The sequence below is a fragment of the Spermophilus citellus genome (assembly GCF_964194105.1).
Source record: "Spermophilus citellus genome assembly, chromosome: X".
NCBI lineage: Eukaryota > Metazoa > Chordata > Mammalia > Rodentia > Sciuridae > Spermophilus > Spermophilus citellus.
The window spans coordinates 110,491,816-110,563,904 of NC_138190.1; positions in this window are offsets into that span (position 1 = coordinate 110,491,816).

A 72,089-nucleotide genomic window follows, 5' to 3' on the forward strand; every position below is an offset into this window, starting at 1 on the left:
CAAACATTTTAATCAGACTTCCTTTCTATCATGCCAAATTAACACATATACATCTTGGACTGGTTTGGAGAGAGTATGAATAAGATCCCTGGAGACTAGTCTGGCTATAGGCAGTAAGCAAATTGTTTAGGCCAGCAAGATCAGACTCTCTTCATGACTCACTAGATTGGATTCCATTCTGGAAATATCTAAGCCTAAAGGACATCTTTGATCATTTCAGGTAAGGTTGAAATTCCAATAAGAAAGTTAAAATATAACGTTTTAATGAGTAATGGCCCTGGTCATTGAGAAATTTTTAATACATGGAGAGTTATCTATCACCTTGGTTTTTTTCTTCTCTCTGTCCTATAACTCTGTCTGTGTCTCTCATTCTTTGTGAATAACAAGGCTTTTTAGTTATATACATAGACAATAGCTAAACGCCAAAAACTGAGATCCATATTCCTACCTCTCTACCACAAGCACTACTACTATTTTGTTGTGTCCTTCCTGAAGCTGGCTTTCATTGTGTAGTGGATTGTTCATGTGATTGCAGTTATACTGTGATAGTGTGATGCAGTAGGAGAAAAATGGGCTGTGGGATCAGATAAACCTGAGTTCCAGTCCTGGCTTTGGCATGATTGAGCTCTGTGAGTCTGGCCTACTTTCTTAACCTCTCTTGACTTCTGTTTCTTCATCTGCAAAATGAAAATAAATGATGCCTACTTCATAGAGGTATTATAAAGCTTGTGAAAAATAATATGTGTAAAGATGTTCAGCACATAAGTGAAGTTTTCCATATCATTCTTCTGTTCCCCATTGATTGGTGGTGCCTTATTCACTTATTCATTCATTCAGACAATAAACAGATGTTGAATATCTACAATATGCATGCTTTATCATATATCAAGTTCTTTTTGTTTTTTATTTATTTATGTTTTTAATTGTAGATGGATACAATATATTTATTTATTCATTCATTTTTGTGTGGTGCTGAGGATCAAACTCAGTGCCTCACATGTGGGAGGAAAGTGTTCTACCACTGATATACATACAGCTCCAGCCCCTCAACTTATTTTTTATACAATTAAGTATTTGGCTGTCATACAATTTTGTTGTTTTTTTATTTACTTACTTTTTTACATACCATGATATTTAAACTCCTGCAGCCTTAAAATATCTCTTCTTGTATCTGATAAAGCTAGTGGCTTCTTGAGACTCTTCCTTTCTTCCTCTCTCCATTACATTATTACCTGTTTATTCTTGTGAATAACAGTTAAACAATAAATTTACAATCTTTAGTAAAGAAAGATATCTATGTTCTTTTGAAAAGTGTTCCTCTTTTGATTTATGTAAAATTGGAGTAAAATTGCAAATATTTGAGGTCAGTTAAGAATCTGTTTAATATTCTGGACATTTAACCTCAGTCCTAACCCTGAACCATCTAGCTAAAATCATGGCTTTGTATGGAGTGCTAACTGAGGAGGAATAACAAGTAATACCAGAACACAATCACAAACCAAGACTAGAATTCCTACTCTAGTACTTCTTAATAATTTGGATTTGGATAGTTTACGTATATATAAAATTAGGGTAATAATTCCATGCATTTGCTATGAGTGTTCAGTGAGTTAATTCAGGTAAAGATTATGTCATCTAATAAATGCTCAATGAAAGATAGCTGCATAAAGAAACAGAAAAAGAAATATCACATGATTCCAATTATACATGGAATGTTTAAAACTAAAACAGAAATAGCAGAAGGGTGATTACATGGGATAGGGAGATGGAGGAAATGGAGAAATGTTGTTCATATAATACAAATTTGAAGCTATAACATGAATATATTCTGGACACATAATGTACAGTATGGTGACTATAGTTAATAATAAGTTGTCAACTTGAATTGGCTAAGAGAATAAGTCTTAGGTTCTTACCAGAAAAACAACAAGGAAAATACATAAAGTGGTGGATATGTTAATAAGCTTGATTGTGCTAACTATTTCATGATATACGTATACATCAAAACATCAAATTTGCTGAAAGATGTCATAAAATCGATGAATCTAGAGACTATCATGCTAAATGAAATAAGCCAGCTCCCAAAAACCAAAGGTCAAATGTTTTCTCTGATATGTAGAAGCTAACCCACAATAAGGAGGCTGGGTGAGGGGAAAAAGAAGTTCAGTGGATTAGACAATGGGGAATGAAAGGGAAAGGAGGAAGGTATGAAAAGGAAAGATGGTGAATTAATCTGGCATAATTTTCCCATGTACATACATGAAAACAACACAGTGAATCCCACCATCATGTGCATCCATAAGAATTGGATCTTAATTAAAATAAGATATAAACCATACTTATATAATTATATCAGAATGGATTCTGCTGCAATGTATGACTAACAAGACTGAAAAAATAAATCAGAATGAATAAACAACATTTACCCCTGTATATAAACATCTTTTTCAATTGTACTTCAACAAAGCTGAGAAACAAACAAAAATAATAGATGATTTAAACCAATGTGGTTTTGTATTTAACTCAGATGTTAAATAACTAACCATAGTCATAAAGGTGGTAATTATAGATCTGGGACTCAAACTTACGTTTGTCTAACGCCAAAGATCATGCTGCTTTTATCACACTGAAACTATATGATTCTGTCTTTGCAAAAAAGCAATCCACTGTGTTGCAGAAAAAAGCTATCTAGTAGGTACTCAATGAAAAGAGAGCCGGTTATGACCAATGTAATTGCATTATTTAGAAATTACAATATAAGCCACAATCTTGCAAACCTATGCCAGTTTTCAAGACTTGTTGTAGTGTAGACTTTACAGCTGGAAGACAGTGTAACACCATTTATGAAATCTATCCTAACTCATTCACTAAGAATAGAGTACCAGGTAATACTGGATAGGTTGTATAGCCACTTTGCCTGGATTGAAATCCAACTGCTGCCACTTGCCAGTTTGTGATTTTGTACAAATTTCCCAACTGTTCTTTATCTCAGTTTTCTTGCCTTTAAAATGGGGATAAAACCAGTACCATGCTCAATAGAGTTGTTGAGGGTATTACAAGAGTTAATATGTTTAAGTGCTTAGAATTATGTGCTGCACACTAAGGTTCTGAATATTACTATTTTTCACCTTTGTAGTCCTGATATTTCATAGCACCTTTCATATTGAGACTAGATTACATGTAATGTATTACTTAATTATTAACTGCTTTCTACTGATCTGTTAGATGTGTTTCATGTCTTCTCAGCTAGATTGAAAACTCCATTTCCTGGACTTGGGATCTTTCATAATATTTTGTTTTATCCAGTTTTTGCATTGGTGTGACTAAAAAGCCTGAGAAGAACAACGTATAAGGAGGAAAAGGTAATTTTGGTTCACAGTTTCAGAGGGTCAGTTCATGATCATTTGACTCCATAACTCTGGAACAAAAGTGAGACAGAACATCATGGTGAAAGGTAATGGTGGAGGAAAACAGTTCAGGAAATGGCAACCAGGAAGCAGAGACACAGCTTTGCTTACCAGGGGCACAATATAAAACCCAAATACATGCCCCCAGTGACTAACTTCCTCCAAGCACACACTACCTTCCTACAGTTACCACCAAATTAAACCATATCAGTGAATTAATCCACTGATTATGTTACAGCTTTCATAATGCAATAATTTCATCTCTAAAAATTCTTGAATTGTCTCAAACATCAGCTTTTGGAGGATACCTCATACCTAAACGTTGATATGTTTAGTACATTTCTGGTTACAAGGTGCTTGCTGAAGAAAAATTTTTGTGTATTGCAATTGCACTCTAGCTTTGGTGAAAAAGACAAGAAAGAATCCACAGTATCTTTTAAAATAACTTACAGCATCCCCATCATCTCTCATTGCTCTATGGAACCACATTAAAGCTTCTAGCACTGACAACTAATGGCCAAATCCCCAGGAGTTCTATAGCTTACTTCATAAGCTTCATGATTCTCTAAAATGCAGGGTTTAGAAGCAAAGAAAATATAATTGAGAATTGTCTCTTCTGCACACAAAACCTACATGGCTGGACTCCAGTGGCTCTTCGCTGGATATGATTGGTACCGGTTCTTTGAAATGTAATTTCAGGAGAGGTCTAAGAAAATGATGCGGGCTGGGGATGTGGCTCAAGCGGTAGCGCGCTCGCCTGGCATGCGTGCGGCCCGGGTTCGATCCTCAGCACCACATACCAACAAAGATGTTGTGTCCGCCGAGAACTAAAAAAAAATAAATAAATATTAAAAATTCTCTCTCTCTCTCTCTCTCTCTCTCTCTCTCTCTCTCTCTCTCTCTCTCTCTCCTCTCTCACTCTCTCTTAAAAAAAATGAAAATGATGCAACCATCTCAAGGTTGGGGTATAAGGGATGGACAGGAATGGGATTGGTAATATGTGAGTAATAGAGCCTGATCTCCTTTGGAAAAATAACCTGCAATTTTTTTTTGATAAGCTTGGGTGGAGGTTTGCAAAATAGAGGAAGCCAATAACCCATAGAGTGCCACCAATTCCAGCAAACAAAGAATGGGCTATCATCTAAATTCAGGCTATGACTCTTCACAGCCTGGGTATGAATATTGTCTCTGCCCTTTGATCATTATGTGACCTTTATTTTGGAAAGAAGGAGCAAAGAATCAGAAAGTAGATACTGAAGTTAGGAACACAGAGGGCTTTGGCTAAAAAGCCCCTATTGGAGACCCTCATTGCTATACAAAATTACATATAAGAGGTTGTGAGGGGAATGGGAAAATAAACAAGGAGAGAAATGAATTACAGTAGATGGGGTAGAGAGAGAAAATGGGAGGGGAGGGGAGGGGGGATAGTAGGGGATAGGAAAGGTAGCAGAATACAACAATTACTAATAGGGCATTATGTAAAATTGTGGATGTGTAACCGACGTGATTCTGCAATCTGCATTTGGGGTAAAATTGGGAGTTCATAACCCACTTCAATCTAATGTATGAAATATGATATGTCAAGAGCTTTGTAATGTTGTGAACAACCAATAAAAATAAATAAATAAATAAATAAAAAGTCCCTATTGCACTGGTCTGTTATCTGAGATGTGTGACAAGGTTACCTGCTGGTCTCACTGCAAGCTGCTGGAGAGTCAAGACCTTGAGAAACACATGCCATGGATTCTCAATAAAGTGCCAGAACAAGTGCTTTTCCCTCACAGTTTGTAACCATGTAGAATATAGCATTGCATACTTAGATTATTTATAATTACCAGCATAAGAGAAAACCCAGCAGTTTTACCCAAAGGCAATTTATCTCTTACCTCTATCAATAGTCTATGCATACTTTAAAACCTCAGATCAAACCTCTCTTCTCCAGGATCATTAATATCTACTTTCTCTGGAGTCTTCTGTTTTATGGCCTGCCTACTAATGTTACATCATGAGGTTATAGTGATGTGGAATTTTTGTGGGGGAGAGGTGGTACACACAGAGGGTAGATTATTTAAATATCTACATAGTCCCAAAGTGCACTATTTCTTGGATCATTTCAATTAATCATCCACATGAATCCAAGGAAGCGGAATCATCATTTGCCCATTTCATTTTGTACTCAGAGATATATTCCAAGACCTGAGGGAGAAAAGAGAAGGGGGTTCTTTTAGAACCTCATACTTTTTAAAAAGGAATTCATTTGGCTCCAATGCCAATAAAAGCCCTCTGTGGCCTCCTCATTATCTGCTCCCGTGGTTTTCAGAATCATCCATCAAAGGAGTTATTAATCCAGACCATGTGAGATGTTGCTTCCTCCATTTACTGAGACTCAAAGGGCACAGCCAGAAATAGACTGCAAAACTTCTTTCACATGGACTCTTTCAGATTATGGTACTTTTGCCAGCTCCACTGGCCACTTGGTGGGGCTAAAGGAATTAGACATTCTGGGCCCTGTCCATTGGCTTGAACCATGCCCCAAGGAAATCATGGCATCTGGTCTTGTTCTCATTTCTTCCCCTTCAAGTTAAACAAAATACCTTTACATCAATAATTTATTTAAAACTTGTATGGCACTTCATAGTATATTAAATGCTTCCAAATGAGTTATGTCATTTTAGACCTTAAAACCCCACCAAGTTGGCAAAGAAACTATTAACTCTAGTTTATAGATAAGAAAGGGAAAAAACCAAGAGGGATGAAGCATCTTGCCCATGGGCATATAGCTTAAAAGTCAAATTCAGATTTTCAGATTCCAAGTCTAATGCTCTTTCTACTTTTTGTCAACAAACCTCCTTCCTCTTTCTTGGGGCCTAGCCTCATCAAGAATGCACTAAGCCTTAGTCATCATTCAAATTCTCCCTGGAGCCATCCCCAAGGGGCTGAGAATAGATCTCTAAACCAGATTTTACATTGGTTTGGAGGTCCCACCTTTATTGTTTTGTTTTGTATACTTGATCTTCAATATAACCTCAACTTTATAGGGCTATCATTTATACCATTTCATGAGAATTTCTATGATCTGATCTATTTGATAGCTCAACAAAAGGCCAACACTGGAGAAATCTTCTAAAGAATAAGTGAAAAACATGTCCCAATTGTATATGTCAGTCGGTCTCTTTTCCCGGTCCACCCTCAGCCCCCAGTGCTGACTCAGTGAGTTATAGTGTCCACGGGGATAAAGAAGGTAAGCATGAATTAAAAAAATGGACTCCCACTTATCAAGGTTAATTTAACTATTGTCCCTACTGAGTGACCAAACTAATAATAGCATAAGCCCATGCTAAGACCCCAGTAAGTTCTCAATTCTCCAGAGAGACCATGCAGCCACCTATTAGCATGTCAATTGCTTCAGACATACTTCATCGTCAATGGGAAAGCCATTTATTCTCACTACAAATAATACTTGCTCTGATTGGATTATCTTTTCCATCCTGCAGTGCCTCTGCTGGCACCATACCTCATAGATTTAATGAATGTTATTTTTATTCCATTGTATTTCTCAAAAGAAACTCATTTTATAGAGAAAGAAGGAAGATGATGGACTAATACTTGCAGGACTCACTGATCATTTTTTTAAATTATGTTTTATAGCTGTAGATGGACAGAATGCCTTTATTTTATTTATTTTTATGTGGTACTAAGGATTGAATCCAGTGTCTCACACATGCTGAGCAAGTGCCCTACCACTGAGCTACAGCCCCAGCCCAGGACTCACTAATATTTTACCACACACTGCAAAAACCAGTGTTCTGATAGAGTAGTGTAATAGTTCATGAAAACTCAGGAGTAAACACCTGAAAATTAGAAGTATTATTCTATAGGAAATGGTATATGAAATGAACCAGTGACCTATAAACAATGTCATATTTTTCTTCATCTTTTTTTGGTTCGTTTTTAGTATCAGAGATTGAATCTAGGAACAATCAACAGCCAAACCACACCCCTAACCCTTTTTATGTTTTATTTTGAGACAAGGTCTTGCTAAGTTGTTGAGGGTGGTCTTGAACTTGTGATCCTCCTTCCTCAGCCTCCTGAGCCACTTGGGTTACAGGTGTGCACCACTGCACCAAGCCAGTGTCATATTTTTCATAACCAGTATTTTAGAAACCAAGGGTAGGAGATGGAATGACTCTTCTCAATATTGCATCTAATTGCCCATTTATAAAAATGTATCATTCTACTCATCTAGAGGTTTCATTACTCAAGAGAGATATCCCTCCTCTAGAGAACACAATTTTTCTGTTATCTAGAACATGAGAAAGCCACCTATGTCATTGGTCTGCTTATGCCATTAGACTGCCCACCAAAGCAGGAGTTTCAGGGCTTTATTGTGTGCCATGGGATTGTTGCCCTGAAGTGAAAGTAGAGAGATGTATGTGAGGGACACAGAGAATCCAAGACACCTTCTCCCATTGCCATTCCAGTGATAAAAATTAAAAGGGAAGATTTGGACAACCTTATGTAAGGGAGGACTACCAAAGACTCTGATATGTTAGAAATGAAAGCTTAGGTCATATCTGAGGTAAGAATCTTGATTAGCATATGCTATGGTTTAAATGTATCTTCAAAAAATTTGTGTGTTGAAAACTTACTCCTCAAGTATTTATGTTAATGGTATTTGGAGGTGTGGCCTTTGGGAGGTAATTAAGATTAAATGAGAAGTCTCTGACCTCTTCAGCTGTGCAGGCATAGGGAGTCGTAAACAACCTAAATCTGTTTGCTCAGGATCACTAGGCAATGCTGAGCTGACGTGGATCTGGGGCGAACAGTCTGGGCCTCTCAGAACACGCACTGAGCCCAGATCGGCTGAATTCAAGCTCCCGTTCACCTGCTTCCTGCAGACAAACAGCTGTGACTCAGCACTAATCCATCCGGCTGAAACAACTGGTCAGCCCTTCTGATCCTACGGAGGTAAATGCCAACCGAGCCTTCATAGGTAGAGGCCACAGGTTTGAAACGGGGCTTGGGAGAGACAGTCAGGACCCACCCGTTGCATTGGTCACCCAGCAAAGGGAAACGAACTGTCGCCATTTGCAAGAGATACCACCATGGCAGACAACTGACGTCATCAGACTACGGTGGAGGAGATAACTTCATTGAAACCTGTGGCTACAGGTGTGTAATTCCCTAGCCTTCCCTCTCCACACATCGGGGAAACCTTAAAGGCCCCTCCCAGCTCTCCCGTGAGCGCAATAGCCAGACAGAGGGAATCAGAGGTGGCGCGGGACCCGCGGCGCGGAACTACTACTCCCACCAGTGCTGACAACTGAGGTCTCTTGCACCAGCTACCGGAGGCGTGGCTATTGGAGGGCAAGTAAAATTCGCTGAGGATTCTCAGCCCCAAGCTCTACAAACTTAGGGTCTGAGGGAATGGCAAACTGGAAGAGTGTGCCCAGTCGTTCATGAAAACAGGGCTCCCGGGAGCAGCAGACCTGGCGTGTAGCCAGTATTGTGGTGAGCGGCACCTGTGAGAGGGGCCTGGCTAGAGGAAAAGTGGGAAGTGACTAGACACAAGAGGAGGCCCTAGGCACTCAGGATTGGAGACTCGCCCAGTCTGGGAGGAGGAGCTGCTGCACAGTGATTGGTTCCCGTGTATTGACAGCAGAAACTTGGCCTGGTGGGCACAGCGCCACCTACTGGAAGAGAAGTTAATCAAACTCGAAGACTGCATTTATTAGTTTTTTTTTTCTTTTTTCTTTTCTCTTTTTTTTGATTTGGGTTTTTCTTTCATTTTCATTTTTCTTTCTTGTTTTTTTAAATTTTTTTTACAATTTTTTTTAAATTTTTTTTCTTCTAATTTTAATTTTTTTATTATTTTTTAAAAAAAAATTTTTCTTTTTTTATTTCCTATTTTTTTCTTCTTTTCTCTTTTCATTTCTTTTCAATTATCTTATCCCCCCTTCCTTGAATTCTACCTGCTTACTCTCATTCTCTTTAGTGACTTCTTCCCTTCCCTTCTAATAGCTTTCCTCCCAAGCATCAAATAAATTTGTAGGAGTAAACAGTAACTCAGCAGTCAAACAGAACAAGAAGTAACATGAGCAGTTTCAAAAAGCAAGGAAGAAAAGGAGTACAAACAATGCAGGACAGCCTAAATATTCAGGAGGGCCTAGAGTCATCAGAAAAATGGTCATATAAAGAACTCAAGGAACACCTTAGACAGATGGAATGGAACCTTAAAGAGGATACAAGACAGCAAATTCAAGCAGTGAAAGAACACATTGAGAATGAATTACATAAACAGATAAAAGAAGAAGTTAAGCATCTCTATAAGGAGATAGAGATTATAAAAAATAATCAAACAATAATTCTAGAAATGAAGGAAACAATAAACCAAATTAAAAACTCAATTGAGAGTATCACTAACAGAGTGGAGCAAGTAGAAGCCAGAACGTCAGATAATGAAGACAAAATATATCATCTTGAAAAGAGTCTAGCCAACTCAGAAAGGCTGGTAAAAAATCACGAGAAAAACATCCAGGAGTTATGGGATAACATAAAAAAAACAAACTTACGAGTCATCGGGATAGAAGAAGGTACAGAGATTCAAACCAAGGGAATGAGTAACCTGCTGAATGAAATAATTACAGAAAACTTTCCAGAAATAAAAAAGGAAACAGATATACAAATTGTAGATGCATACAGGACACCGAGCACACAAAATCACACTAGACCAACGCCAAGACACATTGTTATGAAGATATCCAATATACAGAACAAAGACAAAATATTAAAAGCTGCAAGAGAAAGGAGACAGATTACATTCAGGGGTAAACCAATAAGGTTAACAACGGATTTTTCATCACAGACACTGAAAGCAAGAAGATCATGGAACAATGTATTTCAAACACTGAAAGACAATGGATGCCAACCAAGAATTCTATATCCAGCAAAATTAAGCTTCGGGTATGACAACAAAATAAAAATCTTTCATGATAAACAAAAGTTAAAAGAATTTGCAGCCAGGAAACCAGCATTGCAAAGCATTTTGAGCAAAACACTACACGAGGAAGAAATGAAAAACAATAACCAAAACCATCAGTGGGAAGTGCCTCGGTAAAGACAGAGGGCGAGGGGAAAGATAATCATGGAGAAACAAACTAAATTTTTTAAAAAAAGGATAAATAATCAAACATGGATGGAAGTACAAACCATATATCAATAGTAACTCTGAATGTTAATGGCTTAAACTCTCCAATAAAGCGACATAGGCTGGTATCATGGATTAAAAAAAAACAAATCCAACAATATGCTGCCTCCAGGAGACACATCTGATTGGAAAAGACATACACAGGCTGAAGGTGAAAGGATGGGAAAAAATATACCACGCACACGGTCCTCGTAAGCAAGCAGGGGTGGCCATCCTCATATCGAATAAAATCGACTTCAAGACTAAGTTAATCAAAAGGGATAAAGAAGGACATTATATGCTGTTAAAAGGAACCATTCACCAACAAGACATAACAATTATCAATATTTATGCACCAAATAATGGTGCTGCAACATTCATAAAACAAATTCTCCTCAAGTTCAAGAATCAAATAGACCACAACACAATAATTATGGGTGACTTCAACACACCTCTCTCACCATTGGACAGATCCTCCAAACAAAAGTTGAATAAAGAAACTATAGAACTCAATACCACAATCAATAACCTAGACTTAATTGACATATATAGAATATATCAACCATCATCAAATGGATATACTTTTTTCTCAGCAGCACATGGATCCTTCTCAAAAATAGACCATATATTATGTCATAGGGCAACCCTCAGTAAATATAAAGGGGTGGAGATAATACCATGCATTTTATCTGATCATAATGGAATGAAACTGGAAATCAATGATAAAAGAAGGAAGGAAAAATCCGACATCACATGGAAAATGAACAATATGTTACTGAATGACCAATGGGTTACAGAAGACATAAAGGAGGAAATCAAAAAATTCTTAGAGACAAATGAAAATACAGACACAACATATCGGAATCTATGGGACACAATGAAAGCAGTTTTAAGAGGAAAATTCATCACCTGGTGGTCATTCCTCAAAAAAAGAAAAAACCAACAAATAAATGAGCTCACACTTCATCTCAAAGCCCTAGAAAAGGAAGAGCAAAACAACAGCAAATGTAGCAGAAGGCAAGAAATAATTAAAATCAGAGCGGAAATCAATGAAATTGAAACAAAAGAAACTATTGAAAAAATTAACAAAACTAAAAGTTGGTTCTTCGAAAAAATAAATAAGATCGACAGACCTTTAGCCATGCTAACGAAGAGAACAAGAGAGAGAACTCAAATTACTAACATACGGGATGAAAAAGGCAATATCACAACAGATGCTACAGAAATACAGAAGACAATTAGAAATTATTTTGAAAACCTATATTCCAATAAAATAGAAGATAGTGAAGACATCGATAAATTTCTTAAGTCATATGATTTGCCCAGACTGAGTCAGGAGGATACACACAATTTGAACAGACCAATATCAATGGATAAAATTGAAGAAGCCATCAAAAGACTCCCAACCAAGAAAAGCCCAGGACTGGATGGGTATACAGCGGAGTTTTACAAAACCTTTAAAGAAGAATTAATACCAATACTTTTCAAGTTATTTCAGGAAATAGAAAAAGAGGGAGCTCTACCAAATTCATTCTATGAGGCCAACATCACCCTGATTCCGAAACCAGACAAAGACACCTCAAAGAAAGAAAACTACAGACCAATATCTCTAATGAACCTAGATGCAAAAATCCTCAATAAAATTCTGGCGAATTGAATACAAAAACACATCAAAAAATTGTGCACCATGATCAAGTAGGATTCATCGCTGGGATGCAAGGATGGTTCAATATATGGAAATCAATAAATGTTATTCACCACATCAATAGACTTAAAGATAAGAACCATGTGATCCTCTCAATTGACACAGAAAAAGCATTCAACAAAGTACAGCATCCCTTTATGTTCAAAACACTAGAAAAACTAGGGATAACAGGAATTTACCTCGACATTGTAAAAGCTATCTATGCTCAGCCTCAGGCTAGCATCATCCTCAATGGAGAAAAATTGAAGGCATTCCCCCTAAAATCTGGAACAAGACAGGGATGCCCTCTATCACCACTTCTATTCAATATAGTTCTCGAAACACTGGCCAGAGCAATTAGATAGACGAAAGAAATTAAAGGCATAAAAATAGGAAAAGAAGAACTTAAATTATCACTATTTGAGGATGACATGATTCTATACCTAGAAGACCCAAAAGGGTCTACAAAAAAACTACTAGAACTAATAAATGAATTCAGCAAAGTGGCAGGATATAAAATCAACACGCATAAATCAAAGGCATTTCTGTATATCAGCGACAAAACTTCTGAAACTGAAATGAGGAAAAACACTCCATTCACAATATCCTCAAAAAAAAAAAAATACTTGGGAATCAACCTAACAAAAGAGGTGAAAGATTTATACAATGAAAACTACAGAACCCTAAAGAGAGAAGTAGAAGAAGATCTTAGAAGATGGAAAAATATACCCTGTTCATGGATAGGCAGAACTAACACTATCAAAATGGCGATATTACCAAAAGTTCTCTATAGGTTTAATGCAATGCCAGTCAAAATCCCAACGGCATTTCTTGTAGAAATAGATAAAGCAATCATGAAATTCATATGGAAAAATAAAAGACCCAGAATAGCAAAAGCAATTCTAAGCAGTAAGTGTGAATCAGGCGGTATAGCGATACCAGATTTCAAACTATATTACAGAGCAATAGTGACAAAAACAGCATGGTACTGGTACCAAAACAGGCGGTGGACCAATGGTATAGAATAGAGGACACAGAGACTAATCCACAAAGTTACAACTATCTTATATTTGATAAAGGTGCTAAAAGCATGCAATGGAGGAAGGATAGCATCTTCAACAAATGGTGTTGGGAAAACTGGAAATCCATATGCAACAAAATGAAACTGAATCCCTTTCTCTCACCATGCACAAAAGTTAACTCAAAATGGATCAAGGAGCTTGATATCAAATCAGAGACTCTGCGTCTGATAGAAGAAAAACTTGGCTCCGATCTACATATTGTGGGGTCGGGTTCCAAATTCCTTAATAGGACACCCATAGCACAAGATTTAATAACAAGAATCAACAAATGGGACTTACTTAAACTGAAAAGTTTTTTCTCAGCAAGAGAAACAATAAGAGAGGTACATAGGGAGCCTACATCATGGGAACAAATTTTTACTCCTTACACTTCAGATAGAGCCCTAATATCCAGAATATACAAAGAACTCAAAAAATTAGACAATAAGATAACAAATAACCCAATCAACAAATGGGCCAAGGACCTGATCAGAAACTTCTCAGAGGAGGATATACAATCAATCAACAAGTACATGAAAAAATGCTCACCATCTCTAGCAGTCAGAGAAATGCAAATCAAAACCACCCTAAGATACCATCTCACTCCAGTAAGATTGGCAGCCACTATGAAGTCAAACAACAACAAGTGCTGGTGAGGATGTGGAGAAAAGGGTACTCTTGTACATTGCTGGTGGGACTGCAAATTGGTGCGGCCAATTTGGAAAGCAGTTTGGAGATTCCTGGGAAAGCTGGGAATGGAACCACCATTTGACCCTGCTATTGCCCTTCTCGGACTATTCCCTGAAGATCTTAAAAGAGCATGCTACAGGGATACTACCACATCGATGTTCATAGCAGCACAATTCACAATAGCTAGACTGTGGAACCAACCCAGATGCCCTTCAATAGATTCATGGATAAAAAAATGTGGCATCTATACACAATGGAGTACTATGCAGCAATAAAAAATGACAAAATCATGGAATTTGCAGGGAAATGGATGGCACTAGAGCAGATTATGCTTAGTGAAGCTAGCCAATCCCTAAAAAACAAATACCAAATGTCTTCTTTGATATAATGAGAGCAACTATGAACAGAGTAGGGAGGAAGAGCAAGAAGAAAAGATTAACTTTAAACAGAGACATGAGATGGGAGGGAAAGAGAGAGAAAAGGGAAATTGCATGGAAATGAAGGGAGACCCTAATTGCTATACAAAATTACATATAAGAGATTGTGAGGGCAATGGGAAAATAAACAAGGAGAGAAATGAATTACAGTAGATGGGGTAGAGAGAGAAGATGTGAGGGAAGGGGAGGGGGGATAGTAGGGGATAGGAAAGGTAGCAGAATACAACAGTTACTAATAGGGCATTATGTAAAATTGTGGATGTGTAACCGACGTGATTCTGCAATCTGCATTTGGGGTAAAATTGGGAGTTCATAACCCCCTTCAATCTAATTATGAAATATGATATGTCAAGAGCTTTGTAATGTTGTGAACAATCAATAAAAAATAAAATTAAAAAATAAATAAATAAATAAAAAATAATCAAAAAATTAAAAAAAAAGATTAAATTAGATTATGTGGGTGGGGTCCTCATGACCAGATTGGTGATTTTATAAGAGGAGTGAGACTCAAGCTAGCACACTTGCTATGTCCCATGTGATGCCCTCCACCATGTTATTATGCAACAAGAAGGCCCATACTAGAAGCTGAGAAAATTCCAGCACTGTGCTCTTGGACTTCTCTGCCTCCAGAACTCTTAGGTAAATGGCTACAGAAAATAGACAGCTTAGGTGCTGACTGAGGGCAAAAGGAACAGATTGAATAACAGGAAAAGTTGCAGAAAAAGACTACACTATACTTATAGTTTTATCCTTGCCATGACCTATTTCCCTCTACCACTCAAACATTTTATATGTAGTTATGACCTTTATAACAGTCTCTACTTACAGAACATAAATGTAGAATCAAGATGAATGTATGTCATCCAAAGATTCTGTAATTAGCAAACTCTAAGTATAGCAAAATCGACATGTTTGTTGTTGTCAATGTTAGTTTTTTTTGTTGTTGTTGTTGCTTATTGTTTTACAATACTTGGGATTAAGCCCATGGATACTTTAGCATTGACCTGCATCCCCAGCCCTTTTTTTTTAAAGGAAGAGTGAGAGACAGAGAGAGAGAGAGAGAGAGAGAGACAGTGAGAGAGAGAATTTTTTAAATATTTATTTTTTAGTTTTCGGCGGGCACAACATCTTTGTTTGTATGTGGTGCTGAGGATCGAACCCGGGCCGCACGCATGCCAGGTGAGCACGCTGCCGCTTGAGCCACATCCCCAGCCCCCCAGCCCTTTTTTTTTTTTTAAAAAAAATTATTTTAAGGCAGGATCTTCCTAAACTGCTTAGGGCCTCTTTAAGTTGCTGAGGCTGGCCTTGAACTTATGATCCTCCTGCCTCAGCCTCCTGAGCCATTGGGATTACAGCTCTGTGGCATTGTATCCAATGTCCCTTTCGCATGTTTTAGTTAATATCAGGAGAAGTCACATTATGTTGTATTAAGGAATTTTATTGTGAACTGTTAAGTAGAAAAAGAATATATGTTGATATTAGTTAGCCAAGAATATATGTTGATATTAGTTAGAGTGGACTTTAGGCATTCTTTATGGCTGTTGTCTGAGGATTAGTTTACCAGGAGAGATTTTTAAATTATTAAATTTATTTTAAATGATAAAAATTGTACATATTTATTATGTACATGTTATTTTGAAATATGCATATATTATAGAGTGGCTAAATTCATTTAATAAACATACGTATTACCTCACATATTTTTATGATAAAAACACTTAAAATCTACTCTTTTAGCAATTTTCAAGAATATTATATGTTGTTTTTAACTATACCAAACATGTTGTATAACAGATGTCTTGAACTTATTTTTCTTATCTAACTGAACATTTGTATCATTTTACTATCTCTCCAACTTCCTGCCCCCAATCCCTGGTAACCAACATTCTACTCTCTGCTTCTATGAGTTCAATTTATTTAGAATCCACATATGAGTGAAGATGGCCTAATATTTGACTGTGCCTGCCTTACTTAGCTTAATGCCCTCTGGGTTCATACCTATTGTTGAAAATAGCAGGAATTCCCTTTTAAAGTTGAATAGTAGTATTCCATTGTACGTATTATACCACATTTTCCTTATTCATTCGTGTGTTGATAGACACTTAGTTTGATTCCATAACTTGGCTATTGTAAATAATGCTGCAATGAATATGGGAAGGTGGATGTTCCTTTGTCATATGGATTTAATTTCCTCTGGTGACACACACCATAGTGAGATTACTAGATCATATGGTAGTTCTATTTTTAAGTTTTCAAGGAAAACTTATATTGATACTGTTTTCCATAATGGCTGTACTAATTGCTTTCCCACCAACAGTATGCAAGCATATCTGTTTCTCCACATCTTCACCAAAACTTATCTCTCATTTTTTTGATGATAGTCATTCTAACGGGTGAGAAGTAACATCCCATTGTGGTTTTAATTTGCATTCCCCTGATTAGTGATGTTGAGCATATTTTAATATGCATGTTGGCCATTTGTTGTCTTCTTTTAAGACAGGTCTCTAGATCCTTTGCCCATTTTATTATTGGGTCGTTTGTTTTCCTTAGAAATTTTGTTATTAACCCCTTATCAGATGTCTGGTCTGCAAATATTTTCTTCCATTCTATCAGCTGTCTCTTCACTGTGTTGATTGTTTCCTTTGCTGTGTGGAAGCTTTTTCATGTGATAGAGTCCCAATTGTCTGTTTTTGCTTTTGTTTTCTATGCATTTGGGTTCATATAAAAAAGATCAATACCCAGACCAATATCATGGAGCTGTTTCCCTATGTTTTTCTTCCAGGAATTTTACAGGTTCAGGCATTATATTTAAGTTTTCAATCCATTTTGAGTTGATTTTTAAATTTATTTTGAAACGTGGTATGATATAAGGACCTAACTTCATTATTCTGTGTGTTAATATCCAGTTTTCCCAACATGATTTATAGAAAAGGTTGATCTTTTCTCAATGTGTGTTCTTCACAACTTTGTCAAAATCAATTGACCATAAGTATTTGGGTTTATTTCTGAGCTCTTATTCTGTTCCTTTGATCTGAGTGTCTGCTTTTATGCCAGTACAATACTGTTTTGGTTACTACAGTTTTCTAACATGTTTTAAAGTCAGGGAAAGTGATACCTCCAACGTTTTTTTTCATTTTGCTCAAGATTGCTTTCACTATTGCATTCTTTTGTGATTCCTTATGATGTTAGGATTGTTTTTCTATTTCTGTAAGAAATAACATTGTAATTTTGATACATGTTGCATTTCATGTGTATATCTTTTTAGGTAGTATGGACATTTTTTTAAAATTTTCTATTTATAAACATAAGATATCTTTCAATTTATTTGTGTCCTTTTCAATTTATTCCATGAACGTTTTATAATTTTCAGTGTATAAGTCTCCACCTCAAGGGATTCTTGTGTAAGTAGTTTATTAGGAGAATGATCTCAGAAGAATCTTATGAGGAATGAGGAAAACAGGGTAAGAAAGCAGGATAAACAAGAGACAGAAGCTAAATAAGGATGTAATTGCATGTTAAATCTAGCATGATCCCAGGGTAAATCTTGGTATAGAAATTGCCCCAAAGAGTCTATCCTACCAGACAAAAGGATAGATATTTTGTTATTCTTCTCTAATTAATCACTAGCTATGGACTGCCATAGGGGATAAACATAATTCCCAGATGAGGCAGCTTCAGTTGCCCAAGGGCAGTTCTACAGAGAAGGTTATGGATTTAAGCTTTATTAGCATTACACACAGCAGATGAAGGATGGGCACGCCAGACTCATAATAAATGTGATCCGTGGGGACCTGAGTAGAGAAACTATAATACCTGTTAGAACTGCTCAGCACTTTGAATCACTTTCCTGTTTTGGAAATTCCTTACATTAGGAGTCCCAGAATCCTCAACGAACATATATAGAGTATAGGCATATGATCTATGCTCCTTCAATCAAATGTACCTACTCAGAGCTCAAATTGAAGTTACTGGTACACAAGAGCAGATGCTATATGGACTCCATTCTGATCAATACAGTGGCGGTTTCATTTAATTTTTAAAGGCAATGCCTAAAAATGTCGTACTGGTAGTGTCTGGTGCCCACAGTAAGTGATATTGGCAGATACTACAAGGAACACATTGAAGTAGTTGTACAAGTTGGATTTATCCCTTGTTTCTGGAGGAGAAAATGCACATTCCAGGGAGAATGTCAGATGGAACTTATAGGATTTGAGCTTCAGATAGGTGATTTGGGGGAGGGTTTAAGGAAGCTGGGCTTGCTCTGAATTAGATGCAGTTGGGAAGCAGGTGTAATTCTGAGTGGATATCTTAATAAATCTTACCTAGAAATAGGGAAGACTAGCCTAAGGCTAAGTCTGTAATTGGTAAAGAAGCAATAGTGACTCATATTAGCCATGTTAGAAAGATGTCTTGTTACTTTTGGTTTGGGGCAATGTTTATATTTTATCATCTCACAGAGTGCCCTTCTCTGATGGTGATGGTCTCAGAAATTACTCATGTACAATTAGAGAAAATCAAGGTATGGTTATGAATGCCACACCAGCTCCTAGCACTACCAAGTCCTGGGTGATAGCACCAGGCCAGTTCCCTCAAATCAGGGTCTTTCTTACAGTTCCAACTGAGGTATTTATGCTCAGTAGTAGTGTGAAGTGGTATCTCCAGTTATGGTCTGTGATTTTGAGTGCTATTTTTGACTGTACTTCTTCCAAGTTTGGTTCTCTGGATTTCTCAGAAAATGTGTTAGCTTCTAAAGAGCCTCAAATAATTCATTTCAATAATTTATTTTCTCTTCCAGTTGGTTAGATTTGAAAACATTCTTCACTAGTTTCCTTTCCTTCTTGTTTTACTTCCTGGGTCCTTATGGATAAAAATCAGGCAAAACCTGTCTTTATCCTGTCAGTGGCAACCTCCTCACTCACCCCTTCTACTAGCAAGGTAAGAACAGATATGAGACAAGAACACAAAATGAATAGTAAAGAAGTCCTTGCATAACCAAGAGCAAAACTGCAGACTTAGGAAGCAGGAGAAGAATATCTTGTTGTGAGATGTTGTTGTGGAGAAGGTTTTGTGGAGTGAGTGAAATAGGAAGTGGACCTTGAGGCACAAGTAGGTTTTGACTCAGAAGCAATGATGGAGCAGGACATCCAAATGGTGATGGTTAGCTCACCTCCTATTTTTGACCTTAGGCAGTGACGATAGGCCTTTAGTGATCCTGGGTCATCACTTACAGTGACCTAGGTCACTAAGCTATGGTACCCAATCCATGTTACTGAATCCAAAGCACAGGATTCTGCATCCAATCTTTCCTCATTAGCACATAAGTTATATAAAAAAGAACATTTTCTTTTTCATATTTGCATCACTAGCTTCTTATATAGTGGTTAACATATAGGAGAACCACATTAAGTCTTTATTGAATGGATGGATGAATGAATGAATGAACGAATGAATAAATGAACCATTTCCAACACTCCCTCTTTATGGAAAAAGACAAAATCTACTTGCTTTGCTTCAATTATTTCTTGTGTAGGTCTATCTCTTACAAAAACATTCTACTGCCTGCCTACCCTTCCAGAATAGCTTTATTTCTTGAGCTCTCAGCTTGCTTTTGACACATTCTGTAGCTTCATCTGAATCCTTAGTGTGCAACCAGCCCAAGAGACACTGAACATAGCTCTGCATTCTAGGCCAATTACACTCAGCTGAACTGAGGTATTAATTAGGACACAGACAGGAAGTGTTCCATTCAGAGATCTGCAGTTAAAGGAGCAGATTTCCTCTGAGTCAGTGCCTGTTTCCCGTGAGGAGAAAAGAGATACACATAGTTCCATTTAATATAATCAGTATTGGTCTTATAGTCAATAGGCAATTTTACCTCCAATTATTTTGGGGGGAGGGACAAGCATCCTGTTAAGCCCCCTTGCAAGAATTCTCAGATGTGATTCACTCTAACAGCATTAATTGGCCATCTGCTTTTCTTGAAGCTGCCTACATTTACCTAGAAAATATTTGGATATCATCACTCACCCTGCCTCCAACACTCGTGACACAGACACACAGTCAACATACACAAATGCACATAACAGATCTCTTGGTCAGCAAGATAGCTATTATTTTAGCAATTTTGAGAGCAAGAAGAGTCTTATTAGTGACTGGCTCTGGGGTTTTTATTGATGCTTGAGAAAATCAGATTGCTGAGTTAGATTTTTTGAACATAAGAAAAAAATTAGAGAATACAGAAAAATGACTGGAGACTGGGAAACAGTGGCCAATATGCAGGTGGGGGATAAGGAAAACAAACTGTCAACTTCACAATTTGTTTAGGCCGTTAATGGACCCTGCCTCCAAATCAAGTATTTGATTTAGGTGATTGTAAATAGATTAAAGTGCTTAGCTCTGCCACTTGTTTGATGTATGATCTTGTGCTAGTCACTTAAAATCTCTGTATTTCATTTTCTTCATTTTAAAATGGGGATAATAATAGTACCTACCTTTATGGGTTGCTGTGAGGCTTAAAGACATTAACATATGTACAAGTACTCAGAAGAGTGCCTGTCACATAGTAAATGCTATATGTTATAGCTATTACCATTACTATCAGTTGAGAGTAGTTTAAAAATCATTTGCACTGCCAGGCGTGTTGGTGCACACCTGTAATCCCAGTGGCTCAGGAGGCTGAGGCAGAAGCATCATGAGTTCATTCTCAGCAACTTAGGGAGGCCCTTAGCAATTCAGGGAGACCCTGTCTCCCCATAAAATATTTTTTAAAAGGGCTGGGTATGTGGCTCAGTGGTTAAGCACCTCTGGATTCAGTCCCCATTACCTAAAAAACAAAACAAAATCATTCACACAGTTTTGCTATACTCCTTGGAGCTAAGGGCTTTGGGAAACAACCATTCTGTACTGATTGGCTTCCCTGCATAGATAGACAAAGGCTGGGAATCTGGGTTATCTGCAATAAAAGAGGGCACACATTCAGGACTATGATTTTATGGAAGGACTTCAGGCTTTATAAGTATCAAGGAGCAGGAGCTGAAAACAGGTTTCTAATGTTGAATAAGGGTTTTATAAAGTATATTCTTTAGCTAATGTCTCAGTGTACCCAGACATGCCAAATCAGAATTCTGAAGGTGGAAGCCAGGAATCTGCATTTTCAAAAATGCCTAAGTTGGGTTGCCAGATTTAGAAAATAAAAATACAAAGCTGTCCAATTAAATTTGACATTCAAATAAGTTCATTACAAGTATGTTCCCAATATTACATGTGACCTACTATATTCATACTAGACCTTATATGTTGTTTACCTGAAATTCAAATGTAACTGAGTGTCTTATATTTTATCTGCAGAGTACACCTGATTTAAATGTGCTCTGAAGTTAGAGAACTGATCCTTTAGAGGGACTTGAGCTCTAGACCAGCTATCTGTCCAAGAACTTGTGTCAGGGAAACTGGATACAGATCCATTTATTGGAAGGGGAATGTGAAGTGAGGTCTTAGTTGCAGAGAAAAAAAAAACAAAAAACAAAGTGCCTAGATCACAAAACCCAAAGCAGAATCAGGGAAAGGCAAGAGATAAAAGTAGGTGACTTCAGGTTACCCAAGCAGGATTCTTTAAATTAGCCCCATGATCTGGATTTTTCCTAGAGCAATAGTTCTCAATAGATGGAAAAGAGACTTTTTCCCAAAATTTACATTACAAGGCTTTACTTATATAAGTATAAAAGACAGGTTCAGGAGTGAGCATTTTTTTTCAGAAAACATCTAATATATTTCCAATACCAATCCCCTGTACCCATTTTGAGAGCCATTATCACAAAGCTTGAGGTTATTATAAAACGTATCTGTTACCTCTACTCTGACTTACCAGGTAATAGTTTTCTTCACTATAACCCAGCCAATCTTTGACCACTCATATCCCGTATCTCCAATTATACAAAGAGCAGGCATTTCCATAACCCCTGCAACCCTACAGCCATTCCCTTTCATCATGGTTATCGCCAGGGTCTCAGTATACACTAGTGTGCAGTAATGTTTACTAGCTTAAGTCGACTGTATGTATAGAGAGCTGGGTCCATTTTCCTGACAGGGATATATTCTAATTTTTTTTATTGTCATTATGTCAAGTGTGAGCTCTATTTACAGGTCTTGTTTTCCAGAGCCACACAACATCTATTGTATGGCACTGTTATCAGGCCAGCACAGCTAGACTCTGCATCCTCCTGACTGACTTATCACATTTTTATTTTGACCCAGATGTCAGCAGAGAAGAGTTTACTTTTTGATGGATTAAGAAACTACTTATTCTGATGAGACTTCAATTCTCAGTTCTGCAAGGATGAAAGGAACTTCTTTTCATGGGAAGGCTTGACAGAACACTGGTGCCAAGATTCAATTTAATTGCTGCTTCCCACCAATTGTGCTGAACACCAGTCTAAGGTGTGGTGTCAATGGGATGCTTCCTGGCCAACAAAAAAAGCCTTCTCTTAGCTATTACCCCACCTTCAGCCTAAGGACCATGAAAACCCTTTGGAGAATGGATCAGAGTCCATGGCATCAGCTCACGATGTAGTGACATTGTAGGCATTCCAAAGATTCATTAATAGGAGAGAATAGAGGCCACGTAATAACTAGACAGAGAAAATACTTACATACAGATAGATACAAACACACACACTTTTTAATTTCAAAACATGTAGCAGAATTGAGATCTACAAAATGCATAGTTGAAAAGCAAATACCACATATACAACTAAGGAATATTCCTCACAGTATTGATTTAGCATACCTGATGACACTGTTTAGTTTATTTTGTATAAGAGCTATTGTTGTTGCCTTATCTGTTCCCAAACCCCTCTGGACTGTAAACTCCTTAAGGGTAGGGGGCACGCCTTACTCATCTTTATTCACTTATAGTACTTAGCATAAGGTCTGGTTTAGATTAAGCATCTTATGAATGTTTACAAAGGAAAAGTACAACTAAATATAGAATGATGGGCAACAGATGAGGAAGTGTGGGACAACTTTCAAATCTGGACCAACGATCAGCAATTGAATCCAAAGCGGTTATAGACTAGAGAAAATGGCAACAAAAGAACATAAAAATGGGTTTGTAACAGAGAATTAGAGGCTGTTTTTGCTAAAAGCACTGACTCTTCATTTGGGCCTGAAGATGCTCAATAGGTAACTAAAAGGAAGATAGAGCTTGGCAACCCTGTTTGCATTTTTTATCTGTTTTCAGATTCCTGTTCAGCTCTGAAGGTAGGCATATTAATCATTTAAGTAGTGTTCATCTAAAAACTGGTAAGACATTGGCTGCAGTTTTAGTTCAGTGGTAGAATGCATGCCTAGCATGTGTGAGGCACTGGGTTCAATCCTCAGCACCTCATAAAAATAAATAAACAAAATAAATGTATAGTGTCCATCTACAACTAAAATGTATTTTTTTTAAAAAAATTGGTAACACATGTTTTATTAGCCCTAAATTTACCTAATCTATTTCATCCCCCTTCAATAACTAAGGTATTGTCAATATTTAAGGGACATTCAACTGCCAGACCCCTGGATTGGCACCTAGAAATCTCCAGTCATTGGTCTAAAACTGCAGTCACCTTGGATTCCAAGTACAGCAGAGTCTTGCAGACAGATCACCCCATGATGACATCATTTCTAAGTAGGAACAATTACCCCATGATAAGAACAGAGGCTGACCTCCTAAACAGAAGCAGTTGTCTCAAGGAAGCCAAACCGCCCCTTTTCAGGACCATGGATCTAACAAATAAACATGCTGCAAATGGAGATTATGCCCTGCAAGCAATAAGGACTTCTATGGAGCCACCTCGCAGAACCAGAACTGAGATAATGATCAACCAGACCACAGTTTGACCAAAATTGTTTAGTTATACATACCTTTCACCACTATCCAATTTTCTCTTCTATTTTTAAAAAAAATGTTTAATTATAGATTAACACAATACCTTTATTTTATTTATTTTTAAATTGATTTTTAAAAAATAAATGGCAGCAGAATGCATTACAATTCTTATTACACATACAGAGCACAATTTTTCATATCTCTGGTTGTATATTAAGTATGTTGACAACAATTTGTGTCTTCATACATGTACTTTGGATAATGATGTCCATCACATTCCACCATCCTTGCTAACCCGCTTCCCCCTCCCTTCCCCTCCCACCCATCTTCCCTATCTAGAGTTCCTCTGTTCCTCCCATGCACCCCCACACTACCCCACTATGAATCAGCCTCCTTATATCAGAGAAAACATTTGGCATTTGGTTTTTTGGGATTGGCTAGCTTCACTTAGCCAATCCCCCCCCCCAAAAAAAAAAAAAAAAACACTTCACTTATCTTCTCCAACTGCATCCATTTACCTGCAAATGCAATGATTTTATTCTCTTTTATTGCTGAGTAAAATTCCATTATGTATATATGCCACATTTTTTAAATCCACTCTCATCTACTGAAGGGCATCTAGGTTGGCTCCATAGTTTAGCTATTGTGAATTGTGCTGCTATAAACATTGTTGTGGCTGTGTCTCTGTAGTATGCTGTTTTTAAGTCCTTTGGGTATAGTCTGAGGAGAGGAATAGCTGGGTCAAATAGTGGTTCCATTCCCAGTTTTCCAAGAAATCTCCATACTGCTTTCAATATTGGCAGCACCAATTTGCAGTCCCACCAGCAATGTATGAGTGTGCCTTTTTCCCCACATCCTCACCAACACTTATTGTTGTTTATCTTCATAATAGCTGCCATTCTGACTGGAGTGAGATGACATCTTAGAGTAGTTTTGATTTGCATTTCTCTGATTGCTAGAGATGATGAGCATTTTTTCATATTTTTTTGATTGATTGTACATCATCTTCTGAGAAGTGTCTGTTCAGGTTCTTGTCCCATTTATTGACTGGGTTATTTTTTTTCTGATGCTTAGCTTTTTGAGTTCTTTATATACCCTAGAGATTTGTGGTCTATCTGATGTGTGAGGGGTAAAAATTTGCTCCCAGGATGTAGGCTCTCTATTCACCTCACAGATTGTTTCTTTTGCTGATAAAAAAAAAACAACTTTTTAGTTTGAATCCATCCCATTTATCAATTCTTGATTTTAAATCTTGTGCTATAGGAGTCTTATTAAGGAAGTTGGGGCTTAATCTCACATGATGAAGATCATGGCTTACTTTTTCTTCTATTAAATGCAGAGTCTCTGGTTTAATTCCTAGGTCCTTGATCCACTTTGAGTTGAGTTTGAGAGATAGGGGTTTAATTTCATTTTGTTGCATATTTTATTTATTTGTTTTTTTAATTTGGTGTTGAGAATCAAACCCAGTGCCTCACACATTCTAGGCAAGCACTACTCTGTCACTGAGCCACAACCCCAACACCAATTTTCTCCTGTATTTAACACTGAAGTTCATATCAGTTTCCTGAATTAAGGGCTGAGATGCTTTATTTCACTTTTCCTTCCTCACATGGCTATATTGACTAAAGTTTCTTTCCTGCTTTTACCCATTACCTTTTTTATTTGTTGTTAGGGATAAGTGGCCAGACTTTATTGGTTGGGACTCTCAGAGTCAAGCCTAACACAAAGGGCTGTGCATATTTGGCCAGTATTTGCGCTGAAAGTGGTCTTTCTCTACCAGTAAGAATCTGGGAAAATTTAAGCCACTCGTGACCCATCATTGAGTAGATTTCTTTTAAATGGGAAGATATTAGTGAAGACAAAATGAAAAGGACAATGTCATCTGACCATTTGCTTGGTTTCACTCCTGTATTCATGTTATTCTCTCCTCTTTTCTCCTATTCTTATAAAATTTTATCAATATTTTAAGGCACACTTCTATAGATCTCCATGATGTTCTTGAAATTCATGTCTGGTATCTGGTCTTAATCCAAATAAGTTCTACATGAGGGAAACACAGATCATTAGATTTTTGATGGTGACCATCATTTTCAAGTTTTCTCTTCCTGATACTCCAAGAACGTAGAATAATGTTGAACCCACTATGATAGCATATAAATATTTTTGGTTGCCTAATTTATGGTGAATAGAAAACTAATCTCACAGTTTAGAGGTTATGTTGGAGATGATTCCTCTACTGGTTTAATTCTGCTTCATTAAATACAAAGCTCTTCCCATCTCATGTCAAATAAGACGCTACCTTTGGGGATTGTTTTTTATTTCCTGGCGGAACAACAAGTCTGTTGTGATTAAAGAATAGAAATTGTATCTACCTCTGGTACAGAAAGTTGAAAAGTTGATATAATGATGTGTCGCGTCCCCCTTGCCCGCAAGGAAGACGCAACACCGGGAATCTTCTTCCAGTCGTTTATTCTGGTTCTCGAGATCTCTTACACTCTACTCTCTTCTTCATCTTCTTCTTCTTCATCTTCCTCATCTTCCTCCCCGAATGCTCCTACCAGCCTTAATAAAGCATCTCAAGCCCCAATGCGAAGCTGCCACGTGGAGCTTTCTCATAGGGTGTTAGAAAACCACGCACCAACTCTCCCAATTAAGGAGTTGTTTGTCACAAACCACAGTCGAGCCAGCGCCATCTTGTAATGGCGACCGCAGCCCGCAGAAACGGCTCACTACAGTTCCCCCTTTTGTTTTCTAAAAACAATACAGGCGAGAGTAGAGGTCCTATCCCACTGTGCAGAAGTGGCTGCATAGTATGGCTCAGCCCCAAGGAGGGCCCTTCCCCAGATCTGAGACCATATCAGCCGACGCTTTTCTCGTGGGACGGGGCGTGGACGCGTCTAACCCGCATGCAATAGGACATGCTCTCCTTGAGGTCCACTTCAAGGATCACTCAAGTGCAGTGCCTTGCCTCGCATCCTGTATCGTGATGGACGAAGGGGGATAGCTGAGGCTGAACTGTGGCTGTATAGAAATATAACGACAAACAAGTTGGTAACACCCTAAAAGAAAGGCACGGGTAATCTGTGCAAGCCAGACTTGAGGTGAAATGCCATTACTCATACTAAGCCTTCAACCAGGAACCTTATCAGACCCAAACAGGTCAGGACGTTCCCACATGACCGTTATTGGCTGAATATGAAAACAGACACCACAAATCTTTCAAGGCCTTGTGAGCTCCTTCAAGGTCTTGTGAGCTGGCCTCTTTGACATGCACAAAAATCAGGGCTGGATCCAAGCCCTGGGGGCCGGGGGGAATCCGTGCCAGCAGTTCCCCCCCTTTTGTTTGTTGCACGTCAAAGGGAATCAAGTAGCCCCTGTCTTAGGTCGTTCACTGCCCCTACACTGCTTACCCGTCTTTGGGGAGGCCCCATTCCCCTGTCTTAGGTTGCAGTGCAAGCGTGAAAGTTGCCCGTCTCTGGGTACTACAAGATCAGCTTGTTGTTGCCAAGGCGTTCAGTGGTATCTATTCAGCCAGTCATTATTGGGTCTTTAATTGGTTCCGGTTCAACAAGGCATAGAGTAAAAATAAAGAAGAAAAAGGGGGCAAAAGGAGGAAGGCATGAAGCAGGGATCATTGTAGAAAAATCATCTTCGAATTGGTCGGAGACAAACTTCAGCAAGATCATCCTTGGTCTGCAGGCGTTGATAATGGATCTGTATTGGCTTAGAAGTCAGAATGTTAATTTGGTCTTCAATAAATTGTGTCATTCTCTTACCTAGGCAGGGGCCTACAGCAGCTATAAGGAGGAGACCGAAAAGCGGTCCCATTACAGTGGATATCAAAGGAGTTAACCATGGGGTATTTTTAAACCACTGTTCAAACCATCCTTGTTGTGCTTCAAACTCCTTTTGTCTTTTAGCCAATCTTTCCGTGACCTTTTCCATAGTTTCACGGATTACCCCAGTATGATCTACATAAAAACAACACTGTTCCTTTAAGGCTACACATAGTCCTCCTTCCCTTAGGAATAATAAATCTAGTCCCCTCTTATTTTGTAACACAACTTCTGAGAGGGAGGTGAGGGACTTTTCCAAAGCAGTAATTGACTTGGCCATGGCTGTTAAATCTTATAGCTGGGTAGAGAATAACATTTAAGATCTATAGTGGTATTAGAGGATAATTTAGACAGTATTGCTACCCCTTCATAATAGGGCGGCCTGGAGGTCAAGCATAGCCAGCAATCTTGGGTCCTGTTAGGACTAGTGGCATTGAGAGCGAAAAAGGCTCCTTGGATCAAATCAAAAAGACGATCTCCAGTTCCAGGGTGTATGGGCCCAGGGGCACAATCAAAGGTTTGATAGCCCACAGTTATTGTTTGACCGCTGGGGGAAGATATTACTGCTGGGGCTATAGGCTGTTTGGGTCCAGATGGGGCCTTTTGATCTCCGAGCACCTGATTGGGTCCTATTAAACTTCCAGTAGGCTGTTCTGTGGTCAATTTAAGCCGAAAAAGCAGGCCAGGATTGTACTGTCCGGGGGTGTAAATACGCAGCCCCCAGAGATATCCTTAAGTCCAATCTGGCTGCTGTTTTCCATTGGAAGTAAACTGAATAGTAATATCTGATTCTCCCTCTATTGTTTGCCAGAAGTGGGTAACATCAGTTTGCCAGACATCATTGGTGTGTAAGCCTCTAGGATTAACACTTAGACTAGGGGAATGAATGAATGGAGCACACACTGGGCATAAGAAAACAATTTGTAGAGTCTGATCACGTGAGCACCCCGCACAGAAGCGTAAGGATTGTGCATTTAGATGGAATTTAGCATGGAGCTAAGGAGTTGATCCGTTTGTAATTGTTCCATGATAGTAAATTGTCTGCCAATATAAGGGGTTGCTTCAATAACTGAGGCTAAATTAGCAACATAGAGACTATCAGTATACACATTAAGTGGGATGGAATTGTATAGTTTAAGGGCCATAATTAGAGCCTCAACTTCTGATATTTGGGCAGACAGTCTAGGAACAGGGTGTCGAATTACTTGAGATCCATCAAAAACAACAACAAACCCCCCTCTTGCTCCGTCTGTATAAACAGTCTGAGCTCCCGGGATAGATTCCCCTTTAATAATTTTAGGAGAAATAATAGGACATTTTTTAAGGTCTTCTAGAAGTTTATGTCGGGGAGAGTGATTATCAATTTGACCTTTGAAATTACAAGGGAAGAGACACCAAAGATCATGTTCTTGTTGGAAATTTAAAATCATATCCTGGGTATAAGGTTGAATGAGAATGTCAAAAGTCTTTCCAAACAGTGCATCACCCAAATATTTGGCCTTCCAGATCAGATTCATCACCAGTTCATAAAAGGGAGTTATTACCCGAGAGTTAGAAGCAGGTAAATGGACCCAATAGATGGGACCTATTTGTCAAAACACTGTAGTAGGAGTTAATTTTGATGGCAGGATTATAAATGATAGGGGTATAGAATAGTTTATCTGGGTAACCTGCGTGTCTTGTAGGGCCTTCTCTATTAGTCTTAATGATTGTAGAGCCTCAGGTGTGGGATTCCTGGCTGAGCTGGGGGAAGGGTCTCCTTGGAGGAGATCATACAGAGGCTTAAGTTCCTGGAAAGAGAGGAGTTGGCACTGTTGTCAAAGTCATAAACATACCTCTTAAGAGAGGGGGAAAGGGAGAAACCTTTAGCAACTTGACGTTTCTCCCAAGAATGATCCTGACAAGGCGTAAATGTTGGGGGGAAACCAAGATTAGGGGTACAGTAAGGAGAGGCCTTAAAATGAGTGGCATTATAAAGACTATTAGAAGAAGGAGGCACTGGGATTAGTACTTCGGAGATAATAGCCAAGGTAGTTATGTTTAAAGCAGAGCTATTTACGGGGGTTCCTGAGCCTGATTGTTCCCCTGAGGCTACTTAGCTCAATACAGCACTGAGAATGCTCCCTGAGACCTGACTGGACCGCAATGGGTCCTTCCAGTTAATCAAATTCTTGGTCTTAAGGCTAATACAATGAGCGTTCCCGAAGCCAAAACAAGAAACTCCTGTGAGATTAACTTGAGATTGATTAAAAATGCTTTCCACCTGAGTTAGTGTGAAGGCGGCATCCACTCCATAAGTGCGCACAGACTCCGCCAAGGTCTTCAATTTATCATCTTATGAGTTTAACATAGAAACCTGTGGAATCAAATTTTGTCTGAAAAAGATATCTTCCGTTAGCATTTACAGGTAGACATTTTTAAAAATACAGTTTCTGAGTAGCTCCGGTAGAAATCTGAAACGCAGCAGTACAGGTTAGTGGCTGGAAGGCGGGACTAGAAGTCCTGTCTGAGTGACTGTGGAAGAACCAATCGGTAGCCCCCAAGAGTGTGGGAGGTGGGACCAGGAAGTCGCTCTTCCGCCAGGCAGCCCATGGTTACCATGGTGATGCAAGCAACACGGAGTCCGTCGCTCACCCTCAGGGCAAAAGTTCCCCAAGATTTCCTAGCCGACCGCACCTTGCCTGATTTTGTTTGCATTTTTCCCCGCCTGGCCAAGCTCTTACTGCGGCAGCAGCCTGCTCTGTTTCTGGACCATCCCCGCACACTCCGGCTTCCGGGCCGGGGCGGGCTCCTGTTCCCTTTTCCCGGCTGCAGTGGGCGTCCCTGGGCATAGATCCCAGGGTCATAATTAATCTGCTGCTGCGGCACCCATGGCACAGCAACAGAAGGAACACAGAAAACGAAAGACACAAACGACAAAAAAAGAACACAGAAAACAAAAGTGAAAGCACACATAGCAGCTGCAATAAAATATGAGGCCTACGGGGTCCCGCTCTCGGGGACGAAGAGTCCGCTCCGCTCAGGGACGAGGGGTCCGCTCAGGGACGAGGGGTCCGCTCAGGGACGAGGGGTCCGCTCACGGACGAGGGGTCCACTCAGGGACGAGGGGTCCGCTCACGGACGAGGGGTCCGCTCACGGACGAGGGGTCCGCTCAGGGACGAGGGGTCCGCTCACGGACGAGGGGTCCGCTCAGGGACGAGGGGTCCACTCAGGGACGAGGGGTCCACTCACGGACGAGGGGTCCACTCACGGACGAGGGGTCCACTCAGGGACGAGGGGTGCACCACTCCTGACGACTGAAAGTTCTGATTTTCCCGGGTCTCGGCACCATTTGTCGCGTCCCCCTTGCCCGCAAGGAAGACGCAACACCGGGAATCTTCTTCCAGTCGTTTATTCTGGTTCTCGAGATCTCTTACACTCTACTCTCTTCTTCATCTTCTTCTTCTTCATCTTCCTCATCTTCCTCCCCGAATGCTCCTACCAGCCTTAATAAAGCATCTCAAGCCCCAATGCGAAGCTGCCACGTGGAGCTTTCTCATAGGGTGTTAGAAAACCACGCACCAACTCTCCCAATTAAGGAGTTGTTTGTCACAAACCACAGTCGAGCCAGCGCCATCTTGTAATGGCGACCGCAGCCCGCAGAAACGGCTCACTACAATGATGTAAAACTATCAGTGAGATGACTGACAATCCATGCTTCCTTTGTAATCAAGAAAAAAGGAGTAGAAACTATGGAAGAAACTTTATATTCCATGTCTTCTTATTTTTAAACAACAGTATGAGGAATCTGACTTATTTTAAAAAATAATAGTCAAAAGTCACACAGGGATGAAGTATTAAAAGGTGGCAAAAGAAGTGAAGAGAGTAAGACATGTTCCATGAGCAAGTAATCAAAAGTAGGCATAAAGAATCCCACAAAGGAAGTAAAAACCAGAGGATAAAATTTGGGTAGAAAAGGTTAAAAGAAATAAGAAGTCCTAAGAGACAGTGAGACTAAACTACTCTTGAGATTTGGAGCACAAACCCAGAATTTGCTACTTGCCCAGTATAAGACAATTATGGTAAGTAACCATCTAAGATCCCACAACCTCTCCAGTGATCTCTGTCTTCCAATATTCACATGCTTGTGTACATTCCATCCCCTTACATAGTTACTCCCCATGTCTGTGACCTGGATCTAGTGATTTGCTTCTAACAGAAAACAGAAAAAAAGGGAGGGGTATCATTTCTGAGATTTGTTTATGAAAGATTGTAATTTCCCTTTTTTCTATCTACTTCATTTCTTTTGCTTCCTTTTACTTGCTCACATTGATGAAAGCAGTCTCCCTGCTGTGAACTGTTCTATGGAGAGTTTCCATGTGGCAAAGAACAGAGGGCATCCTCTGCCCAACAGTCAGTGAGGAACTGAGGCCTTCACTCCTATGGATATCAAGGAGCTGAATCCTGCCAACAATCACTGAGAAAGTTTGGAAGAGCAATCTGTCCCTGAAAGCCTGGAGGTGACTGTGGCCCTGGCCTGCTCTCACCTTCTTTGCAGATTTGTGAGGAATGTATGAGCCAACAAACAAAGCTATTCTATTCACAGATTTCTGACCCCTCAATACCATACAGTGATGATCATGTAATGTTGTAAGCCACTAACATTTGGAATACCTTATTATACATATGATAGACAATTGGTACAGTAGGATAAACAGCCTGTGGGCTCATGTCTAGCAAGGCTAAATCCTATGTGTGCTGAATAACATTTTGAAAATACAAGTCAGAGCAAATATTATATTACAGTGCTGATCATTACAAGGCAGCAGGAAAGGGGATTATTTTAGAAACATCTTAGATGTTCTTGTCCTGTTACCAAGAACACATAATGGAAACAGTATCAAGGATACAGAGACCAAAATTTCAACTAAGGGCCATAGGTCAGGAACTCAAAAGAATTGGCAGCCTGAGTGAGTCTCATGGTTTAGTCAGTACAGACATTTATCTTTACCAGATACCTGAGAGGAAAGAAATCTCTACGACTTTCTTTGCAAGTTTTCACTTGAACAATGAGAGTTTGGATGAGAAGGGGAATTAGCTTCCAAAATATGCTGTGTGAATAATAAAGGAATTCAAGCAAGAGGTAAATGTGGAATATTAACCTGAGAAAGATGATGAGAGGAAAGCAAAGTACCTGTAAATAGATGCTGAGCCTGCTCATCATTGTTTCTTGAGATAAGGATTGAAGGATAATGTGGGCGGGTGAAGGTCTGAGTTGAGATATGAAACATGTGCTTCCTTTACCTATGCTCTAGCTGCCCTTAGCTCTAAGCTTTCTGATCTGTCCAAATGGTGGGTGGAGAGGAATGGGAGATATTGGCGAAATTTGGTTTCTAAATGAAGCTTTTTCTCAGGTTTTTGTTTTTTGTTTCTTGGGGGGTACCACATATTCAACTATTGAACTTGGGGGTGCTCAAGCACTGAGCCATATCCCCAGCCCTTTTTTAAAAAGTTTTTCCTTTGAGACAGGGTCTCAGTAAGTTGCTGAGGCTAGCTTTGAACTCATGACCCCCCTGCCTTAGCCTTCGAGTCCTGTTTTTTTTATTTTCCAATCCTTTGGGAGCAATAATGACATAGTGCTTTATGCACATCATTGGAGACCCTGGAATGGTGCTAGTTCTCTCCTGATCCTAGCCCCCACTTTATTAGTCCTTTCCCACTGTCATTTGTGCCCTTCCACCATGCCAGGAAATAATTAACCTGTATATTTCATTGTTTGAACCCCATATCAATATGTGGAAAAAATAGTCATTGTTAGTTTTATTTTATGAGTGGAAAAACTGATATTTAGGAAAGTTTATCAATCATTTTAAGGGCACTAGTTGGTGGCAGAAATTGTGGGAAAACTAAGACTTTGGACCTCTAATGCAATACTCTAGTAAAAATTATTCCATACTACTTCAAAAAATACATTGAGAAGAAAGTGTTAGAAATGTCAATGTTCATTACTGTATAATTATGCAACCCTTCCAAAAAATGAAAGGTTTGTTTTTCCTTTCTGACCTGTGTAATGACAGAAATGGTTTTATGTATACAATGCAAATAAACCCTAAATTCAGGTATTCTTTTGCATTGGATGACATCCAGAGGCCCTTTCATTACATCTCTGCTTTTGAAAGCATTTCTAAATGGTGATCCACAGGATATCAAAAGGTGTTCCTTCAAGGAAATGTGCTGTGCTTACATGATTGTGACATGATGGGTCGAACAAAGATAAGTGAGTTTCATAACAAAAGGACTTCTTAGAGCTTTTAATAAGAGTAAACGAAAGTAAATCCCCAAGATGAAATTTAAAATATGCAGCTTTAGCAAAGTTTTTTTTTAAATAATGGAATCCATTTTTCTCAGTGTCTGTGGTACTAGTGTACCTCAAAATATAATTTGGGAAATGTTGGTCTACAAAATATGTAAAATGTGTTTTATAAGTTTATTAACATATACATCTTCAATTCTAGTTCTGGAAAACTTGAAGGAAAAAGAATTTGCAACAGACACATATAGATCTCTTCTATGCTATGGTTTGCTGGGACTGGAAGAAGAAATTGCCCATTGGACCTATGTTGGAAATGCTTTTTTTACTTCCATGTACAGGGAACGACATTTCTCCTCCAACTACTAGTGAAACAGAGTGGAGTTAGGGAAAATGAACCAAACACATAAGTTTATCTCCACTGAACTGTCATCTATGTAACCTAGAAGGTTATCCATAAACATGGATAGATTATGTGGCAATAGCCCAAGGAAGTTCAGATCATGGATAAGGTTCTGAACTAGACATGTTTTAAAATACATAACCTTGAGGGGGTGAGGGAGGGAGCCCTATGTCAAGTCAAGGAATGTAACCTTAAAACCTTGGATTTTACAGCTAACTTTTATCTGATTGGGAAGATGAGCACAGGCATAAACTGTTTTAGTAAACTTCTGAATGGTCTCTGTCAATTTGCTATGACTCTGGTTCATTTGACATTAGAAACAAACATAATCACAGTGTTTTCTATTGCAGCCAGCTTTATCCCTGTTCTTACATATTTTTAAGAGATAATTCCTAAGAGCAATTGCCCCACTGGTTTTCCACACTTAGGATGGAAATTCTCACTTAAAAAGTGACATTTCCCAGAATATTATAACTCAAGAAGAACCTGGAAAGCATCTAGCATTGCTATGATTCAATCTGATCCCAGGAAGAATTGGCTTTATAACTCAAGGGTAAGAGTGTATGCTTTGCAGGAGATAGACTTGGACATTGGATCACAAAACTTCTTCCTCTGAATTGTGTTCTGCATCTAGGAGACAAAGACTACTCCAAATGTGAAAATGAAATGTTTAGACTAGAAAAGTGATATTTAAATGCTTGCTGGTAGGCCTCAAGCATCAATTAAATGGCTACATAAAAATCACTTGGGAGGACTGTTTAAAAATACATATTCATGGTTCCTCTGCCAAACTAATGAATCAGAATGTGAATGAACAAACTCTTCAAGTGATCCTGAAGTGCCCTGAGAGTTGAGATCCATTTAATTAGATAATCTGTAAGATCTTTTCTAGACCTAACAGTCATAGTTTCCTTTACTTTAAAAGGAGACATCAATCCATGACCTACATAGGCTGCACACTCTCCTAGACTTGCAGTCTTTCTCAATCAAGATTCCTCACCTGAACCACAAGACCCAGAAAATTATTTGTATGTCTATTTTTCAATTCTTCCAAGGATGGTACATGCTGAATAGCATTGTAGATGCATAGCAAAGAAGTGAGTATGTTATATACAACAGTTGCCTTACAGCCTTAGGGCTTAGTTCTCTCAGGAGTTGATAAAGGTTACCAGTAGAGAAGAATTTATGAAGAACAGGTGCATTCTGAAATATAACATATGTAAACTGTAGATGGTTACACTACAAAATGGTGCCTTTGGCTGCCTGGCCCCTGCATAACTGTATGAAGCAGTCCCCTTTCATTTTTCCCCCACCTACATCAGAAAATTACAGTGGTCAGTAAAAAATCATTGTTGATATTAGGGGTTAGATTGTGATCACAGTGCAATTTAATCTAGCCTGAAAAGAAAGTCACATTTAAAAATTGAACTTTATTCAAATATATAGATACTGCGGAGTTTGGGGCAAGATAAGTTACAAGATCAACTAAATGTTTTTCAAAGACCATTCTAAACATAAGAGTGTGACTAGATTGGCAGAGGGCAAAAGTCAATGTCAGGAGATTAATTTGTTAATGAAATAATTATTGAATTAGTGTTTTCAATTGTCAAATAATCATTTTAAACTCCAGTGTGACAGACACTATGCTAGATGTATCTAGATACAAAGATAAAGCATATAGGATATAATTATAGATTGCCTTAAATACTATGAAAAAAAAACCCAAGGTGCTACAAAAGAGAAAAGCAAGTAATACAATACTATATTATATTGAAGCATATAATGTGATAGAAATATAATGCAAGCCACATACACAATTTATAAAGAAGCATTCTAGCTGTTGTGGGCAGAATGAAGAGGCAAAATGACTGAGCCCATCCAGTTTAAGTAGTTCAGGCAAACAGAGAAGATGGTGGGCCAAGTAAGAGGCACATCCTAACCTATTTTTTTAGATAATTGATTCACCAGCAGAAATTCCTTAACTGGTGAAGAATGGTCCCAGGAGCCCTGTGGGAAAGTTCTCAAAAAAATGAGAGTAGCTGATAAACTTGACTCCAATTTTGGTATATTCAATTCTTTTTTTTTTTTAACCAGGGATGAAAACTCAGTGGTTTTATATATATATATATAATTTAGAGATAGGGTTTTACTAAGTTGCTTAGGTTCTCAATAAGTTGTCGAGGCTGGCTTTGAGCTGGTTTTGAACTTGAATCCTCCTACCTCAGCCTCCCAAACTGCTGGGATTAGAGGTGTGTGCCACTGTACCTGGCAGATATATTCAAGTTTTAATACAGAACTGAATGCTTAAATAGTGAACATTTAATTCTGTGTAAATTAAACCTTAATAGGTTAAAACAATTGCATTTGGACAATTTGTCTTAACCAACAGCATTTTCTGAACATAATTGTGTTCTACTGAAATTTCAATGTAAAAAATTTAACTTGGGTAAGGCCCAAGTTTGCTAAAGGGAAATCAATTATTCAGAAAGATGATGGTAATGCATGAAGTGATTCTTTCCTTTCTGACTGTTTACATGTTTACTAGGGGTTTTGCAACTAAAACCTGTGTAACTCAGTCTTTCGATGATTAAAGTACTTTTTCCAGATGTCCAGATTGCTGCCAGGCTGTCAACCATCCATAAAGAATGGGGAAAATCTTCAACTAATATTCAAAAGAAGAGAAACAAGCTTTGCAAATGTGCACCAAACATGAGTGAATGCACACGTGTTTCTGTGCATGCACGTGCACACACACACACACACACACACACACACACACACACACACTCATACATGGCTTATATCCTAACTCATATGACAAGAAAGCTCCAGTTTTGTTCCTCACCACAAAACCACTTCATCTGTATGCCAAGCCATTTATGCTTGCAACCTTCTACCCACCCCATCACAATCATGATTTCTTCTTTTCATCATCACATTTTGGTATTTACTTTCTAAAGGGAAACAAATTTATATCAGAGAAAAAAAAACTCCAGCAGGAAAATTCTCAGGGCTAGTTTCTGGGTTCAACCAGTCTCTGAGCTATAATATTCATACTTGGAATCAGAGGCAATCATGACAGATCTATGAAGTAAGAATGAAGTCATCGGGTGTAAACTAAGCCATGAACCACACACAAACAGCATTCTGATTCTCAAGTTGCAGAGAATCACTGGATCCTTGTAACTATTATCCAATTCTTCCTTCAGAATGAAAGCATTTTAAAAAATATGAAGATTGTCTTAGTATCCTCCACTGCTTTTTCCTTTTCTTTTACTCAACCCTTACGTATTTCTCTTTCCTCAGCAACATGCTAAATAATCTCATTGGGTTATCTCATTTATTCCTACAGCCTTGAGGATTACAAGTTAAAGATTCCTGAATCATTATGCCTTGCTCAAATGTTTTATATAAGTAGCAGACACAAGTACCTAAATGCTTATTAGGCAATCATGCCTAGATATCCACAAAAAAATCAAACTTAATTCTAAAATTAAACCCTTGATATTTTCTCTTAAATCTCATTTCCCAAAACTGTTTTTTCCTTTTGAATTATTTCTCTCTATACAATGACAGCATCCAGTCGGTAAAGCTAGAAACCTAGGATTCTTTCAAACATCAACTTATTTTTCCTTCTCACCATTCTCTAAAACCACTCCAAACCATGCCTTTTTCCTCTTACCCTTATACTCATCCTTAGCATTACTGCCCGAATTTAGAGCATTAATATCTTTTCATCTGTTAGATCATCTCCAGAATTAGTCCTTCATTACATCATTGACAAAGCTGTTTTAGTGATCCGTATTTGTTCACTTGCCTCCCCCCATTATACTGTGAGCTATTCAAGAGCATAGACCATATCTCATTTAATTTTATATCACAATTACCTTGCATAGTGTTTGGCACAGAATAAGCCAGATGAATGAATGAATGCATTACAGGGAGAAGGGCAGTGGTATAATCATTTCTCTATCTAACTTCTGTTTTTGAAAGATGCTCAAGTTTCAATGGTGAATAAGGCAGAACTGGATTCATTTGTTTCTTCACAGAGTCAAATCATCAACATACTCGGACAGTTGATTTCCCTAGTGTCTCTTGTCTTTGTGCCTTTTCCCCCACTCTTACTGTCACTGGACTTTGAATTTCTAATATCTTGCTTTGCAATGATGTGCTTAAGTGACTGTCCCTCCCAGGTACACCTGCAAGTTCTGCAAGGGTGAAGATCAGTAGCATGTCTTATCCATCTCTGAATTTTTAGTGCCTCACCAAGGGGTTTTCATATAATAAGGTCAGTGAAAGTTAAATAAATGGATAAAGTATGCAGCTCAGCTGCAAACCTCCCGTGGCTGAGTAGGACCATGGTCATTTCTTATGCAGTCATCCCTCCCCTCTCCATGGGCATACTTGGAAGAGCTCCATCTTCGGGACCTTGCATACAACCTTTTCCATCTGACAGCCACTGATGAAATATCATGGATTAGAGCTTGGTATAGAGGCCCACGTATGCTGACAACATTTCAGTATATGCTGACAACATATCTGAAACATTTCAGTATATTCCCCATATCTGGCTGACTAGATGCATGGTAAATGCTGGGCACAGCTGCCAGTAGCCCTAAACTGGCCTGTTCAGAATTGTCTTTGTTTAGCATTCATCACAAATAGAACTCTTTCAAGTAGACTCAAATAGGGCATCACTTTTTATTTAGCTATGTTAACCATATGACATCACCATTTTCTCTCTGAGTATGTAAGCTTCCCTTCACCAATGCAATTATGCTTACTTGGTTTTTCCAAGATCATAGTAGGCACTCAGTAAACATTGGATGATTGGAGAGAATGTTCAGAAGAAACCTCCATCCTCACCACATCACTTGCTGTATGGATTTTTCCTCAGTATCAATAAGTGACAAAGAGGCTAGAAAGGAGTCTCTTCTCCACAGACTACCATTTACCTCCTTTCTTTCTCCCTTCCCCACATGCCCCCAAAATCTGCAAACCACAAATATCACATTTTTAATTTCTATTTTGGGAGCTCAGCTAACAGATTGCAATTCAAGTGAAGGCCTTTGTAAGTTGGAGGGACTCCTGAATTTTAAAGCAGGAGATTCTTTTTAGAACCACCTATGTGTAAATGACAATATGGAGAAATGTGTCATCCTCTAATTTCCAGGTTAAGGGAAAATCCAGTGTTTTCCACCAAACAGAGCTTAAAAATAACCCCAACCACAGATACAAAAGAAAGTTAAAGCTGTAAATTATATGGAAGACAACATATGTTAGGCTATGCCTAAGAAACTATGAAGTCCAATTTCCTAACTTCATATAGGCACCAACTGTCCTGTTTCTATGTATCCTAACCAGAACTGAACTTCCTTCTGTTGAGGGTAATTGTGCCATTTCCAGACTATTTATGGAGTCTTAGCTGCTTTTAATGCACTTTTTGAAGGACTAGCAATAAGTGACCCCTGTCACCCAGACTGCTCAAACTAGTAAGAAATTGTTAGACCTGTTTTCCTAGTGCCATCCAGACCTATTCACTTGTCTCATGCTCTCTCTTCAATGATTCCCTGGGTATTTAAAAATTGCTACATTCTTTTTCTTTTGATTGTGTCAATAATCATTTCTTAACATCAAAACACCAATGATACTTTGTCTTTAACAAAGACTTTTATCTTTTGAAGATCCTAACCTCACCCAAGACCAAAACACAATCTGAAAGAGACAGAGTATCTCTTGGCTGGGAGATATCTCTCTCTCTCTCTCTCTCTCTCTCTCTCTCTCTCTCTCTCTCTCTCTTGGTTTTTTTTTTTTTTTTGGAGACTGGAGGCCATGATAGAAAAGTAGACTGCAAAGTAGCTTCCTTCCAGGCAATAGAAAAAATGAATTGCCAGTTCTCTTGCTTGAGGATTTTAAAATAAGAAATATACAGTCTTCTTTCAAACTACACACACATACACACACTCCAAAAAATAGGGTCTGTGAGTTACAGAAATAAATAAGATGCCATCTTGTTCACAAGAGATTGGCAAGCAAGTGGGTTTCCCATGGTTGCTAAAGCTCGGCATTTTCTGACTTGACTCTTCCAACTCTTTCTAGATCATAATTTTCACTGTGTACTAGGTACTCCCATCTTCTTTCTGTGCATTGAAATTATTAAGTTTATTCTTTCCTTAATGCCTTTATATTTTCTATTTCCTTTCCTGGAAGATCATTACCCTCAGTCTTTTCCTAATTGGTTCCTCTGTATTATCACCAGCTCAGAAAGACTTTCCATAAGCATCTTACCTAAAGAAGTTCTTCCCCATTCATTCTTTTATTCAGCATCCTATTTGTTTTCTTATGAAACTAATTACAAGGCTGGGGATATGGCTTGGCTGTAGAGCACTTTCCTAGCTATGAGGGTGGGCACTGAGTCTTCCCCAACAGTTTGAACTATGCCTGGTACATAGTAATTTGCTTAAATATATGTGCTAAATGACTGAATGGGATGGTAAGCCATATACACAAATGACCACTATACAAAGTAGTATGGAACAAATACAGTGGAACAGTGTTATTTGACCTTTGCCTTTCCAGGGTCCATTTTCTCTTCTTTTGGCAATGATCCTGATCTCCTTTCCAACTTCAGTCCACACCTAACCTTAGGAGGTAGAACACGTGATCTGGGCCTAAACCAAACAGTGTATCACATTCCCCTAGGCACAGTTATTGATTCAGTGATTGAGAAAATGAGAACAAATCTCAGGACTTTACTGGGAATGTGGACACAATGATTTTACTCTTTTTTCTTGGCCAGAGTGGATAAGACTGGAGCTAAAGTAGTCTTGTAATCCTAAGTGCACATACTTAATCATACTCAGATTCAGAAAAGAAGCATTATGGAATCTCACAATAGGGAAACACCATTGTAAAACCATTAGCTGTAGATTTAGAAGGTATTTCAACAAGACACTGAAAAAATAATTATTTTTGTTACCCAGTTATTTCCCATTTTACTTTTCAAATTGGAAAAAAAATCATTACAATTCAAGAAAGTTGATTCTCAGAGAAGTGAATTTATTGCTTATTGTCACATAGCAACTTAAGCTACAACCAGTATCCAGACCTACGATCTCCTGGCCCATATTCTTTCTATTCAGGTAGGGTTTTGGATCTGCAGTCTGTCATTTCAGGAGAAGGGACAGATACACCATGCAAAATTTGGCATAAAATAAAAATATGCCTATAAGATAATGCTCTGCCCATCTGGCTAGAAGAAAGGATTCCAATAGGGGAATAATAAGAGATCAAGAAGAAACATTAGTTGTGTTGAATTTTAGAAGGCAAAAAGAAGTCATTCACAGTCTTTGAATAGAAGAGCATTGTGATTTTGGTACCACAGAACATGGAGAGAATGGAGGCAAAGAGGGGTTCTAGGTGATTCTTCCACTAGCTTTGGTATGCCATAATTTGGGGCCAAATCAAGGTGGTTTGAATTTTTTTCTTGAGTTCAGAAATGTTTGTATGAAAAAGAAAAGATGTATAGCTATGTAAAAGCAATTACAATTATGTTCATTTCTGTGAGTGGCTTAATATATATTAAGTCCCAACTCTTTTTTTTTAGGTCATATATTACAAAGAACCAACATATAATCATACACATGCATTCCCTGATCTCTCTGTATAGGATGCATGGACTAAAATTTAGAGTAGAGAATTTCAGAGTGAAGGGGAAAAGAGAAGAGCCAAATGAAGAGGTGGGTAGAATGAACATAATGAAATAAAATTCAATGTAAATATGATCATAAATTAAATTTTACAGTTTAGGACAGTCTCATGTTATTCCTGCAGTAAATCAATCAACAACTCTTAATAATAATTTAGCTTCAATATTAATCCTGGGCTGAGGACATGGCTCAGTGGTTAAGCATCCCTGGGTTCAATCTCCAGTACCAAAATAATAATAATAATCATCATCATCATCATCATCATCATCATCATCCCAATTTTGGAAGGAAATTGTTTAGTAACTCAGAGGAATCTGTTATATTATTATTGGATTAATAATATTAACAATAATTTATAAATAATATCAATATTGTATTTTTTATTTTTATATATCATCATATTTAGTAGATTTTGTCATCCATCATCTTTTTTAATACATTTATGTATATATTTACTTTTGTACAGTGCTAATGATTGAACCCAGTGCCTCATACATGCTAGGCAAATGCTCTACCCCTGAGCCACAACCCCTGCCCCATCTGTCATCGGTATTAATACTTAAAACACTTTTATGAGGTAGGTATTGCAGGTTGTATTATGCCCTTTCAACAGATGAAAAAACTGAAAACAAAATGTGTTATTTTTCCTGAGGCTAATAAACCACAGACTTAAGACTCCAGTTTTGTAGTCACAGATATATATTTTTTTCTAATAGCTTTGCTTTTCTGTCACCATTAGTGCTCAAGACATGCATTTTGACTCATATACTGGATAAGGAGCAGAAGGTTACCTATGCTGATGACGTACAATGTTTGGCCTTTTGTTTCCTGATCTATAATTACAGACATGATTCATATGAACCTGCAAAAAGTGAAAAAATTCCTTTGTAGGTAAAAATTATGAGAAAGCATAGAGTTAGCAGAACCATGCCTTATACCATTGTAGCTCTAATCAGAGGCAGTCAAAGCTTGGATGACAGCACTCATATTGGAATATTTGTCCTGTCATACTGACGTGTTGACTGAATCCTAGCAGACTTTTGGTAAAATGTGACGTATGAGCAGCTTGGCATTAGGACTGATACTTGCCATGCAAATTCCCTGCCAATCCCACACTGTCTCTGGACCTCCACTCTGCTCAGGTTGTATTGTCCTCCATATGCCCAACTTAGCTCTGTAGCAATTAACTGGGATCTACAATTCCTCTCCAATGAGTGCAAGTCAAAGCCAAGTAACAGATGAAAGGGACCTGATTAGCTAATGTACTTTACTCTGAATGAAGAAATGGCAATTTGAGACTTCACCTACCCAGTGATATTTTTATTTGGAAAGAAGGCACAGAGGCCTTTCTAGTGTCTTTTTCAGGTTCCAACTACAGTCCAGCTCATTTGACTGCTTGCTAAGAAAAAACAGCATCCAAGCACATTCCTGTCTAGGTTTGGCAACCAAGCCCACCAAAGAGGCCAAAGAGGCTAAGGTGAGGTCCTAGTAGTATTGTCTGAAGGTAGATGCTGCAACTCACACTCTGACCAGTCTCCTAGCACCAAAAATGTTTTGTTCCTCCTAGAGAGAATGTTATGGTTTTAACAGTAAGTATAAGGTTAGAAAATAGTAACTCTCAATTCTGTTTCTGGATGTTACACATATTAATTGCCTACTAGTATCAGTTTATCTTGATGGTGCTGATGATTCAGCAATGAATGAGACATGGTTTATTACCTCAATGAGCTCAAAGTCTAGTGGGAAACTCAAACAGTTAAATAAATAATTACAACACCGTGTAACTAGTACTATTCATTCATTTATTTAAAAACCGTTTATTGAGCACTTACATATGCCAAACACTGTACTAGATACTGGGGATATGAACGTAAACAACATGTATGTCTACCAGCACTACACAACAACACAGTACCTGACCCAAAGACAGCTCTCGGCAAATAACCAGCACAATATACTACAAACAACTTTTTAAATGTCTTATAAACATTGGAAACTTTTCTTTAAAGGAATTTTTAATGTAAGCCTGATTGCATGCAAATTTATTACATACATGATTTATTTCATCAGATGAATGAAAGGAGAGGTAAAACTGGCATCTCAAAAATAAAAGTTAGCCAGGCATGGCGGCATACACCTGTAATCCCGATGATTTGGGAGGCTGAAGCAAGAGGATTGAGAGTCCAAAGCCAGCCTCAGCAAAAGCAAGGCACTAAGCAATTCGGTGAAACCCTGTCTCTAAATGAAATACAACATAGGAATAGAGATGTGGCTTAGTGGTCGAGTGCCCCTGAGTTCAATCACCGTACCAAAAAAAAAAAAAAAAAAAAAATTAAGGAGGCATTTTCTGATTGAATTTAAAATGAAAACCCAAGAACTCTGTTTTAGCATATTATTCACCAGTCCTACCCCCATTTCCTCATAATAAAACCTTTCCTACCTCTAAGGAATCTATGAGGCATTTTAAGAGTCTGAGAAAACCAATGGATTAGTTTGCTTTTAACATTATGATTCTCAACCCAACAGCAGAAGAATCAGCAGAAGAGTTTGTTAAATAGATTGATGTCTGAGGCTCATTCCAGACATACTGAATCAAATTCTTTGAGAGTGGAGCCCAAGAATATGTATTTTAACAAGTCCTTTCATGTGATTCTCATTACCTACTTGAATTTGAAAAACACTACCTAAGAGTATTTGTCCTTAAAGGTGTATGCTCATTTTTTAATGCTATGTAACAAATTACCACAAACTTGGTGACTTAAAACAACACTCATTTATTGGCTCACACTTTTGTATGTCAGAAGAAATGCAGGCACAGTGTGACTGGCTTTTCTGTTCAGAGTCTCCCAAGGTCTGAACCCAGGTGTCAGCTAGGCTGCATTCTCATTTGGAGCTCAGAATCCTCTTCCAAGTTTATGTGGTTGTGCCAGAATTAACTTTCTTATGGTTGTAGGACTGAGGTCCCCATCTCCTTTCTGGCTTTTAGCTTGGGGCTTCTCTTAGCTACTAAAGTCCACCCATACTCTTTGCCATGTGGTCCCTCCATGTATGATAGAATTCTGACTACCATACAAGTCATCTGTATCAACATTTTTTTTATAGTACTAGGGATTGATCCCATGGGTGCCTTACAACTGAGCTCTATCCTCAGGGGTTTTTTGTTTGTTTGTTTTGTTTTTTGAGATAGGATCTTGCTGAGTTGCTGAGGCTGGCCTTTAACTTGCAATCCTTCTGCCTCAGCCTCCCGAGTTGCTGGGATCATAGATGTGTGCTACCAGGGCCATCATGTATCATTTTTTTGAAATTCACAGTCTAAGTTTTGCACTGATATTTTATACCAGCATTATGAGCCAAAAAGCATTTCAACCAACAGCGAATTTCTGGGGTCTCCTATTGGTGAGCAACTCCAATTGCACAGCAACTACTTCTAGGAGTGGGATTGGTAGTCAAGCCACAACAGGGGATTGAAGGAAAAGCAGAAAAAAATGCATCCTGGATTATTAAGTTTTTGCATGAGTGGGCCCAGTATTAGTTGTGAAGAGCAACTTGCATTTCCTTCTCCTCCTCCTCCTCCTCCTCCTTCTCCTTCTTCTTCTTTTTGTACAAGGGATCGAACCCAGGGGTGCTTAACCACCGAGCCACATCCCCAGCTCTTTTAAAAGGTTTTTATTTAGAGACAAAGTCTCACTGAGTTGTACAGGGCCTCACTAAATTACTGAGGCTGGCTTTGAACTTGTGATCCTTCTGCCTCGCCTTCCTGAGCCTCTGGGATTACCAATGTGTGCCATTGTGCCTGACTAGCAATTTGCATTTCTGCACTGTGGTTTAGACACCAAGAAAAGTTTGAGAATACCTAATCCAAAGCCATGATTCTCAACCCTGTTCTTCAGCAAGACCTGAAGCTTCACCTCAGACCAACTGAATCAGAGATTCAGGATCAAGGTCAAATATCTGTATTTTATTTTGCCATTTAACAATACCCACTAATGACTTGGAATTAACATTCTTGGTGCAATGTAGATGCTCAATAAATTTTGTACTTAAATATGACACTCCAAATAATTTTCATCAGTTTATTAAGTTGCATTTTGTAGTCATCTATGATTTTCAATTGTGCATGTACAACCAGAGTCTGATATACCTATGAGTGATGCTCATCCTGGCATTTACCTCCAAGCCAAGAGTAGAGATGTTTGCTTTTGGTTCCTGACTTGGGCCTCAGATGGAATATGAAGTGCTGTTGCTTGTAATTTGGTAAGCAGGACTTTACATATGAGGTTACAAGATCTGAAATATTGATTCTAGACTTCTTGCCCTTCTGCAGATGGGTAAAGACTGACTGACATTCATGGCTGTCCTCTTCTTCAGGAACCTTACTGGTTAAGGCTTTCAATGAAGAAATGGCTTCTTCCTCAGCCAAGCAACATAACTCTCCCTGGCGATCTGGCATGCCATGAGGTGTTGTGACATGAAGTTTATATCACCTTCATATTTTATCTTTCTACATAGTTTAAAAATAAATTTTTAAAAGTGAGATCTAAGAGTACATATGTCACAGGATGAGAAACTACATGAGTTAGAATATGCATCTCAGATGGCATCATCCAACGGAAGTGTGTGTGTGTGTGTGTGTGTGTGTGTGTGTGTGTGTGTGTGTGTGGTGAAGGAGAGAGAGCAAAGGTAAATGAGAGGGATGAGATACATGAGCTAACATCATCTAAAAGGCCAGCATGGAGTACAGGTGAGGCAAAAGAGGGGTAAATGATTGAGGAAGATGGGGGCTGTGAGGAGATCTATTAAGGAGATATAGAGTATATGCCATTATACGTGAGCTCTCTTATTTTTCTCTTGCATTACAATTCTTAATATATCTTTATACCACAATTTATCATATCTCTGTTTGTATATAAGGTATATTTCACCAAATTCACATCTTCATACATGTGTGCTGTGAATGGATAATTATGAATGTAATGTACTCAACTATTGTCATGTATGTAAGAAATAAAAAAAAAGAAGAAGAAGAGATAGAACCTGGCTCTAAAAGTCTGGTCTTTTGGGGTTTCAAACAGATACTTTTAATATGTACAATGCTGAAAGTGCAGTCTGAGTACTGGGTACAGTAATCCATGCCTCTAATCACAGGGGCTCTGGAGTCTGAGGTAGAAGGATCATAAGTTCAAAGCAGCCTCAACAACTTAGCGTGACCCTAGAAATTTGTAGGACCTGTCTTAAAATTTAAAAAAAATAAATACAGGTTATGGTGTAGTTCAGTGGTAAATACCCCTGGATTCAATTCCCAGTACCCCCACTCCAAAATGTAGACTGAAGCTCTGTGTGTTGCAAGCCTCCAGGGATCTTGTTAAAATGCAGTATTTTAATTGGATCTTGGTGATGAGTGCACAACCAGGCACATATATTTAAGATCATTAAATTGTTCACTTAAAACAGGCACTTTTATGACATGTTAATTATGCTTCAGTAAAGCTGTTTAAAATGCAGATTCATAGGCCCTAACCAAACCTACTGAATAAAAATCTCTTGAGTTGAAAGCCAGAATTTTGTATTTTCTTAACTTCCCATGGTGATTTGGATACTTGTTGAAGTTAGAGGTGCACCTGGCAAGATGTGTAGATCAGAAAATCATCTAGGTGAATGGGAAAATAAGCAAAGCAAGATTGATAACAGCGTTTATGTGAATTAAAAATCTGTACAGATTTTTTAAACACACACATGCACACACAAACAAAAATATATGCATAGGCTATCTTAGAATGATTGGCTAAAGTAAAGATGAGAGAAATCCCAAGAAAGGGAGAGACTCTTAAGTACAGGCTCTTAACCATTTCTCTTTAAGTATATACCTTTAAACTCATCAAGGAGTGAAGAGAAAAACCTTTTCCATGATCCCAATTTGCCCTATCTGTTTTCAGAGTCGACTTGGTCATGCTGTGGTCCTTTCCAATGTCATGCAAGGGCTGGGGTGTAGCTCAGTGCCAAGGTTCTTGCCTCACATGTGCAAAGACCTGAGTTCCATACCCGGTAAAAAAACAAAAGATGACCCTCCCTGCAAAAAAAAAAAAAACAAAACAAAAAAACAATGCCATGAAATCTCAGCACATCCTGGCCTATCATGTGAATTTCTAAGCTTCAACAAAAAACACAGAGTGGAGTGGGTTATGGCTGGCTACGGACCTGACTCCCAGGGAGAAATGAAGGACTTAGATCTCAGGTTCAATAGAGTCAATTCTCCATTGATTGCTTTGATGTCTCAAAAAATTTAAAAAAAAAAAAACACTTCACAATTAAATACTTACAAGTCCTAAGTTGTTTGTAGGGAAAAAAATCAGGGTAATTAGCAACAGGAAGCATATATTAAGAATATGCAAGTAAACATATTGGGTTATAATTTTTGATATTTATTTTTTAGTTGTAATTGGACATGATACCTTTATTTTTTTAGCTATTTTTATGTGTGCTAAGGATCAAACCCAGGGCCTCGCTCATGCTTAGGCAAGCGCTCTACTGCTGAGCCACAACTCCAGCACTGTTGGGTTATAATTTATAACTCTTCTAAGCATAAATCATTAATGCAGAAACTAGTGAGTTATCCCCCCTTCACCAATGGTTAAGAACTTCACCAGTGGCTCTGATCATGTCGACCCTGGCCCAGCTACATTGATAACACCTGGAAACTTATAAGAAATGCAAATTTTGAAGTACCATTCCAGATCTGCTGAATGGAGTCTCTGAGGATGGGACCCAGAGATCTTTATTTTAATATGCCCTTTGTGACCTGCTGGTGTAATGAACTATTTAATTCCCACTCTACATTTAAAAAGGAACCACTCAGCCACTTCTACTGTCTTGTACATCTAATTTCCCTATTAACTGGGGAGGTGAGGCAGCTTTAACTTGGTCAAGAAAGTGAAGAAACACTTTGAGAGTCCAATGAATGAAATATTTTTCAAACAACTGCCTTAAAAAAAAAAAAAAAAGACTGGACTCACTCCTCCCCTGCCAGAGGCATCCATAGTCCTCTGTGTTTTAAGAAGACCTTCCAAAACTCTGTTTCACAGTGCAAACATGGTTCCCAAATTAAAAAGGGAACTCTTTCAGTTTGCTAAAGCTTCTAAAACTAGTTCTGCCTATTTGCTTCATGTAAACTTAGGTAGACTTTCTCTCTCCCTTCCTTCCTCTCTTTCTTTCTTTCATGTAAACAATTAGTAAATAACAGTGTGAAAAATGGTAAGCCTGTTGTATTTTCTCCACAATACCTTATATCAGGCCTTATATCACAATACCTTATATCAATTATCTATAGCAATAAGATAGGTGACATTAAATAAATATGCAACTATAACATCAGAAAGTCTGACAGCCAGCCTTCATATCAGAGAACAAAAAGAAGTAGTAAGGACTGTGGGACAGGCTGCTCCTTATTTCCAGCTGCTTATAGATTGCTATTAATGATTTTTATGTGAAATTATTGATTTTTTAGATGTTTATTAATCTTTCTTTATCTGTTTATTTTTATGTGGTGCTGAGAATTGAACCCAGAGAATTGAACACATGCTAGGCAAGCACTCTACCACTGAGCCACAAACCCAACCCTTGACTTCTTTTAATTTTGGTTTCAATTAAAAGAATAATGTTATAAAAGCCAAACAAAATAGTTCAGCTTATGAACAAAGTAGTTTGGATTTCTGCTTTACACTGAGCCACCCAGCTCCTACCAAGAAGCTTTGGATGTCCTTAGGCAGTCTTCTTACTTCTCAAACAAGTGAAGGTATCTTCAGCTAAATTATGTTATCTACATGTAGAAGCCACCCCATGAAAAAGGTCCAGTAAGGGGTTTAGATTTAGAAAACTCACATTGAATTGTGCCCAGTATGGAATAAAAAGTCATTCTTTAATTTTAGTCCTTAATGGCTGATGGTTAGGTTTTCATGATGAAGTTTGTGAGAAATAGTGGAGGAAGACAGGATTTCTTCTTTCCAGGCATCTTCCTCTGAATCTGTTTCTACATTTCTCAAAATTGCTCACAACCTGGCTTTTCTTGTAAAGGGAAAATGCCACTAATTCCTAAATGTGGATTTTCCACACAAGAAAATGTAAAGAGAAAGTCAAAAGATAAACAGAGATAAATTAAAACCATAATGAGATAACACTTATACACCCGACCAAATAACTAAAATAAAAATGACTGGGAAGACCAAGCAATGGAGAGGATGTAGAACAACTGGAATTCACATATGTTGCTGTCAAGAGTGTAAATTGGTTCAACTACTTTGGAAACTGTTTGTTATTCTCTGCTAAAGCACAACATATGCCTATCCTATGGCCCAGCAGTTTAAGTCCTAGATATTTACCCTACAGAATGAGCACATATATCTAGCCAAAGACTTGTAGCAAATGTTCATTCCCATTTTTTTATAAAGGCTCAAAACTGCAAACATCTCAAATATCCATGACTAGTAGGATTGATAACTAAATTGTGATATACATGTGTGATATATACAGAATATAACATGATATTTTTAAAACACAATGATTGACAAACCTAAAAACAAGGATTAAGGTAAAAACCATACTGAGGGAAATAAGTCACATAAAAGAGTATTCACTGAGTTGAATCTTCCATTTATGTGAAGTTCAAAAATATGTTAAATTCAATTGTGATAATAGAAGTTGAGTGCTATAGTTACACCCTGGAGGCAATATTAGCCTAAGGGAAACTTCTGGGGTGCTATCAATGTCCTATATCTTGATCAGAGTGGTAGTTATGAGAGTTCATATTTGTCAAAACCCATCTTTTGATCTGTCCATATTAATTAATATAAATTGTACCTCAACAAAAGTAATAGAGTATGGAAAATTTCAACTGAGAAAAAAATTGCAATGCTTATGGTATATAAAGTCTTGTATATAGGACATAGAAACAAGTCCGCTTTTAAAAATGATACATGTGTCAAATAAAAAACTGAGCAAAAGATAGAAATGAAGCATTACCAAAGAAAAAATTATATATTATCAGAAAGCCTATGCAAAAAAAATGTCACTAGTAATCAGATAAATGTCAAGTAAAACAAACTACAATATACTATTTTTGACCCAAGGCTGGTAACTTCATTGGGATAGAATAGTGAAAGAATATCAACTCTTTCTTATGTATACCTTTCTATTTTGTTTTCCTTGTTAGACTGCACACAAATTACTTTCGTAATTCAGAAAAAGTAAAGTAGAAAAATAAATCTCTCCCAAATTGAACTAAGAAGCAAAGAAAAATAAATTCATTCCATTTTCTACAGGGCTGCAAGCTGCTTGAAATGGAACAGCCTAGATTCCTTGTATGTGGGAGTAACAGCACACTTGACTAGTAGCAGCATAGTCAAGGATAGAAAAATAGAGAATCTAGGACCACTTAAACCTAGTTCTTGAAACCATCACACTCTGCCTTGACTGCAGAAGCCACAATAAGAATGAAAGAGGAATAATAAGTTGGCCAAATGGTGTCTGACTTCTCAATTTCATGAGCTAAACTACAGATTCCCACAGTTGAAGATCCATAGAAGGCTCATGCTTACAAATCACCTAGTCCATTATCTTATTTTTCCCATAATGAAACAGAGGACTAGAGAGAGAAAATGGCTTCTCTGGAAATTCCTTTGATAGCCCTATCAATGACAGATTGACAAACTGGTCAAGATGGCCATTTTATGTTTACATATCAGGGCAGCATGCTGACTAACTGCAAAAAAAAAGGGAGAAGTTTGAAAAATCCATTTCCACTGCATCCCTACCCCAACACACTAGACCTATCAGCAGAAGGTGGAAACAGAAGTAGCTGGGCATCAGAGAAGTACCCTCTTGCTGGTATGATCCTTGGAAAGACTCACTATCACTTATCTTACCCATATGTTCTTGCTGAGCCAATCATTGCTTTCCTATGAGGGCAGAGCCTGTTCTTTTTTTTAAAATTATTTATTTATTTATTTATTTATTTTTAAATTTTATTTTATTTATTTATTTTTATTGGTTGTTCACAACATTACAAAGCTCTTGACATATCATATTTCATACATTAAATTGAAGTGGGTTATGAACTCCCAATTTTACCCCAAATGCAGATTGCAGAATCATGTCAGTTACACATCCACAATTTTACATAATGCCCTATTAGTAATTGTTGTATTCTGCTACCTTCCCTATCCCCTACTATCCCCCCTCCCCTTCCCTCACATCTTCTCTCTCTACCCCATCTACTGTAATTCATTTCTCTCCTTGTTTATTTTCCCATTCCCCTCACAACCTCTTATATGTAATTTTGTATAGCAATGACGGTCTCCCTTCATTTCCATGCAATTTCCCTTTTCTCTCCCTTTCCCTCCCATCTCATGTCTCTGTTTAATGTTAATCTTTTCTTCCTGCTCTTCCTCCCTGCTCTGTTCATAGTTGCTCTCATTATATCAAAGAAGACATTTGGTATTTGTTTTTTAGGGATTGGCTAGCTTCACTAAGCATAATCTGCTCTAGTGCCATCCATTTCCCTGCAAATTCCATGATTTTGTCATTTTTTAGTGCTGCGTAATACTCCATGGTGTATAAATGCCACATTTTTTTTATCCATTCATCTATTGAAGGGCATCTGGGTTGGTTCCACAGTCTAGCTATTGTGAATTGTGCTGCTATGAACATCAATGTGGCAGTATCCCTGTAGCATGCTCTTTTAAGTTCTTCAGGGAATAGTCCGAGAAGGGCAATAGCAGGGTCAAATGGTGGTTCCATTCCAAGCTTTCCCAGGAATCTCCATACTGCTTTCCAAATTGGCCGCACCAATTTGCAGTCCCACCAACAATGTACAAGAGTACCCTTTTCTCCACATCCTCGCCATCACTTGTTGTTGTTTGACTTCATAGTGGCTGCCAATCTTACTGGATAGTATCTTAGGGTGGTTTTGATTTGCATTTCAAAGCCTGTTCTTTATCTCAGATGAGCTATCAATGACAAGAAGCATTCAGGGACTTTTATGCACTGAACTGAAAAAAGTAGTTCCTTTTACAGTATTGGTTTGTTGATAGAGTTTGGATGAAGGGAGTGGGAATGTAAGGTTTCAGGGAAGAGAGTTATGCCTAACAAAACCATCCATATTTAATATCACAATGCTGTCTCAAGAGGACCCAACTGAAAGTCATGGCTCTCTGGGCACTTGCTCTAGAGTGAGGCAGTCCAGATAGCGCACCCCAAACAGCCACATTGGCTTCTTAGACCTTTCATAGCCATGATCTCCCCAGGAAAAAGTCTGAGCTCAAGTTGGATTACAAATCGCTACTAATTTAGACCAATTGGAAGTTGAAATGACTAATGTCAAGGCATTGAAAACTTTTAGCCAATTGTTTGTAACGATTGTTTTGTTGTAAAACCCCTGAAAACTTTTATAAAACAATGTACTCTCTGGTACATGTTTAGGCTAGCACCTAACTTGCATAATAAGTTTAACTAGATGGAAAGGATATCTTTTAGGGCATTTTGAAAATATTGAATTATTGAAAAAAATCTATCACCCATTTAAATATACCCAATGGAATCAAACTATCACAGGGGTTTGGTACCCAACTTCACTCACTTAAAATATGTGGAAGGTCAGCAAGATGATGGAATACAATGCTACCAGCCCTAGTTTTCCCAGTAGAAATACTAATTTAGCAATTAGCCATGAATGAGAATGCCTTTGTGAGACTTCTGGAACTGGTTATAGCACACCAGTAGAGCAAGAAAACAAGGGAGGAAACATTAAAACAGGGGAGAAAAAAGCTTTCTCTTTTTTTCTCCAGTCCAGATTGCCCCTTCTCCAAGTTGTTACAGCATATTATGTTAAACGTAAATGAATTAAACTCCCTAATCAAAGACATACAGTAGCTGAATGGGAATGAAAACCCCTAGTTATATGTTTTCTATAAAAAATTCATCTTAAATTTAAGGACATATATAAACTAAAAGTGAAGGGATGGAAAAGAATACTCCATGCAAATAATCTGACAGAGCTGGAATGTCTATACTTACATCAGACAAAATATATTTTAACTAAAAAACTATCTCAGGGGACAAAGAAGGTGGTTACATATAATAAAAGTGTCAATTCAATAAGAAAGTATAATAATTATAAACATGTATGCACTTAACACCAAAGCACATAAATATATAAAGCAAATATTGACAGATCAGAAAGGGAGAAATAAACCCAAGAAAATATTTCGGGACTTCAATTTCCTACTTTCAATAATGCATAGATTTTCCACATAGAAAATCAATAAAGAAATATCAGTTGAATCTAAAAGATTACAATGAATCTAAATGAATCTAAACTGAATCTAAAAGATTAAAATACAGAATATTTTATCTGTAATTATTTACCAAAAGCAGCAGAATGCACATTCCCTCAAGGTGCACACAGAACATTCTCTAGGATAAATCATCTGCCATGATGATAATACTTTTAAAATTTTAATAATAAACAGTTTCAATAGAAAAAATTAAAATATATCATTTGTCCTTGAGCTTGTATTTCAGTTCTATTTTGCACAGATTATTATAATCCATTAATATGCTTAAAGTATTTCAATGATAACCCTCACATATTTATATGCATTGAATATTCTTTTTTCTGGTGGCTATCAGTCTCTAATTGCTTTTTTATTCTCTTCAAATAAGTTACCATTACAAATATGAGTAGCACATAACTGATAAGACTACATAAATATGCTACACATTTTTTTAAAAACAGCTTAATGTGCAAAAGCATAATGTTACTAAAAACTGCTAAATTTGAATGAATTTTGAAGTTGATTCAATTTCTGTTTTTAAATTTCTCTTTTGCTACAGAAATTACTAAGAACTCTTTTCACATAAATATATAAGAATTGAAGTTTTCTTCTTATAATGTCACTTAATTCTTCGAATGACTTCTATGTTATATGCAAGAAATTCAGCATTATATAATCATTGTGTTAAATGTTTTTAATGATAACTTGGCTAATAATTGAACTATTTCTTCAATTTTATGGAGAGCAAATAAGTTAAACCATCTGAAATGCAAACATATTTCCCAATTTTTAGAAATTCCAATGATGAAAGGTAAGACAATGTAAGAGTCAAAATAAATAACAATAGTACTGAATTATAACCCACAGAACAAAAGGAATATCTGAGAGTCCACACTTATATAAACACATAATTGAATAAATAAATTAATAGAGATTGGAGAGTTCTTCCTTACAGAATTTCAATTACTAATGTAGAAGAAATGAAAGAAATACAATATTGCCATTAGAATACCATGCTAATCTTTTTTACAAATAAGATCCCAAATAAATGTTTAAATTAGTTGGTGAAAATTTAAGGAGAAACAGGATATTTGTCTAGTCTTCATGACTGTACTCCAAGATATGCATGATGATTAATTTTATGCTAAGTTGACTCGTATAAGTGGTGCCCAGATAACCAGTATATATTTTTTCTGAATGAATCTATGAGGGAGTTTCCAGAGGTTGGCATTTGAATTGGTAGTCTGAGAAAAGATACCATCACCAATGTAGGTAGGCGTATCAAATAAGTTGCAGGCCTAAATAAAACCAAAAAGTGGAGGGAAGAGTGACTTTGCTTCCTTTATTTGAACTTGGGGGAAAAAAAAAACTTCTGCCATCAGACATTAGTGCTTTTGGTTCTCAAGATATCAGTCTCAGACTGAGATTTACACTAGTAGCTCCATTTATTTCCCAGGCCTTTGGGTTTTTTGTTTGTTTGTTTCTTTGTTTTGCTATTTAGTACCAGGGATTGAACTCAGGAGCACTCAACCACTAAGCCGCATCCCCAACCCTTTTTATATTTTATTTTGAGACAGAATCTCTCTAAATTGCTGAGAGCCTTGCTAAATTTTGAAGGCTGGCAGGCTGGCTTTGAAGGAGTGATCCTCCTGCCTCAGTTTCTTGAGCCACTGGGATTACAGGAGCATGCCATTGCACCCAGCAAGGCCTTTGGGTTTCTACTGGAACTACAGCCTTCCTGGACCTCAACCTTACAGACAGCAGATCAAGAGATTTCTTAGCCTCCATAATCACATGATTCAATCTCTCATAAATAAAACCCCTCATTCTATATATCTCTAAATAGCTTTTTGGTTCTATTTCTCTGGAGAATTCTGACTTACACAACATATATTCATTATGAGAGAGGAGTATAAAACTATTCGAAAATAAGTTAAAAGCAAACTAAAAACTCAAAATTATACATTTTAGGATTTGTCTTATGGAATATAAATATGAATCATTCAGAAGTATATACATGCCCATATACTTGCATGCCACATTTTAGTTTTCTACTATAAATCTTCTAGAAGTGCTTTAAAATATGAATATACCATAATGAATCTCCACATCATGTACAACCACAAGACTGGGAACCTAATAAGATATACTCCATATTTGTATAAATATGTCAAAATACACTCTACTGTCATGCATATTAAAAAAATAAAATTTTAAACGCTCATGGTAGAAAAAGGGAAAGACATTTGACAATTATTATATAGACATAGATTAGTACTTAAGTTTTATTGTTGAAAAGTATTTCCCATTGTTATTCATTTGACATAATAGAACAGCATATCAGTTGAGCAGGAAATTTTTTTCATCTAATTAAATAAAACTGGCTTTCTCAAGTTCTGGACATCATATTCTCCATAGCATTTTAGAAACATTTTGTCCAACACTCATACATAAATAGAAATTATGCTTTTATGAGGCATTCTTTATCTCTGTGTGGAAATTAACAGCACATGTACAGAAGCTATAAAGCCATTAATGAGAGGTCCACAAGTTCACCAGTGCTTTCTTTGCTTTGCTCGCATAGGACTCTTTCTTGGGAATGTTACTGTTGTTTTTAAATAATAGTGATGTGATGCAATATATCATAGTAAGTTCCAGGATAAATATTCTGCTCTTCTTTTATGCATATCAGGTAACTGTGAATGGAGAAGAGGGAAAGGGAAACCATAGTAGTCCACACTGACTAGAGACATGTTCTCAGGCAGATAAGTCTTAAGAATTGATGCATATGGAAGTTTAGGTAATGCTGGAAATTGATTCTCTTAATTTCTCCCTTTGTTTGACACCCCTTGGGAAATCTTGGGCTCATCCAGGGACATTGCTAATTTATAGTTGCTCCAGGGTTTCAGAAAGGTCTGCCAATTTGGGGGTTCAGCCCTTTAATAGCTTCTTATGAATATTATGTTTGCTATAATTGGTCATTAGTAATACTAATATATGAGTCATAGTAATAGCTTTTATAGCATAGTAATGGTTTGGTTTCAAATTTTCTTATATATGTTGTTTCATGTCACTTTCTTCTGGACTTAGTTATTCTGAAAGCAAAGCCTGAAAGAAAGGCTTAGGTGCAGGTACTGTATTTCAGAAGTAATTCCAGGTGCCAGGAGAGAGGGATAGGGAAGTGGGAAATGGTGAAGAAGGAAAATAAAATGCATGTAGAAATTTTGGGTTGACTATTTCTATGGGTGATTGGGACTTTCTGAGGAAGCTAAAGGAGTATGTCTCAGAGCTGTCAGTCTGGGGAAAAAAAGTAGAAAGCATTCATCCACAGCTCTGGATTCTATTGGTTAAAGGTGGTCCCAAAGATACCTTCAATCCCAAGGTATTCTTAAAACTACAGAGTAGTCAGCAAATTGGGAGGAATTCTGCAAGGGAAATAATTAATACAATATTAATTGGAGTAGGATGTAAGGTCTAGATAATTTAAAGTCACACAAGAGATGTCCTATACATGCCCTTATAGAAACACTATGAGATAAGGCATTTTTATTATGATTGAATCAGGGGCACTTTACCACTGAGCTATTCCTTAGTCCTTTTTATTTTGAAACAGATTTTTGCTAAGTTGCTGAGGGTCTCACTAGGTTACTGAGGCTGGTCCTCAAAGTTGCCATCCTCCTGCCTCAGCCTACCGTCTTAAAAAGACAAATGTATAAAAAATACATTGCAGTATTGCTGGTAAATGATTTAACCACTCTGTGCCTGTTTCTATATCTTTAAAAAAGTAAATTAAAACTATTTACCGATTCCATTATGAAATAACTATAATACCTGAAAAATGCTTTGAGCTCCCAGAAGAATGCAACTATGTAAATAAATTATTGTTGTTACATGTTATAGAGCATTTGCAAAAAGATGAGTCTTGTCATTTTGAAATATCAAATTCTGAATCAAGTAAAGTTGAAAAATATGAGGACAATTTTGTTTTTCTTTCTTCCTGCATATCTTTCACTAACTTTAAAGGGAATCTGGCTCTCCCTGTGTATGAATAATTATACAAAGTAATCATAAAATTCCATATTTTAGTACTTGTATAATGAGTCTCAAAAGTCAATAATGAGCTACAAATATTCATAGAAAATATTTCTTTCTAATTTTAGAATCGATAATTCACTGCTACTTCTATTTTGTGCATTAAGAACAACTACTGATATGATTACTTTTCAGAATTTATCTCTGCCCACTCAGAAACAAAGTGACTTCTTTTGATAGTACCACATGTGTGGTGTTCTTTGAAGAAGCCATGTTGAATCTTTACCTGGCTGCTGCACCATCTGTGAGTCTATCCAATATATCTCTACTTCAAATACTTGCTAAAATATTTCTTAATAACGTGACCCCTGTGGAGATAGATGGCATGGAATTGCTGAGCTAGTATGCTATTGTCTGTGTTCTGGGACATGCAATTAGTTTTAATGATTTTATTTTCTCCTGATGAATGGACTAGTTTTTGGTGTGGCCATGGAGTAATGGTAAAAGTTTGGGGGAATGAACATGAAATCATGCCCAGGCCATCACAGTAACATTCCTGAGTAGGCAGGTATAATGCTGTGTTATATATAGCTGTTCTTCTTCTTGTTTCATGGCATGACACTCCTAAAATCTTTGGGATCACCATAGTGATAAGCATTTTGTGTTGTTTTTTTTTTCATTTTAAAGTTGGCTGCTCCTAGGTAGCTTCAGGATTGGAGCTAGTCACAGGAAAGATGAAGGCATAACCAAAGGGTTGGGACTTTCAGCCCTACTCCTAACCTCTGGAAAGGGTAGAGAAGCTGAAGGTTAAGTTGATCACAGTGGTCAAAGATTTAGTCAATCATGCCTCTGTAATGAAGCCTCCATAAAAATCCAAAAAGACAGCATTCTAAGAACTTCCAGGCACTGAACATGTGGAGGTAGTTGCACCAAGACAGTGCATGGAAGCTCCATACTCCTCCCTCTATACCTTTCTGTGCATTGCTTCATATGTATCCTTGGTAATATCCTTTATAATAAATCAGTAAACATGTTTCCCTGAGTCCTGTGACCCATTATAGCAAACTAATAGAACCCAAGTAGACTGAGAACCCAGACTTACAGCCAATCAAACAGAAAAATGGGTAAAGCATCCTGGAGCTTGCTACTGCCATCTAAGTGTGAAACGCAGGTAGTTTTGAGGATTGAGATTTCAATCAGTGGGATTTGCTGCTATTTCCAAGTGGTTAGTGTCAGAGCCAAATTGAATTAGAGGACAGTGAATTAGAGCTTGTGTCCACTGTGTAACTGATCCCTTACTCCCTTACTGGGAGGAACTTCCACATCTCTTGAAGTCACAGGCATGATCTGGGTTGATTGTTGTAGTGTGACAGCAAAGGAAAAACTTTTCTCCTACATGGCAAGCCAAGGCAATAGTATTGGTAGATAGACTCCTAGACTCTTTAAACTTGTAAAGGCTCATTTCTTCTCTGTCTCCCTCTTCTTTTTCTTTTCCTCTTGTTCATCACTGGTCATATTATATACTAGGTTCTGTTCAAAGTACTCCACATTTAAACATATATTAAATGTTAAGCCACATACCCAGCCCTTTATTGTATTTTATCTAGAGATAGGACCCTTTTTATATTCTATTTAGAGACAGGGTTTTGCTGAGTTGCATAAGGCCTTGCTAAATTTCCGAGGCTGGCTTTGAACTTGCAATCATCCTGCCTCAGCCTCCCAAGCCACTGGGATTACAGGCATGTGCCACCATGCCTGGCTCATAGAGTTCTTATATACCCACATGAAGTAGTTAGTATTATCATAGCCACTTTACTAATGAGAAAACTTAAGCTTAGATAGATTAAATAAATATGACAAATTCACTCAGCTTGTCAGTGGCTGAGGTGATATTCAAAACGGTGTCTGTCTGATGCCAAAGTATATATTTCCTCTCTGTAGGTAGTGTTCCATCTCCATAGAAGAAAACTCTCTATGCTGTGGTTATGAAGTTTAGTTTCACTCTGGACTTAAATGTGTTCTTTCAGTCTTTTCTCATTGATCTAAAACAGTTTCAGTTACTGCTCTGGCTCATAACCCATGTTCCCTGATCATAATAATCTCTGTCCCTTACCCTATCCTGAAAACATATGCCCAACTCAACAATCTTTGACATTCAGGTCTGGGGCCCAGAAACCTCATAATTTTAGTCTCTTCAGACTTTTGTGGTGCTTATATTCCAGTTCCAGAATCCTACCCCATTCATTAGTTCATTTAAAACATTTTATTATGTAACTAACATACTGAGCACTAGAAATACAGGGGCAATTTTAATGAACATTGGCTGTACATTCATAGTGATTACAATCTCATGGAATAGACAGAGACACACCCAAACAAACATACACATGCAAACACACATATACACAAATGGGTGAAATAATTTCAAGTTGTGATGAGTATATGATAGGGTTCCATGCCATCGAAAACTATAGTTGGGTCTACTTTAGATAGTGAGAGAATACTTCTGCTTTGGTTTTGATTAGTATCTCCCAAAGGCCCACATGTTAAAGGCTTGGTCACCAGTCCATAGTGCTAATGGGGAGTGGTAGAACCTTGAAGAAGTGGAGTCTTTTGGTCCTGTGCATTATTCATAAAAGTGGAATTCATTATGGTATATTCATATATACACATAGCATAATTTGGTAGATTTCATTTCATCTTACCTCCCCTTACACTGGTCTCCCCTGTGAATGAGCCTTTGAATAGGATAATGGGAGCCCAGACCTTCCTCTCCCTATCTCTTTCACATCCTGGCCATGAGATGAACGGCTTTGCCATGAGCTGTGTCATGATGTGCTGCCTTACCATGGTCCCCAAAAGTGACAGGCCCAATCAACCATGGACTGAAACCTCCAAAACTGTGAACCCTCTTTTTCTTAATGATTTCATTGTCTCGGGTACCTGTTACAATAACAAAAAGTTGGCTTAACATCTCTGAAATGCTTGTGGTGGGAAAATAAGAAAGAGTGACCATATGAAGAGCCAGAGAAAAAATACCATAGGCAAAGGGAAGAAAAATGGTGAAGATCAGGAGAAGAAGAAAGGTTTTGATGGTTTAACCAATAGAAGTGAGACCAGTGTAAGGAGAAGTAATGTGGAATGAAATATACCAAATTATGCTATGTGCATATATGAATATATCACATTGAATCCCACTTTATGCATAATTATAATGCACTAATTTAAAAAAATAGGAGGGAGACAGAGTATAGAAAGGAGATCAGGGAAAGGGAGGAGGGGAAGAAAAGTGGAGGTATTAGAAAATGAAAAGGATAAAATTATGTTATGTGCATGTACAATTATGTCAGAATGAATCCCATTATTATGTATAATTATAATTCATCAATAAAAATGATAAATAAGGATATACCAGTGTACCTTAAGCTTAGTGATCAAGAGAAAGATATCGATAGAAGAGGTCGTAGAAATAATCTGGGGCTGCACAATTCACAATAGCCAAAATATGGAACCAGCCTGGGTGTCCATCAATGTATGAATAAAGAAAATGGGATATAGAGATAGATAGATAGATAGATGTAGATAGATATGTGTGTATATATATGAAAAATATGTATTTATAGGTATATATATATATATATAGCCACAAGAAAAACAAAATTATGTCATTTGCATGAAAATGGAAGAAACTAGACACCATCAAGTTAAGCAAAATAAGTAAAATTCAGAAGGTCAAGGGTCATATGTTTTCACTCATATGCAGAAGCTAGAAAGAAAATAGGAAAAGAAAGGTGGGTGGAATATATGATAATCAAGAAAGATCAGTAGAGGAAAGGGACCAAGGGGTGAAAGGCAAGGAGGGAGGGGAAAAGTGCCAGAGTACTGTTTGTCAAATTATATTGCTATATTATGTGCATGTATGAATATATAACAACAAATCACATCATTCTGTACAACTATAATGCACCAACAAAATATGGAAAAACCAATAAATACATGAAAAAATGTTCAACATCTCTAGCAATTAGAGAAATGCAAATCAAAACTACACTGAGATTCCATCTTACTCCAGTCAGAATGCCAATTATCAAGAATACAAGCAAGGATAAATGTTGAGGATGTGGGGAAAAGGGTATACTAATACATTGCTGGTGGGACTGCAAATTGGTGCAACTATTATGGAAATCAGTATGGAGATTGCTTAGAAAACTTGGAATGGAACCACCATTTGATCCAGCTATCCCACTCCTCAGTCTATATATAAAGGACTTAAAATCAGCATACTACAGTGATGCAGCCACATCAATGTTTATAGCAGCTCAACTCACAATAGCTAAACTATGGAACCTACCTAGGTGCCTGTCAACAGATGAATGGATAAAGAAACTGTGGTACATATACACAATGAAATATTACTCAGCCTTTAAAAAGAATGAAATTATGACATTTGCTGGTAAATGGATGAAGCTGGAGAATATCATGCTAAGCAAATAAGCCAGTCCCAAAGAACCAAAGTCAAATGTTTTCTCTGATATGCAGATGCCAATTCACAATAAGGCGGACCTAGGGAAGAATAAGAGTTACTTTGGATTAGACAGAGGGGAGTGAAGGGAGGGGAGGGAATCTTGGGGTAGAAAGGATAGTAGAGTGAATCAGACATTATTACCCTATGTGAATGTATGATTACACAACTGGTGTAACTCTACACTATGTACAACCAGAAGAATGAGAAGTTATACTCCATTTATGTATGCTGTGTCAAAATGCATTCTACTATCATGTCTAATTAATTAGAACAAATAAAAATGTGGAAACAAACTATTACTACTGGGTAGTTTCAGAAAAGAAAGAAAGAAGCTATGGCCAGATCTTGACCAGACAATATGGGTAGTCTTGAAAAATTATTGTCATTTAATTCTTAGTCATGTCATTAGTTTTTAAGTAGGGAAGTGATGTGATAGAATTCATTATATGTAAAATATGTAAAATCATTATGCTTTCTGTGTGGGAAAATGATTATAAGGAGTAAAAAATGGATATAGAGAGATCAATTGGGAGTGTCTTGCAGTTTTTAGGTGGGAGATGATAATAGTTTGAATTAGGGTGGTAGCCATGAAGATGATGAGGAATGGTCAGATCCAGCATATATTTTGACAGTAGAACTGACAAGATTTTCTGACATAATTAAGGCAGGAAAGTGAGGAAATGAGAGGAATCAAGGATGACTCTTAGGCCTTAGCCTGAACAACTGGAGGAATATGGCTGCCATTTATCAAGATGGAGAAGGCAGTGAGAATCACAGTATCAAGAGTTCTGATTTGGTCAGATTAAACTTGAGGAGCCAATAAGACCTAAGTGGCAGCTGGATAAATGAATTTAGAATCCTGGGGAGATATAAGGATTGGATATATAAGTTTGAGAATCAGAATATAGATGATAAAAAAAGCCATAGAGCTTGATGATACCATTCACGGAAGTCTACTTATTTCTTTTGTTTCTTGACTACCTCCTGCTCACACTAGAATGTAAGCTCAAGAAGCACATATGTTTGAGTTCACTAGTGATTCTCTAATGTCTATAATAGGGCATTTACTGAAAAAATTACATATGTAAAGTGAATGATTTTAAGTGTCTCAACAAACAGTTGTTTCTCAGTATTTGTGGGGGATTAGTTTCAGACTCCCTAGCTCCAGAATACCAAAATTCACAGATGCTCAGGTCTCTTATATAAAATAGCATTGCATTTGCATATAACCTATGCAAATCCTCTCCTGTACTTTAAATTATTCCTAGATTACTTAGAATACTTAATACAATGTAAAGCTATGTAAATAATTGTACTGTATTATTTAGAGAATAGTGGTTGAATCAACAGATGGAGAACCCACAGTTACAGATGGCCAAGTATATTTCCCTTTGGTCCTCCTAATCATATTTGGCCCCACCCTAGCCTCCCACCTCTTGTTTCTTTATTTTTTTTTCTTATTTGTCTCCTAAAGAGTCATATTCACTCATAATGATAGCTATCACATTCCCAAGGTCCAAAGAAAGTTCCTAGCTAGTCACATGTACCTCTCTAGATGTGTTCTCTCTGAGCTTCCTTTGTAGGTTTTTTTTTGTCCCCTTTACTTGCAGTCAACCCAACCTCTTGTCTTAATACCATAAACTAAATAGGACACCTAAAATTGTACCTCACATGTAGGTATCATAGTCAGGTTGAGAATTGGTAAAGACTGCCTGCAGCAATGTAGAGACAAGAAGGAATAAATGCATTAACACCAGATTTGTTCACATTCCTTGAGGCAAATGCAGTTCACTGCTTGTGCACAGACTGAGCTGCTGAAATCTATTGTCTCGAGTTTGTAAGTCTAGCAAATGTTCCCATGGTCCTTGTAATACAATTGCAATGTATAATTTTCTTCTGATACTTTAAAACAAATCCTCATTGTACATCCAATCTGAGTGCCACCAAAGATGCCATATTTACTTGAGGTCTTACCACAGGACTATGTTAGTTCAAACCACTAGTCAGCCACAATGTCATTAGAATACCCCTTCCCTGGGCTGCTTCACTTTATCAGAAATACGCTGAGTTTCCTAAAACAGTCATATAGCTGGAGTTCCCATACAATAAAGGTGTTACTTGCTTTAAAAATGGTTTATAGTTGAGTAGGCCACACAGTCTATGATAAAATACAAATAGTAATTTTCTAGATTGGTTTAGCCGAACCTAACTCAACAGGACTGAGTCACATTGAGCAGAAAAATAGAGAGATGGGCCTCTTCCCTGAATTAATTAAGTAACTTCTTACATGGACATGTAGATCTTCATTTTTTCCTTGCACGTGTTCTCTAGGTCACTGCCAGAAATATATCTCACTGGGCTATTCGTATATTTAAGTACTCTCAGTAGCTCCCCCATAGCTTATTAGCTCCTAAATTCTGGAAGCCTTTCAAGGTAAGCATCATCTGACTCTAACTTGCTGCCTAGTAAATCCCACTCCTTCCAACATATTATGGGCACATGTGTGCAAGTGCACAGGCACACGCTCACACATACACATACATCTTCTCTTTACATAGTTTGTTCCACCTTCATTCTATTTCCTCCATCCTGATTCCCAGTCCCACTTTCATGACTTTGTATACACAGTAACAGCAAACTTAGCACCTTCCACTCTTCCTGTACATTGAAAGCTTGCTTTTCTTTTAAAGGCCTAGCTTAAAGCTAAATTTTTGATGGAATCCAGCTCATTGTAATATTTCCCCTGCCCATTATTCCTTTGTTCTCTCATATATCTTGATTTTATCTATCTTATCATTCATTTTAAACTCTGTTTTCTCTGTGATAAAACTTTTCTCTCCTTTTAAGCCCTCTGGAATGCTTATGGGGCTGGGAAAATCATAGATACTAATGAACAGTTGCTGAATTTTGACTATTTTCCCATATGAGATAACAAGAGGAAGACTGAGAGGTGTTAACTCAGAAGTATTCTACTTCAATCCATTCTGTGCACAGAGTTTCAGATTAAGATTATATTTGAAAGAAAGGGTTAAGCTGAGCTTTGAAATATACCTTGATATAGACTAAGCATTCAATCATTCAAAATTTGCTGAACATTTATTATTCCTATAGGCAGTTAAAAAAGGGAAATGCCTGGAAATTGGAGTTATTGAGGAATTCTATGCACCAGGGATTTGGAAGCGTGGTGACAATGGGGAAAGAATTTCTTGGGAACCAGAGTAAGCTCTCACCTAGTGTTTGATGCACTAAGTTAGCACAGATATAGGCTCTTTGTCATTGTTCCTCAGAGAGGAGGATATGGAGATATGGGGTATCTCTTCCCCAGTCCTCTCTACTAGTCTCTCCCCCTTGCCCATTCTCTTGCCAGTATTGCCTCACAAGATCTGAGAGTGACAGGGTCATATACTCTTGCTCCTCTAAATCAGACCAGACACATTACAGTGCCAGATTGGTTGTTTTCCTTTTTAAGCACCAGGCCCTCCTGTGGGCACTGGCATTTCTGCATCTGTTCACATAGCAGCCTGTCTACATGAAATCTTCCTCCTGATCCTCCAGTGATCTGAGAGACTGAATTGGCATCAGGAAACTGCCTTTCCCATGACTCGTTTCTGTAATACTGAACGCCAAGCACCTGAAGCAAAGTGTCCTCCTGCCACCATCACCAGGCAAAACTGAATCATGTGCAGACACTGACGCTCCAGGCTGCTCACTAAGAATAAGCTCAAAATAACCTGTACTATCCCCAGTGTACCCTACCCCTGCCAGCCCCCACTGCCCCTGCCTCTGATTGGCTGAAGATCCAGGTAGACAACTGGTCTCTGAGCCCTGAAATAACATTGACAACATAAATAAATCTCCTGCTTGGGTTAGAGGCTCATCAAAGCAGAAGAAAGAGATGCTAAATCATTCTGCCACTTACTCAGCTGCATTCAGAATTTCTAGTGTGGGCTTCAGAGGGTTCCAGGCCTCCATACTCCAGGTATGCTCATTTGAGTATGGAGGTTGGGAATAGGTCAGGAAAGGTAACAGGGATTAGTGGCTGGGGAGAGGCAACAAGGTCTTTATCCATGAGCTGGAAACACTGTTCTTATATTCAGGCCCCTGTTCCATATGCATACATCCACATTCAGACTGTCTGAATGGAAAACTACAGCCAAAAAATGCATGGGTAGCTCATAGAATGCAAAGAAAGCTAAGAATATGGGCTCCTCTCAGTCTGTAAGAAGTCTCATGACTATACCACCCCCTCCAGAATTGGAAATACGTTTTCTAGTAATAAATATAAAATAAGAGGTGAAGGCATTGATGTTTCCTAGACCAAGTTTCACCTGTTGAACAAGCTCAGATAGCTGAGCACTTTGAGGGTCCTTATTCACCACTACTATGATTCCCCTCAACTCTAACCTCAGAAGAGGAATTCTGACATAGAATCAATGGTGGCAGCGTGGAATGGTTGAAGTTTTCGTCTCTACCCAGACAAAAGGTAAAAGGTACTGTCCTTCTAGAATTAAAAGGCTTATTGAAAACAGGAAGTAGGAGTGTATGGGTATGTAAGACTAACAGACTTTCAAACTTCCTGACCTTAAATGACCTGCAATATAGAACCCAGATTCTCTAGAACTTGTTATTATTACTAAATTGAAATTATGCCTGCTGATTAATAACTCCTCATTTCCCTCCCCCATCCTCTGGTAATGACCATTCCATTTTTTTATTGTATGAATTTGTTTATTTTAGAGACCCAATAATTACAGTCATGTAGTATTTGTGTTTGTGTGTCAGGCTTATTTTACTTATTTTAAGATTTGTTTAGAGGCTATATCTCATTAAATGTTTTCATCACAAGAAAAATTTTAAAACAAAATAAATTAAGGGGCAGGCAGCAAAGAAGTAGTAGGGCATATGTATTTTTGAAAGATCTACCAAAGTTGTTATGATCCCCACCTTGAACTTTGTATCCATGCATTAGCAAGTCACTCTTATTAATTTCCTAATTCACTGAAGACACAAAAATGGCCCAGATAAGTAACATGACCTACAGAAGGTCACCCAGCTGAGAGTCCTGCCAGAATCTGCCTGTCTCCCCAAGTGCTGACACACCCATCACTGTTAACCCAATTAAAGCTTTGACCATGAGAATCAGTGACATAGAGCAACTCCCACCCAGCACTGAGAACCAAAGAATGAGAATAGTCTACTTCCACATGTATATTAATTTGCTCAGGCTGCCAAAATGTACCACTACAGACTGTGGGATTAAATAACAGAAATTTATCGCTCACGGTTATGGAAGATCAAAGTGTCAGCAGATTGGATTTCTCTTGAGAACTCTCTCCTTGACTTGCAGATGGCCATCTTTTTTCTGTGACCTCACATGGCCTTTTCTCTGTGTGCATTCATCCTTGGTGTCTCTTCCTCTTCTTAAAAGGATATTAGTCATATTGGATCAGAGCTCCACTTTTAAGACTTGATTTAACATTAATAACTTCTTTTTTGTGGACCCTAGGATTGAACCCAGGGCCCAGCTCATGCTAAGCAAGTGCTCCTCCACTAAGCTACACCCCCAGACCTAACATTAACCAACCTTTTAAAGCTCTATCTCCAAAATATGTTCACATTCAGAGGTACTGGGAATTGGAATTTCAACATATGAATTTGGTTGGAGGATACAATTGCATCCATAATAATAAGAAAATCGAGCCGAGGGGAAGATGGCGGCGAAGGGAGTGCATCACCCCAGTGCGCCGCGTCACTGTGCGGGAGAAAGACAAGGTGAAACAGCTGAAGGCTGTCTTGTTGGGAATTTCCAGTGAAATTGAGGTGCTCCAGAATCTAGTGGACGGATTTCCATCGCGCGAGGTTCGGCTGCGGGGGCTCGGTCACGGGCGATTTCTCCGCACGGAGGGTCGCAGTGCCTGATCGGCGGACCGCCCCGCAGCTGGAGTCTGCGGCCCGCACTGGGAAGCGGCGAGGTGCTGGAGGGGGAGTGCAGCGATGCGGATTCTGGGGGCTCCTGCGAGTGGTGCAATGGCCGTGCTTAGTGCTGAGCTCCGGCTTTGAGACAGAGGAGAGAAGCGGTCCAGTTCAGTTCTCGACACCGGTCGGACCACGGAGGAGGACAGCAGCCGCCATCTTGGAGAGCTGATGTAATGATCCCTGTTTTCTACTGATCTCAGCTCATTCAGCTACGGAACAGGTGATTTCAGGCTGGTACTTGCCTGCGTGTCGCAGACAGATCGCTCAGGCTCGGGGCTGGAGAACCAGTGGAGAATACTCCTTGGGGCTCGCTCCTGGCAAGGTGTGCGCCGGGCTTTGAGCAGCCGGATTCTGGTTCCCCGGGCTGCTTTGGCCCAGGGCTGGGGAACCTGCGGAGACTGCGTGTTGAGGCCAGCTCCAAGTGGAGCGTGCGCTGAGCTCGGGGCGGCTGGGCTCTGACTCCCGGAACAGTTTTGGCCCGGGGCTGGGGAGCCCGCGGGGACTGAGTCTTTGAGCCTGCTCCCAGCGGAGCGTGCACCAGGCTCTGGCTCCCGGGGCTGCTTTGGCCTGGGGCTGGGGAACCCGCGGGGATTGCTCCGTGGAGCCTGCTCCTAGCGGAACGTGGCCGGGATCGGAGAGGCCGGGTTCTGGCTCCCGAAGCTGCTTTGGCCCAGGGCTGGGGAACCTGCGGTGACTGATTCTCGGTCCGGGTCCAGCTGGGTGCTGTGGGGGCCAGGGGGGCAGAGTGGAGCTGCCGCCTGCGCCCAGAGCAGGCCAAGTGACCCGCCGGCGTGGTATCACGACACCCCAACTGCAGCTGGGGCCGAAGAGACTAGCTGCCCACGCCTAGAACAGGACCAGCGACCCGACGGTGCGGTAGCCAAGTCACCCCATTTGGAGTAGGGGCTGTGCAGAGCCGCCGTCTGAGCCTGCAAGGTAGGCAGACCTGCGACCCACTGGCAGGACAGGCCCGGTAGCCTGCCAGTGTGGTGGACAAGTAGCACCGAGGCAGTCGCGTCACACTGGTTGGAGTGGGGGTGGAGCAGAGCCACCGCCCGTGTCCGGAAAAGGCCCAGAGACCCGTTGGAGAGGCAGTCAGGTACCCCCACTGGGATTGGGGGCTGAGCAGAACTGCCGCCCGAGCCCGCAAGGTAGGCAGACCTGCGACCCACCGGCGGAACAGGCCTAGAGGCCTGCCAGCATGGTAGACACGTCACACCAATTGGAGTAGGGGCCAAGCGGAGCCGCCACCCACATCCGGATCAGGACCAACGACCCGAGGGCGTGGTAGTTACATCACCACAATTGGAGTGGGGGCAGAGCAGAGCCGCCACCCGCGCCCGCAGGGTGCGCAGACCTGCGACCGACCAGCGTGGTAGACAGATTACCCTAATTAGAGGAGGAGCACAGCCACTACCCGCCCTGCAAGGGAGATTTCCCAACTATACAAGAGCAATATAAATAAATAGGGGGAAATTTCAAAAACACAACAGTTTCACCAAGCAGAAAGAAACGCGAGCAGTATGAAAAGACAAGGAAAGAAAGGACCACAAGCAATGCAGGTCAACTCAACTTTAGAAGAGGTAATAGCTGCAACAGATGGAATGTCAAATAAAGAGTTCAGGATATACATGCTTCAGATGATCTGGAGTCTCAAGGAAGACATGAGACAGCAAAATCAGACAATGAAAGATCACTTTGACAAGGAACTACATAAACAAATCCAGGAAGTAAAAGATCAATTTCACAGGGAGATAGAGGTAATAAAAAACAAACAAATAAAAATCCTAGAAATGCAGGAAGCAATAAACCAACTTAAAAACTCAATTGAGAATACTACCAGCAGAGTAGATCACTTAGAAGATAGAACATCAGACAATGAAGACAAAGTATTTCAACTTGAAAAGAACATAGACAGCTCAGCAAGTCTGCTAAGAAACCATGAGCAGAACATCCAAGAAATATGGGATAACATTAAAAGACCAAACTTAAGAGTCATTGGGATACAGGAAGGCACAGAGCTCCAAACCAAACGAATAAACAATCTATTCAATGAAATAATACGAGAAAACTTCCCAGACTTGAAGAATGAAACAGAATCCCAAATCCTAGAAGCCTACAGGACGCCAAATGTGCAAAATCATAAGAGATCCACACCTAGACACATTATAATGAAGATGTCTAACATACAGAATAAGGAGAGAATTTTAAAAGCTACAAGAGAAAGGAAGCAGATTACATTTAGGGGTAAACCAATCAGGATAACAGCTGATCTATCAACCCAGACTCTGAAAGCTAGAAGAGCCTGGAATAACATATTTCAAACACTGAAAGAAAATGGGTTCCAACCAAGAATCGTGTATCCGGCAAAATTAAGCTTCAGGATGGAAGATGAAATTAAAACCTGCCACAATAAACAAAAGTTAAAAGAATTCGCAGCTAGAAAACCATCTCTTCAAAAAATCCTTGGCAAAACATTACAGGAAGAGGAAATGGAAAATAACAATGAAAACCAACAGTGGGAGATAGGACAGTAAAGGGGGGAAAGTAATCAAAGAGGAAAACAAACCAGGTTTAGTAACATTAATAAACAAATATGGCTGGAAGATGAAACCATATCTCAATAATAACCCTAAATGTTAATGGCTTAAACTCACCA